This window comes from Triticum dicoccoides, chromosome 7A, assembly GCF_002162155.2.
Source record: "Triticum dicoccoides isolate Atlit2015 ecotype Zavitan chromosome 7A, WEW_v2.0, whole genome shotgun sequence".
NCBI classification, from domain to species: domain Eukaryota; kingdom Viridiplantae; phylum Streptophyta; class Magnoliopsida; order Poales; family Poaceae; genus Triticum; species Triticum dicoccoides.
This window is the reverse complement of record NC_041392.1, coordinates 497,925,167-497,997,255: the sequence shown is the minus strand read 5'-3', so window position 1 is coordinate 497,997,255 and position 72,089 is coordinate 497,925,167. Positions and strand designations below refer to the sequence as shown.

Below are 72,089 nucleotides of genomic sequence, written 5' to 3'. Positions count from 1 at the left end.
AGGGGCATGCGAGGGGGGTGGGGGTTGGTGGGTCTGGCGAGTAGGTGGAGTATTTGGTCGAGTCGGGCCATGTCGAAGTCCCTCGCCTTCATTTCCCCTCTCGCTCTCTCACTATATCTCTTCCCCCCTGTCGGTGTCAAAACCGGCAGATCTCGGGTAGGGGGTCCCGAACTGTGCGTCTAGGCCGGATGGTAACAGGAGGCAAGGGACACGAAGTTTTACCCAGGTTCGGGCCCTCTCGATGAAGGTAAAACGCTACGTCCTGCTTGATTAATATTGATGATATGGGTAGTACAAGAGTAGATCTACCACGAGATCGAAGAGGCTAAACCCTAGAAGCTAGCCTATGGTATGATTGTTGTTGTGTAAGTTGTTCTACGGACTAAAACCCTCCAGTTTATATAGACACCGGAGAGGGTTAGGATTACACAGAGTCGGTTACAATGGTAGGAGATATACATATCCGTATCGGCAAGCTTGCCTTCCACGCCAAGGAATGTCCCTTCCGGACACGGGACAGAGTCTTTAATCTTGTATCTTCATAGTCCAGGAGTCCGGCTGAAGGTATAGTCTGACTATCCGAGCACCCCCTAATCCAGGACTCCCTCAGTAGCCCCTGAACCAGGCTTCAATGACGATGAGTCCGGCGCGCAGATTGTCTTCGGCATTGCAAGGCGGGTTCCTCCTCCAAGTACTTCATAGAAGATTTTGAACACAAAGATAGTGTCCGGCTCTGCAAAATAAGTTTCCACATATTGCCATAGAGACAATAATATTTACACCAATCTAATCTGCTGACGTATTCCGTAGCGTGACACACCACGACCAAGCCTTTATCCGAGTCGTTTCATTATCCCACCTCAGCGCGTCATGCGAGGCGGTTTCCTTGGCATGTCTTGTTAAAGCAGAGATCGTGTCCCCTTATCCCGGGATTCTCATCAATACGGGCGTGGGTAACCCAACCGCGCCATTGATTACGGCGCTTGGAGATAAGCGAGTTTTACCAGGCTGGTGGGGACATGTAATTGCGTCCACCCATATAAGGGGATAAGGATCCACCTTTTCACCTACGCCTTCTTCCTCCTTCGCCTATCCATTCTTGCGCACTTGAGTTCCAGCACCCAAGTCCGCACTTGTCACACCCTCGATGCGGCTATAGCTCCTACGTGTCGAAGCACGACTTAGAGGCATAACCGCATTGAAAGAAATGTTGCAAGTAAGGCAATCTTCACAACATCCCATGTAATATAAATAATAAAAGGGGAAGGTACATAGTTGGCTTACACTCGCCACGTCAAACAAAGTACATAAATAGCATTACATCATCCAATCACTCATGGCCCGACTACGGCGCCAAAAATAAAAGATCAACCCAACATGCGACACGGTCCCGATCGCCCCAACTGGGCACCACTACTGATCATCAGGGAAAGACACATAGTAACGGCGTGAGTCCTCGTCAAACTCCCACTTGAGCTCAAGCGCGTCATCTGGGACGGAGTCGTTAGGCCCTGCATCTGGTTTGGAAGTAATCTGTGAGCCACAGGGACTCAGCAATCTCGCACCCTCGCGATCAAGACTATTTAACCTTATAGGTAAGGCAAGGTAATATGTGGAGCTGCAGCAAGCGACTAGCATATATGGTGTCTAACCTGTTCACAAAATAGAGCGAGAAGAGAAGGCAAAGCGCGAACGAATAACTAGAGAACAACCTGCGGCAAGCATTACTCCAACACCGTGTTCACTTCCCGGACTCCACCGAGAAGAGACTATCACGGTAACTCACACAGTTGATTCATTTTAATTAAGTTAAGGTTCAAGTTATCTACAACCGGACATTAACAAATTCCCATCTGCCCGTAACCGCGGGCACGACTTTCGAAAGTTCAAATCCCTGCAGGGGAGTCCCAACTTAGCCCATGACAAGCTCTCACGGTCAACAAAGGAATATACCTTCTCCCGACATTCCAATTAGACTCGGCATCCAGGTTCTACCCAAACAAGACAAACAAGCAACAAGGACACAATCAACCACGTGCAAACTCAAACAACATGATGCAAACATGGTATGCTATGCGGGATGCGATATGTGATGCATATGCAAGATTTGACAAGGGATGAATGAACCTGGCCTCAACTTGGAAATCCAAGTGTGCCACTGGAAAGGTGAGATGATTTCGCTTGAAAACAATATAAAGATCACCGGAATCGGAGACACGGTTTGGAAATGGCAACCAAATCAAATATGACAACGGTCTGTGATATACAGCAAGTAGCCATCTAAATGCAACAAGATGAACATGCTACAGCACCCAAACATGGAATAAAAATACATGGAAGGGATCCATTCATGATGCTTAAAAAAATATGAACACTGAGCTATGGCCAATTCATCTATTAACAGGTTCAAACAAGCATGACAAAAGTGCATTTGGTAAACAGATTTCAGACTTAGTGAAATTAACACTTGTCTGGAATTTCAGATCAGGTAGCACACTTTGGAGCATGAAAAACTATATGCTACAGGAACTTAACATGGCAAAGTAAAGCATGTTATGAAGCTACTCAAAGAGCTTAACAAAAGTCCCTTAATGACCTTGAGCCAAAAGGGAACAGAAAATACAATTGCAAGCATGTGAACATGGCAAAAACATAATTAGATCACAGACTTAGTGAAAAACTGGAACATGCAAAATCAGATATCAAGTAGGCATGTTTACGAGCTCGATGCAATCACTACAGAGCAAGGCATGACAATCTAAGCATACAACCATCAAGAATACACATTATACAAGCTAGACATGGCAAGAACAATAACATAGCATTCACGGATCAACTACAACATCCTCGGCAAAATCGCTAAGCAGACAATCTGCCCAGATTCACGAAATAGCAAAAGTAGAGCTCGATTGACTAAAGCTAGGGTGCTCCATAAATGCAAACAAATACATGGATGGATAGAGCACTACAAGATTAACAAAACATCCTTACCGATCATCCTCAAACGAGGCACAGATCACTAGGAAGCAACATGAACATATGGCATATTGATATAAACAGATCAAGGACTTAGTGGAATTGCTAAGTCCCTGAAATCAGCATTAACGAATGCTCCACTTTGCAAGCTTGTGCTAGTCGCCACACGCATCGCAAAAATACATGGGTTGCACCTCTGGAAAGATGGCAAAGCATATAACAAAACACATGTAGAGCTCAGGGGCATATCATGCACACATTAATCATGGCAAAAATGACAAATAGCTAATTGGAGCAGCAGATCTGACAATCATCTCGAATAGCATTCTTCCAACAATATTTCGGGCATCAAGATGAACTCAAATGAACATGATGCAATGAGATGAAATGATGTACTCTCTGAGACGAACATTTTGATATGCTAAACGCCCAAAACGGATCTACAGATGTAGAGATATAGCATGATGAAATATGCAAAATAAACTGCAGACTTGGAAAAAAAACAAAGTCAACCCTAGGGTTACTGTAGCTCCGAATCTGGATCTGGGCGCACGCAAAACGAGGATCACCAGAACGGAGCTCGGAGTCGCCGGAGATGGCCGGAGTCGTCGGGGGTCACCGGACTTGGCGCTTCCCAGGGCGAGGAGCTGCGGCGGAGGCCGAGTCGGCGATGGCGGCGGTCGGGCGCGGCGCCGGCGCGGGAACCGGTGCGGCGAGCGACGGCTCGAGCTCGCCGGAGCTGGTGGCGCGGTGGCCGGAGGTGGTCGGAGCCGAGCAAGACGGTGGCGGGGAGGATTCGGGCGGCGGGGCGCGGCTCGCGGGCCTCGGGGGCCAGATGCGGGCCGGGCGGGCCGCGCGCGGTGGTGCCGGCGGGGAGACACGTGGCGGCCCCCTAGTGGCTGCGGGGCGGCGGCGCGAAATGTCCGGCGCGGACCGGACGTGTCCGGCGCGCGGATGGAGCGGGGCTAGGGTTTCGGGGGGGAGGAAGAAAGGTGGATTTCGGAAGGGGCTATTTATAGGCATAGAGGGAGCTAGGAGTTCCAAATGAGGTGCGGTTTTCGGCCACGCGATCGTGATCGAACGCTCTAGATGATGGAGAGGGTTTTGGTGGGTTTTGGGCCAAATTTGAGGGGTGTTGGGCTGCAACACACACGAGGCCTTCTCGGTCCCTCGGTTAACCGTTGGAGCATCAAACGAAGTCCAAATGGTACGAAACTTGACAGGTGGTCTACCAGTAGTAAACCAAGGCCGCATGACAAGTCTCAGTCCAATCCGGAAATGTTTAATCCCCACACATGAAAGAAAGGAAGAAATGACCACCGGAGGAGAACGGAGCGCCGGAATGCAAAACGGACAACGGGAAAAATGCTCAGATGCATGAGACGAACACGTATGCAAATGCAATGCACATGATGACATGATATGAGATGCATGACAACGACAACAACACACAGATACAAAAACCCAAACCCGAGAAGAATAAAATAACTTAACGCCGGAAACGGCAAGAGTTGGATTACATATTAGGTAAATCATATCCGGGGTGTTACAGCACTCCCCACCTCAACCTTCTCCAGACATGTCAGGGGCGGGAGGCAAGTGGATGGTCTCCTCCGTCACGGAGGGACACATCAAAAAGCTGAGGAAGGCCGGATACCTGTCTAACGACATCGCGTACCGGCTTCCCGAAAAGGGGCAGCTCATCCCCACCACTAGGCCCCATGAGAGGGTGGTGTTCCTCCCCCATTTCCTCCACGGACTGGGCTTCCCTCTCCATCCATTTGCCCGGGGGCTCATGTTCTACTACGGCCTGGATTTCCATGATCTGGCCCCGAACTTTGTCCTCAACATCTCGGCGTTATCGTCGTGTGCGAGGCTTTCCTCCGCATCCGCCCCCATTTCGGCCTATGGCTCAAGACTTTCAATGTCAAGCCGAAGGTGGTGCGCGGCAACCAGGCGGAGTGCGGAGGCGCCATGGTGGGCAAGATGGCCAACGTCCTATGGCTCGAGGGCTCCTTTGTGGAGACCCTGAATGGGTGGCAATCGGGGTGGTTTTACATCACCGAGCCGCGCGACACCGAATGGGTCGCACCCCCCGAGTTTTGATCCGGACCCCCTACGCGGCTCACCTCCTGGAAGGAGACGGGCCTGTCGTGGGGTAAGAAAGGAGAGCTGACCGGACTCCAAACATGCATCCAAACCCTGGTGGACAAGAAGCTCAAACTTGTCAACGTAATCCAGGTTATGCTCATCTGCTTGATCCTCTCGTGTCAACAACGGGTTTTCAACCTGTGGGAGTTCGACCCGGCGCGGTACCAAACTCCGAGCAGGCTCTTCGACATGACATACGAAGATGCCTGGAAGGTGCTTTTCAAGGGCGCCGAGGCCCCCGCATCCGCTACCAAGGATCGCGGATTCAGTACGCAGCGTCACGCTCATGCGGTAAGCTGTTTTTTCCTTTTATAGGGTATCAATTTTTCATAGTTTGACTCCATGCGGGATCTAAGCTCCCTTACCTTTGACAGGATTGGCAGGTGACATCCGGACAGATCAACTGTCCGGCTCCTTTTCCCGAATGCCCAGCAGACGCTCGCTTGGCGAAGCTGCTGGTTCTGGCACCCTATGTGGTGTCGGAGAAGAAGGCCGTGAAAAAGGCCACGGGGACTCGAAAGAGTGCCGGGCGCCAGGAGGTGTCGGATCCATCATCCGACGGTTCCGAGGCGCATTCCTCCCGTGAAGACGAGGAGGAAGAAGAAGAGACCTCTCCCCTTCCAGTGGGAGGAGAGAATAAGAGGAAGGCCGCCCTCTCTGGGGAGGCCGGAGGGTCCAAGAAGGGGAAAACCCTTCCTCCGGACTACTCCACCAACACCGACGACGGCGGAGAGGAGTGGCAGCCCAGGGCCAAGCCCCTGGCAAAATCGTAAGTATCCGGATACCAGAGTAATTCATAGTATTCGTTTACTGCATAACTTTCCCTTACGTCGAATATGTTTATGCAGCCCACCCAAAGACCGGCTCGACGCGTCGTCGATCGGCGCACTGGACTCGTCGGATGTGAACTCACTTCCGATGGCTTCCTCCCCCTGCCCTACGGACGACACCGAAGTGTTGTCCCAACAGGTTCCAAGCCGGGAGGAGGTGGTCCTGGAGGCGCCGCAAGGTGACCTCCCGGACTCCAGGAGTAAAGGGGATGAAACCCCCCAGGGCTCCAAGTCCGGCTCTAGGCCGTACACTGCTTCGGAACCTTCAAAGGTTCCAGAGTCCGGCGGGGGACCTCCTTCCAAGAGGAGCAAGCCCATCGTGCCAGTGGCCCCCATCCAACCGGAGGCGCTGGACAATATGTTGGAGGCGCTCCAAGGCGCTTCCATCGACGAGGAGCACCGCACTATTATGAGTGTGGTGGTCCAGAAGGTTCAGTCCGCCAAGAGCGGACTGACTGAAGCTTGTACTAGCCTTTTAACAGGCTTTGAGGTAAGTAAAGAATGTGTAAATAATATTACCGCATAGACAGTAGCCCCTGATGCTCTGTTTGGCGTTCGGGAAGAGAAGCCGAATAGAGGATCAAATAAAATTCACAGGAGTCTAACAAAAATGAGTCAATATGCGTATGCAGGCTTCTGTGCTTGCGTCCGCCACACTGACTGCGGAAGTGGACACGCTGTCATGGAATTGTCACGGCAGATGTCCTTAGTGTCAGGACTTAGTCGCGAGGCCAACACATCTATGTGGTAGCTTGAGAGGGGTTGAGCGGGACGAGAGACGCGATGTTTTACCCAGGTTCGGCCCCTCACAGTGGAGGTAAAAGCCTACATCCTGCTTCATTGATATTGATGATGATGATCACGATTACAAGGGTGCTCTATCTCGAGAGCTATAGACTTGTCTGTCTAACCCTAACTTGTCCAACTCGTGGAACTTGTGAAACTTGTCCCTTTTGGGGAGCCCTGCCCCTCCTTATATATGTTGGAGGGGTGGGTTACATGTAGAGTCCTATTAGGATTAGGACTAGTCTATCTCTAATACAAACCGGATACAAGTCCAGGTCTTAACTCCTTGCAAGATAAATGTTCCTCATGCCTTTCCTCTTAAACCGGCCCACCATTATCATAAACCGGCATGTTGGGCCTTGTCATCCATCTGGAACACGCGTCGGGTCACCAATGAGTCTTCAGGCTCATGAATCGTCATACCAGTGAACCGCCAGACACGAAAACCGCCAGACACGTAAACCGCCAATTCTCTGGCGGTTTACCAATGAAACGCCTAGTCCGGCCGGGTTATACTTCCGGCCGGTTTACGCCGCGGGGTATATCCCCGACATTATCCCCCAAGTTTAGCTTGGATTTATCCATGGTAAACTTATGCTGCAAAATAAACACAAGAACAAATTTGACAGGTTGTGCTCCGGGTTAAGAATTCTTGTAAACCGGTACCTGATAACCCTTAAGTCCTTGTTATTTCCTCCTTCTGGGAAGTCTGGGTCAACAGACCAGCTTCATAATCAATTTGCCGACATTGGTTTGTCACAGAAATATTGTGAAGAATAACTCCTTTGATTCAGCTCCCAAAGCGCCGGTTTAAGAAATATGGGTCTTGAAATACTTATCTGATATTCATCCGGTTTGAAGATGTAGAACTTGCCGGTTTGAGAATGTTAAACTGTGCCGGTATAAGACTTGAACTTGCCGGTTTATCATTACCGGTTTACAAATATTGACGGCACTGGGTCATAATTGTTGTCGACACCGGGTCATGTAACTGATCTTCCTCCTTTATATGCATAATACCTGTAGCCCCCAAGTCTTAAGAGGAGAACATAGTGATAACTTAATACTTGCTCCAATAAGTGTTTCAACCTTTAAGAAATCCGGTTTGTTCAAAAAACTGAATACTCCATATATGTAGCCCCCAAGTGCCGGGTTGTCATGCTTGCAGCGACCTGGGACTTGTAATTGCTTATATAAACTTCAATCAGTGTAACCCCCAAGGGCCGGGTCATTATGCAATAATGAGCAGGAACTTTGTAAATATAATTATGTAGATTTTAGCAGTGATGTGTAGCCCCCAAGGGCCGGCTAGTAAGATAATACTGAACCGGGACTTGATATATACTTCAATGAAAATAACATCTTATAATGTAGCTTCCATCGTAGGGCTTGAACCCACGTCCACAAGGTTAAGAGCTTTGTACTTTACCAACTGAGCAATGGATCCTTCAATATTATGGACGAAAACTTGTGTACCTTGATTTGTTGACAGGAGCAATTGGTAGCCCCCAAGGGCCGGCTCATTATAATATGATGAGTCGGGTCTTCAATAAGACTAGTAAAAATGATTTTGCATTAGCCCCCAAGTGTTATGGTGCATGCTTGCAGCGACATGAGACTTGCATATTTGATATAATCTTAAGTTGAATAATGTAGCCCCCAAGTGTCGGGTCGTAAGCCTGCAGCGACTTGGGACTATTCCTTCAATTGTAAAATAAATCATATCCTTTGATAATATAATAGCCATTGCGCTAAAGCGACTTTGAAAACCTTAATCATAATACTGGTTATTGATAACCATAATAAAATCCAGCCATGTTGGCTATTCAAGATAATATAATCCGGTATGAAAACCTTATTCATTAAATATCATAATGAAAATTCAGCCAAGTTTGGCTATTTGAATATAACCCAATGATTTATAAGCGCATGATTCCAATGGCGCAATCCAAATATATATATTGGTGACTTATGGTCCAAAGCCAGGCCGGTTTAACAAACCTGTTTCTGCATACAACAAGTTTAAAGTGTCCTGGCGGTTTACCGCCGGACGAGTCATAATGCCCAACATATAACCCGGGTTTATAACCAAGGTTGCACTTAAGAATAATCAAATATGAAATATATCATACCTGTGACATTGAATCACATTGTTGGTTTTACCAACTTTTTGTAGTAAAGGTGATAACCCCAATTTTGAGTACTGATAACTCTTTCCATATTGTGCCGATTTATGATAAAACTGTACCGGGTTATGATAGACACCGGATTATCCATATATAATACTGGCGACTTGTAGTCGAACCGGACCGGGTAAAAATCGCCGGATTATAATTGGTCATGTACTGACAACTTGTAGTTGAAGGTCAAGCCGGGTTTAACGAACACCGGTTTACTCCATAATAGGATGGTAACAGAAAATCAAACCGGGCAGATAGCCTCCGGATTAAGATTTGACCGTGTTCCGTCAATTTGTAATTGACAGTTTGGGCCGGATTAACAATGTCCAGTTCAAAAAGGAATTAACTTCTCGCAAGTTCGAGTTTAAAGGCTGTCAGAAAATTTCCTGCTAAAAATGAAGATTCCGGTTTAAAATCTGGTTCAAGGGAAAGATATCTCCCACAAAGCTTTGAAGCTCTCAATATCCAGTTTAACATCCGGTTCAAGAAGGATTTATCTCTTGCAAAAAATTAAAAATTGCCGAAGAGGACCTGCTGCCACGATGCGCGGTTCAAACATGGGTATCCTGCCTTACTGGCCTGACATATTATTGGTCACATGGGGGCGTCTGCTTCATAAAACGGGGTCTCTATTCTTTTACATCATGCGTGGTTACACGGAGTTGTTCTGTTTTAAAGCGGCCTCCGGTTTACCCCTTGAAAATTTTATAAACATCACTTGGGGGCTTGGTCGTGTTCGAACCAATGCAATACCTCTTGATGGGCGAGAGCCACCAGATCACTTGGGGACTTGGTCACGTCTGAACCAGTCATGCCTCTTGACCGGCCTAAGGCCACAGAATCACGTGGGGGCTTGGTTGAACCCGAACCATTGCCATGCCACTTGATCGGCATAAATGCCACGGTTTCATTTGGGGACCTGGCTGACTTGAACAATAGCTACACCTATCGGGAGCTTGGTCGTGTCCGACCATGGTAACGCCATATGATCAGCTCAAATAAGCCTCTTTTTGCAAATGGTTTTATCATTGCCTTTGCTTCAATATTTTCCTTGATAACTGTTTCTTTTATTTTTGTTGCGTTTTTTAACCGACAAAATTTTAAACCGGCCCACCATTATCATAAAACGGCATGTTGGGCCTTGGGCCTTGTCATCCATCTGGAACACGCGCCGGGTCACCATTGAGTCTTTAGGCTCGTGAATCGTCATACCAGTGAACGGCCAGATACGTAAACCGCCAGACACATAAACCACCAATCCTCTGGCGGTTTACCAATGAAACGCCTAGTCCGGCCGGGTTATACTTCTGGCCGGTTTACGCCGCGGGGTATATCCCCGACACACGCTAAAGCAGAACCTCGAGCGGTCCGAGCAAGAGCTCGGGCGTGCCAAGAAGCAGCTCGAGGACAATGAATGTAAGAAATACCTTGTTTTTAAATATATATAAAAAGGTGCAATTGCAAAGAATGACATGATTATCGTGGCTATTGTAGGGGCCACGCCTGAGGTGGCGACCCTTAAGCAAGCGCTGGTCGAGGCCGAGAAGAGGGCGGCCTCGGAGCACACCGAGCGGGAGAAATATGAGGCTGAGGCTGGCAAGGTACGGCAAGAGCTCCAGGCTCTCATGGAAAAACATGAGAGTTTGGAGCTTGACTCAAAGACGCGAGCGTCCGAGCTCGCGGTGGCTATTGAAAATGCCAAGTATGCCAAGGCCAAATCCCAGAAGACCCTCCAGGAGTTGGATGAGGTGAAGAAGATAGTGGCGGGTAAGGCATTCTTTATGCAAAGCAAACACATAAACATGAGTTACTTGTTACTTACCCGAATCCGGAGCTCTCCAGGAGCGTTCGCAGATCTTCCCCGGAGTGTGTCCAATGCCGCCGCATTCTATCGAGCCGAGGAGGGCAGCTCGATAGAGAAGGTGTTCTGGTCTCAGTATGCTGAGGCCGGACACCCCGTGCCCCTGAGTGACCAGCTGAAGCAACTGGTCGAGCTCCACAAGGCGACCGAACATGCCATCAAGGGCCTCATTGTTCGGCTGTGGCCTGGAGGGGCTTTGCCTAGGAGCTATTTCGGGCTGGTGCGGCGGCTGGTGGAGGCCTGTCCAAGGCTCGAAGTCATCAAGCGCTCCATCTGCATTGAAGGTGCCCGTAGGGCCCTTGCCCGTGCTAAGGTGCACTGGGGCAAGCTGGATGCTGAGAAGCTTGTGAAGGACGGGCCACTGCCGGGGAAAGAGCATCGCAAGCCCGAGAATTACTATAAGGATGTTCTGAAGGGTGCCTGCCTTGTGGCGGATGAATGTTCTAGGGATGTAATTTTTGAGTGAAACTTGCTTGTTTTGTCCTGTGCACTGAAAACTTGTTCATATGCGCTAAGCAATGCTGTTGGAATTTAAAATATTACCTTTTGTGCAACTGTTTATCAATTTTGAGAGATGGCGAGTCGTCGGCTTCTGCCCCCGTGCCGCTAGTGCTGGGGTGTTCGGGGATAAACCTAACCGCTCTTTTTCCCATGTTTGGGTCCTTCGAGGGAGGCGCTCAGCCCAACGAACAAGGCAATCAGACTATAATGCGTGAACACTCTCACTTAGCCATAGAATTCTATAATTTTAAATTTCGGCGAAGCCCCTGGTATTTGGAAGACCGAGTTCGGGGCGCTATCCACGCCTTGGACGGATAGAGCCGGCTCCTCGCCCTAAGCGGCATAAGTCTTTAGGGACTCGAAAAACCTCTCGAATAGCGACCAGCTCTCGCTTCATCATGACAGTCAGTTTTAGCTTTCTCCACTGAGGTGCTCGACCCAGCTCAACTGGGGCACAATCGCGGTGGTTCTCCTAGTGCTACCTTAGCCGATATAGCGGAACGTAAGGCACCAAAACATCGGAGCCGGGTAAACCCAACTATTGACCCAAGACATGATTCGGAGCCGATGCATATAATGCTATAAGTTCGGGGTGCCTCACTTGTTAAAGTGTTCGGGCTTCTCACACCATATTGAGGGGTACTAAAGCCCCTGGCGTATTTTGGCCGTACCAACATGTACGGGTGCAACATGTCGTTAAGGAACATATATAAAGAAAAGAGGTAATGCAAAAATAGACGAAAGCTATGCATTGTTTATTAAAAAGGGTTGCGATCAAAGTAGAACGATACAAATAATGCCATAAGTGAAAGGTTGGACTAGTTAACATGTCCGTTCCAGGGGCAAGCTGCGGAATAGTATGCGGAACAGGTATACTGCTCGTGATAGAGACCACCTGGGAGTTCCGTAATGCGGTGTGGCTTGTCTGCTGCCCTGGTTCTTGCATCATTTATGCGGCAATTGAACTGCCGAACAGGCCTTCCGAAGGATGGAGTCCTGAAAGTAAGAGAAAATTAAAAAATCGGCAGCCCCTGGTACGGTTTAAGCGGTCTTTCGGGCGTGCCGTGATGGTGCCCCTCCCCCTGTACCCATGGTATCTCTAGAGCGTAGTTATGTACGCGAAGTACTAGCATCGCCTTTTTGCGAGGGTTGGGGTTGGGGCCGCATTGCTACGCCTGCTCGGATCGTGCCAGGCGGTCTTGTTGTAGGTTACTCCGGGCGCGCTTGACGGTGTCCGGTCGTTTAGTGGCCAGACTAGAGAACTGCCTGGAGAGGCTGCTTTGTACTTCCGCTGCAAGGGCCGCCGTGTGCTCCTCCGTTCAGAGGGAGCGTTCGGTGTTTCCATTGACCGTAATTACTCGTCGAGGGCCTGGCATCTTGAGCTTAAGGTATGCGTAGTGCAGTACCGCATTGAACTTGGCGAATACGGTTTGCCCGAGTAGTGCGTGATAACCACTGCGGAACGGGACTATGTTGAAGATTAACTCCTCGCTTCGGAAATTATCCGGAGATCCGAAGACCACTTCAAGTGTGACTGAGCCTATACAGTTGGCCTCTACACCTGGTATTACGCCTTTAAAGGTCGTTTTGGTGGGCTTATTCCTCGAGGGATCTATGCCCATTTTCCACACTGTATCCTGGTAAAGCAGGTTCAGGCTGCTGCCGCCGTCCATAAGGACTCTAGTGATGTGAAATCCGTCAATAATTGGGTCTAGAACCAATGCGGCGAATCCGCCATGACGGATGCTAGTGGGATGGTCCCTTCGATCAAAGGTGATCGGGCAGGAGGACCATGGGTTGAACTTTGGGGTGACTGGCTCTACCGCGTATACGTGCCTTAACGCGTGCTTCCGCTCCCTTTTGGGGACGTGGGTTGCATATATCATGTTCACCGTCCGCACTTGCGGGGGGAAACCCCTTCTGTCCACTGTTGTTCGGCGGTCGGGGCTCCTCGTCGTCATCGCTATGCAGCCCCTTGTCTTCATTTTCGGCATTTAGCTTGCCTGCCTGCTTGAACACCCAACAATCCCTGTTGGTGTGATTGGCCGGCTTTTCAGGGGTGCCATGTATCTAGCACAAGCGGTTGAGTATTCGGTCCAAACTGGACGGGCCCCTAGGATTCCTTTTGAATGGCTTTTTCCGCTGACCGGATTTAGAGCCTCTGAATCCGGCATTAACTGCCGTATCCTCAACATTGTCGCCGTTAATGCGGCGCTTCTGCTTGTTGTGACGCGACCTGCCACTACTGTCCCTGGTGTCCGAATTACCAGGGTTCTTGGTCATATTCTTGCTACGAGCAAGCCAACTATCTTCTCCCGCGCAAAAGCGGGTCATGAGTGTCGTGAGTGCTGCCATAGATTTCGGCTTTTCCTGTCCAAGGTGCCGGGCCAGCCACTCGTCACGGATATTGTGCTTGAAGGCTACTAGGGCCTCAGCGTCCGGACAGTCGACTATTTGTTTTTTCTTTGTTAGAAACCGTGTCCAGAATTGCCTGGCCGATTCCTCTGGCTGCTGAATTACGTGACTTACGTCATCGGTGTCTGGGGGTCGCACATAAGTGCCCTGGAAATTGTTGAGGAATGCGGCTTCCAAGTCCTCCCAACAACTGATTGATCCTGTTGGCAAGCTGTTAAGCCAATGCCGAGCTGGTCCTTTAAGCTTGAGTGGGAGGTATTTGATGGCGTGGAAATCATCGCCGTGGGCCATGTGGATATGAAGGAGATAATCCTCGATCCATACCGCAGGATTTGTTGTGCCATCATATGATTCGATGTTTACGGGTTTGAAACCCTTAGGGATTTGATGATCCATTATTTCATCTATGAAGCATAGTGGGTGTGCGGCGCCTCTGTACTGGGCTATATCATGACGTAGCTCCAATGAGCTTTGTCTACTGTGTTCGATCCTACCGAATATGTGGCCGGCGTGACGGTTACCGTCTCGAGCCGTGGGGCGCCCCCGCGATCCGTAGATCGATCTTGTTTGCCTTGCCTTGTCCTCCAACATATCTCGTAAGTCCGGCGCATATTCCCGTGCCTTGGTGCGGGGTGCGTCTTGAGTGGAGGGCCGAGAGGCCTCTCTGTCGCGGCCACGAGGTGGCCGGTCGGCCGCATCAAGTGCTTCCTCCTTTAATCGGGGTAGCAACCTGCGCTTTGGGTAGCTCTTGGAGGGTCATTCGAGTTTATGCTCTTCGGCCACAAGGACTTCAGTCCATCTGTTGACTAGCAAATCTTGATCAGCTCTAAGTTGTTGTTGTTTTTCTTGAGGCTTCTTGCCGTGGCCATAAGCCTGCGTTGAAAAAGCTCTTGCTCAACGGGATCCTCTGGTACGACGAATTCGTCGTCGTCGAGGCTTGCCTCGTCTTCGAAGGGAGGCATATAATTATCGTCCTCGACCTCTGTGTCTGCCGCTCTCTCATGAGGGTTGGTTTCTCCATCCTCCTGTGCTAAATCTTGCTAGAGGGGGTTTTCTTCGGCACTTTCCGGAGTATTATTATCTCCCGTGCTGTAATCATCGTATTTGTTTTGGCGGGATTTTGAGCGGCGCCGCTGACGCCAACGCTTAGGCTGTTTCTTGGAGGGTCGTCCTCCTCTGTTCCATCGCCATCTCCTTCTTTTGGGGTGTCCACCATGTATATGTCATATGACGAGGTGGCTTTCCAGGGCCTAGTAGGCGCTGGTTCTTCATCATCTCCTTCATCGGCGTCCATACCGTCGATGTCTTTGGAGTCGAAGTCGAGCATGTCGGTTAAGTCGTCGACAGTGGCTACAAAGTGGGTGGTGGGTGGGCTTTGAATTTCTTCGTCGTCCGTACCCCGACCTTGCTGACCTAGTCCGGCCAGGGCTCTCCTGATAAAGAGAGAGACTTCAGTGTCTCCAAGACATCGCCGAAGGGCGAGTGCTGAAAGATGTCCGCGGCAGTAAACTCCATGATCGGCGCCCAATCGGATTCGATCGGCTGGGGCGCGGAGGGTTCAGAGTCCGGAGAGGAGTCCGGCTCCTTGGAGTCATGAGTCTCGCAGAGTACGGGGCTGGTGTTCGGCTCAATCGCCGTTGGGATCGCAGTCCCCGAGGTGGCGTCCAACCGCCCATCTTCGATCGGTGCAGTTGGCTCCAAATTAAGGGTCAAAGCTGATGCGAGTGCGGCCTCCAGGGCACTGTTTGGCGGCAGAGCTAGATCATGCTCGTCGGGACAGTCCGGCGTGCTCGGCAGTGGCTCGAATCCGTCGAAGATCAAGTCCCCGCGGATGTCAGTCGTGTAGTTTAAACTTCCAAATCTGACCTGACGGCCAGGGGCGTAGCTTTCGATCTGCTCCAGACGGCCAAGTGAATTGGCCCGCAGTGCAAAGCCGCCGAAGATGAAGATCTGTCCGGGGAGGAAGGTCTCACCCTGGACTGCATCGCTATTGATGATCGTAGGAGCCATCGAGCCTGACGGCGACGACACAGAGGAACTCTCAATGAAAGCACGAATGTCGGTGTCAAAACTGGCAGATCTCGGGTAGGGGGTCCCGAACTGTGCATCTAGGCCGGATGGTAACAGGAGGCAAGGGACACGAAGTTTTACCCAGGTTCGGGCCCTCTCGATGGAGGGAAAACCCTACGTCCTGCTTTATTAATATTGATGATATGGGTAGTACAAGAGTAGATCTACCACGAGATCGAAGAGGCTAAACCCTAGAAGCTAGCCTATGGTATGATTGTTGCTGTGTATGTTGTCCTACGGACTAAAACCCTCCGGTTTATATAGACACCAGAGAGGGTTAGGGTTACACAAAGTCGGTTACAATGGTAGGAGATCTACATATCCGTATCGCCAAGCTTGCCTTCCACACCAAGGAAAGTCCCTTCCGGACACGGGACGGAGTCTTTAATCTTGTATCTTCATAGTCCAGGAGTCCGGCTGAAGGTATAGTCCGGCTATCCGAACACCCCCTAATCCAGGACTCCCTCATCCCCCCCCTCTCTCTCTCCTCTCAAGTTCGACGCCGCCTACGGCATCGGAACTGCTCACATCCTTTGGGCCATGTCGACACAAAACTTCGGACAAGAGGGGAGGAAAGAAGGCTTGAACTTCCTTGAACTGGATTTTGATTTCTATGTAGGTGATTTCCTACTACATGCGGAGCGTTGAACTGGGGTTTGTTTTCCAAACAAAAGATCTAAGCTCTAAACATTCATGTGTCCTTGTAGGAGAACCCTGACACCATCGAAGACCATGATTTCTATGGCAAAGAGCTCGACCATCCTCTCTACTGTGTTCTTCACGATACCAAGCCTCTCAGGTGTGTGGCTTTTGAAGGAAGTGACACGGGGAGGAGGTTCTTCGGCTGTGCTGTGAAAGTTAGTCACTTACGAAAATCCGAGTTACTTTCTTGTTGAATCAAACTATTTGGATATATGACTTGTAGTCTACCAAAGAAGACTGATTTCTTCTTGTGTTTCCCGGTTGATTGTAGGAAACATTGTGTAGTCCTTTTACTTTACATAAAAGGGTAAATGTCGCTACTTATTTTACATCATTGAACACAAAAGAAGTGATCTAGACACCCTCATGTTTGTTTACAAATGGGACTTCTGTTTAATAGTCAGTATATTACTCAAAAAAAGCTCTCTAAATAAGTTGTCTGCAGAGGTAGCTCCAGATTAATTCAAGCTGGCTTAAAAGAAACTAAGTACAATTATGAAATAACTCCGCGGACAGCGTGGGCGAAGCACCATAATTAGTGTTGTGGGTACCTAACCATTGAAGTGCCACATTGCACAAACACGGTTCATAGTTAGTTGAATGAGGTTATAAACCAAGTATATGTGAACTTTATTATATTCCAGAGCTTCTGCAGTAGTGTATTAATAGTCTTTGTTTATTTTGTTCCTTTTTTGTTCGCAGAGAGGCGTGAATTGTGGAGTCGTCGAATTGGTTGACCGCCCATGGCCTATCATTATGCAGAGGTGCCTACTCAAGCTCTGGGGGATGTTAGATGAGAGCAATGATGATAGGCAAGCAAAGGATGAAGAGATAAGCAGACTTAAAATGGATAATGAACAAGTGAACCTTAAGCTCGAGAATCTTGTTGTAGCTGTGGAAAGAACTAATGTAACTACCATGAAGATTGACAGGCAGAAGAAGCGGATGGGTATCGTTGATAAAGACGTCAAGCTCATTCAAAGGTCTCTCACAAGTGCCATTCATAATCTTAAGGACGACAAGGGTGAGATTAAGCTGGACAGGGATTTTCTGAAGGAGGAGGTGCATAAGCTGAAGGAGAATAGAAAGAAGATGCAAAGCGTCATCTGTGATCTTTTGGGGCAAGGGGTTGCGAACACTGATGACCTCCTGATGATCAAGGCTATCCTCGAAGAATGGTCATTAACAATTGCCTTCTTTTGAAATGTTGCAAGGGATACTCGTCTAGTATAAGTTTATGCTTGGACATGGTTACTTGACTAAAGGCATGTATCTCATTTTTTCAATCTTTCAAAGGGTGTGTGACGGTCTACACACATCAAATATTGATCTCCTGAATATTTTTTATATTTAAAAGAGGGCGCATCCGGCAATCTTTCGTCTTGGATCGTTCAACGAGACATGGGTTACTGTAATCTAGCAAGGCACAGATGTCGCTTTGGCAGGCATGGGGAACCATGCCTCTGGTGACGTAGCACTAACTTGTCAAAGGCACGGTCCTATGTCAGACAGGAGCGCCGCAGTAGCACTAACACACATAAAATCTACAATCTACAGAGTCGCGCTTACTCCTGAAGCCGACGCACGCCAGTGCCGACTCGATTGTTTGTACTCAGACATAAACTCGTTCATGGACATGCGTTTACAAAAAAGGCACATACAGTCTAAGGTCGCTGGGAGCACGCTTTGAGATTAAGCAGAGCGACGGCCATGTGCACGTATAGTCTGCCACAAAATGAGGCAACGCCGTCTGGTCACTGCAGACGCACTGGTTTACATGCACTAGATGCATGTTCCTTGCAGAACAGGCAAGGCCGTGCCTCTTCTGTTCCAAATGTTTTTGTTCCATGGTCGACGACCGCACACGAATGTTTTTGTAGCATCACGATAGTGACATAAAACTACCAAATTTTCAGAACAGCGGGTGCATAGCACAAAAGTATTGTTATAACAAGCTTACAAAATGGTGCAAAAGGCTTCAACCATGTTTAGACATAACACAAAATCAAATTGGCGCAACAACATCTAACCGTACTAGCTTGAGGAACTAACTACATCCCTGTGTCCAGTAGGCACAAGTGAATGGATCTGACAAATCTAGGGATTTGGGCACGTTTGGAAACTTTATTCTCCCACAGGAACAACTTCTGTTGCTGTTCGTAAAATTCTTGCGTGAAGTCTGAGGGAAAGCGAAACTTAATCCTCATGGTCTCTAGCTCCGTTGCATTCAGAATAAAGAACCTCACAAACTCAATATTCGTCCCGCTTTTTTCATAATCTTCCAGCGTTACTTTCTTTAAATGAATGATGTGGTCTTTGAGAAACGCACGGTGCTTGCGACGCCAAAAATTTCTTGCACCATCAGGAACGTTTCCTCCCTGAAAACACATAAAGGTTGAAAGATACTCAAGATCTATGGAAGGACAAAATGAACGATAAATTCCATGACCCCCGTCCCAATCTGTTCGTCGAACATTTCCCTAGATACGGATGTATGTATAATAATAATAATAAAACATGCCTAGACATAGGTGTGTCCATTGCAAAGATAAGCTTTTTGAGATGCAAGGAGTGCTGCACTATGCACGGTATGACCTTTTCATTGGGCGTGAGAATCATCACCTGAACAAACAAGTTCTCCAGATTTGGAAGGCACTTAAGCAAGTGAATGACCAGATCCACTTGATAAGTCATGGACAAAAACAAGGTTTTGACAGATTGCCGCATTGTAGATAGGCTGGCCGTCGCCAAATCCTTCACATAACATGGAAAATAAAACATAAAATTATTAGAACAAAAGTTTGGATAACATGAAACTACTTTCTCAAGGAAATGCAGCTGGAATTATTGTGAAATGTCAGTACCATAAGACCTATGGAGTCAAGCGAGATCCTGAATTTGCCTAATGTCTCCAGTTTGGGTGCAGAGACGATGAATACCTCCATGTTATTGCTCTGGACATCGTGGATCAACCTTTGAAGTGAGGGGGCATCCTCGATGATGAATTTTCCTATCTCACCATGGATGCCGATGCTTACAAGGTTAGGGGAATTTATTGTGATCCAACGCCTTTCTCTATTGCAAACAAGCAGCAGGCACTCGAGTGCAGGGCAACTAGAGTTGATCATGCTTTGCAACGAGAAGTTTGATATATCAACCTCAACAAGCAAAAGTCTCTTGACCAGTGGTAGTTCAAGTACCTCTACATAATGGTCTGGTATGTGGCAACACGCAAAGCTCACAGTGCGTAGAGAATAGGAAAACCGAAAGACGGACTTCGGTAGTGAGGGCGTAGATGAAGAGCATGTGTGCGATAGTTTGACAGTTTCTTTCACAAATCGTGAAAACAGGTAGTAAAACTCAAGCACCTGGAGATTGTTCAATCTGGGGGACTCAAGCCAGGCGTGGACAGTAGAGGGTCTACATTTTAGGTAGCATGCCGGTATACAAAGGCGGAGAACTGCGCCCACATGGCTGGAGAGGATGGACTCTGGAAGGCAAGAACCATCACCAGGAACTGCTTTTCCCTGATGCCAAGTTCCGATGTATCGTATACGAGCAAGCTCCTCGCTGTAGGCAGAGACCCTACTGATGAGCTCGACATGACTGTTTCTAGGGCGTTAAAAAGACGAGCGACAAGGATCTCACGGCAGTCAAGATTTAGAGGAGCGGTCGGCCAAACAAGACACCAATGACGTGCGAGCATCCGAGTGCGGATGCCCTCCCTAGTGGAGAGATGGGAGATGACCTCACCGAGGATGGCGTCCGGGAGGTCGCTGATGCGGTCCGGACTAGACTGCTCTTTCTGATCCTCGGATCCGATAGGCGCACCCTCACCGCTTCTAGCCGCTACCGCCAAACCACCAGAGGACGGTGTCGCCGGTGGCGCGAGCTTCGCCCTCTTGGTGCATGGCGCACCGGAGTGGATCTCCATCTCCGTCTCTGTTGCTGTGATCGCGCTGCCTGCGAGCGCCGCTATATGTGGCGTGGATCTGAAAAGCCCAAGGAAAAGGGTGTGTCTAGGGTTTCAGATGCCATCCGTTCGCCTTAAATAGTCGGAGCCTAGCCTCGGGCGACGAGCCAGAGCGGCGTCGCCGGAGGAGACGCCCGTCGAACCCTTGGGTTTCCGGAGCGGCGCCACATGGCGTTCACACCCGAATACGAGGAGACACCTGTCGAAACATAACTGGGGATGGGAGCGAAGGGGAGAAGAGTGCAGGGATCCATTCAAAATGATTCCGTTGACTCTATCACCAGGAGATGCACGGTATGGCGGCCCAGACAGGCATTCTTGCGTTTTACATGGGGTCACATTCATGCGTTTATAGCGGAAACCCGCGGCAGCCGCCTCATCCTTGATTCAGTGTTTCCGGTCACAGGCACGGGCATGAAGCGTTCAAAGGCATGGTCGATGGTATTACATAGAGTCACGCTAGCCTGTGACTCTATCAGACGAAGATGCACGTGCGTTTAGCCCATGGAGATGAACCTTTGTCTTACACACAGCCACTGACGTTTACTCTGCGAGGCACGGATTGGCCTATAAGAGAGACGCTGTTTTTAAAAGCTCATTTCCTTGTATTTAAGAGCACGGATGTGCAGTCCATACAGACACCATTCCGTACTGAATTGGGTCACGCTTCTTTCTTGTTAAAGGCGTCAATGTTCATGGCTGTCTGTGTTTCAGTGTCAAGGGTCACAAGCACGGGCATACAACCCTCAAAGGCATGACGTGCTATTATATAGAGTCACGCACAAGGGTTTTCTGATTGTATTCCGAATGAGTCAGTGGGCTCGGTCAAAAGGAGAGGCATGGACATCAAGCCCTCAGAGGCATAGTTTGTTCTTACTCGGAGAACGTTTGTGCGTTTATTACGGAAACCTAATAGGTTCGGGCGACTGTCCTTGTTAGAATTGTTTTTGTTGCATGATTTTAACTCAAATGCACGAAGGCGACTAGATATGTTTAGTAGCGTCACGGTCCTTTACGCATGAAGACGACTTCCTGTGTGTCAGTGTTTCAGGTCACAGGCATGACTATCATGCCCACAAATGCACGAAGGCAACTTTATATGTTTAGTAGCGTCACTGTCCTTTACGCGTGTCAGTGTTTCAGGTCACATGCACGGTTGTCAAGCTCACAAACGCATGTCATGTCATTATCCAGAGTCACCTTCGTGTCTCTTTGTGTTCCAAATGCATCCGTTGACTATATTACCAGGACATGCACGGTCGGGATGTCGAGGGAGGCATGCTTGTGTTTTACGCGGAGCCACGTTCGTGCGTTGATTGCAGAAACACAATGTTTCGATGGGCGTCTCCACCTACTCGGGTGTGAACTCCATGTGGCGCCTCCACGGAAACCCAAGGGTCCGACGGACGTCTCCTCCGGTGACGCCGCTCTGGCTCGTCGCCCGAGGCCAGGCTCCGGCTATTTATGGTGGACGGACGGAGTTTCAAAACCCTAGCCACACACTCTTCCATCCTCTGCCCGCCGCCAGGCCATTCAATCATCTTGGTGCTCTCTATCCTAACCCTCTCCGCCATGGTTGGTCAGGAGGAGACTACTATGGAAGCCAGTGTCCAGACACTGCAGGAGATCCAGGCTGACGAGGGTTCCTCATCTGTAAGTTCACTCTACTTCGGCTTCATTCATTTTTTCTTTCCTTCGGCTACTTGGTTTAGTTGTGACACTGCAGGAGATCCAGGCAACAACCTTGTTCAGATTTAATGACATGTGGATAAGCAGGGTTTTCACAGATTGAACCGCCATTGATAAGCTGACTACAGACAAAGCCTACGACAAGCACATATCATAAAATTAGCTGGATAAAAGGTCGCGTGACATGAAACTTCGGCGCTGCAAGGAATGCAAGTAAAGAGTATAGCGCAAAAGGTGAGCACCTCGATAACTGTAGAGCCAAAAACAATCTTGGATTCAGGAAATCCTTCATAGAAAATACCCAAACACTCAAGCTTAGGTGCAGAAAAGATAGTTATCTGCAAGTGCCGGCTCTGAATATTGCGAATCAATCGTTTAAGTGAGGGTGCATCCTCAACAACGAGTTCACCATTCTCACAAAGGATACAGATGACTTCAACTTTGCCTGAGTTTGTTATGATGCAGTGGTCCAAGTTATTGCAAACAAGCAGGAGCCACTCGAGGGCAGGGCAACCATGGCTGATTATGCTTTGCAGTGAGACGTCTGATATATCAACTTCCAAAAACGAATGCCTCTTGAGGAGTGGAAGTTTAAATGATCGTGCATACTTGTCAGGTATCTAGCAAAGAGCAAATGTGATGGTGTGCAGTGAGGAGGAAAACATCAGCGTGGAAGTCGGCGGTGAGGGCGCGGACGAAGAGATTTTGTGTGGTAGTGTGATGGTTTTTCCCACAAAACCTGGGAACATGTAATAGAACTTGAGAACCTGGAGATTCTTCAGTCTTGGGGATCGAAGCCAGGCATCAAGTGTAGAGGGTCTGCAGTGGAGGTAGCACGCCGAAATGCAGAGACGATGAACTGTGCCCCCATGACCGGAGAGGATGGCTTCCGCAAGGCACTAACCATCAACGTCAGGTTGAAAACTACACCGAGTTCCAAAATATCTAATGCGAATGACATCCTTACTGGGGAGCATGGACAGTACGTCAATATGAACTGTTTCTAGGGGCTTAAAAAGACGACCGACATGGATCTCACTGCAATCGAGATTCACAGGAGCGGTGCACCATAAAGGACGCCATCAACGTGCGAGGATTTCAGTGCGAACGCCTTCCTTAGTGGACAGACGGGAGATCACCTCACCGATGATGGCGTCCGGGAGGTCGCTAATGCGGTCCGAACCAGACTGCTCTTCTTGATCCTCGGATCCGGTAGGCGCACCCTCACCGCTTCCAACCGCTACCACCAAATCACCAGAGGAAGGCGTCGCCGGTGGAGCGAGCCTCGCCCTCTTGGTGCTCGGCGCACCGGAGTAGACCTCCATCTCCGTCTCCATTGCTGGGATCGCGCCGCCTGTGAGCGCCGCTATATGTGGCATGGATCTGGATAGACGGTGGATTTGGAGAAATGGACTGGCCTTTCCATCCACGAAATGACTTAAATACCCAGGACGAGGAGCGGAGGGGTCCAGATTAATTACTTCTTCTATTTTTCTTTCTGACAGGAGGGCCCGGGTTAAGTACTACTTGTAGCAAGTCAATGGTAGATGGGTGCTTGAAACATTAAATAAAACCACGACTTTCAAGGTATGGAATGCACTGTTGCACACGCAGACCAGGCACGGACGTGCCCCTTAGTGCTTTAATTATTCACAACACACATTCACTAGAAGAACCTGTTCGATGCCGGAAGCACGGTGGACTCGGTAGGAAAGAGAGGCACGCACGTGATGCCCATGAAGGCATGGGCTAGCACTCTCTGCAGCCACGGTTATGTACGTTTGTGACTCTCTGTGTTTCAGTCATTAGGGTCACATGCACAGGCGTCAAATCCACAAAGGCATCGTGTGATATTATATAGAGTCATGTTCGCTTGTGTTTGTGTTCCGAATGATTCAGACGACTCGTTCAGACGGAGAGGCACGGACGAGAAGCCTATGGTGGCATACTTTAGTATTAGGCAGGGTCACAATCATGCGTTTATTGCGCATGGTCAATGATATTACATAGAGTCATGCTCACGTGTGAGATTCGACCAGACGGAGATGCACGACCGTCTAGCCCATGGAACTGAACCTTTGTCTTACGCACAACCACGGGCGTTTACTCTATGAGGCACGGAATTGCCTATATGAGAGACGCTAATTTTAAAAGCTCATTTCCTTGTATTTAAAAGCATAGACGTTAAGTCCATACAGACACGGTTCAGTACTGAGTTGCGTCACGCTTCTTTCTTGATAAAGACGTCGACGTTCGTGGCTATCTATGTTTCAGTGTCAAGGGTCACAAGCACGGGCATACATCCCTCGAAGGCATGGCGTGCTATTATATAGAGTCACGCACAAAGGTTTTCTGATCGTGTTCCGAATGAGTCGGTGGACTCGGTCAAAAGGAGAGGCACGGACGTCCAGCCCACTGAGGCATGGTTCGTTCCTACCCGAAGTCACGTTTGTGCGTTTATTATGGAAACCTAGTAGAATTGGGCGACTGTCCTTATTACAATTGTTTTCGTTGTAAGATTTTTAACTCAAATGCACGAAAGGCGACTTTATATGTTTACTAGCGTCACGATCCTTTACGCACGAAGACGACTTTTTGTGTGTCAGTGTTTCAGGTCACTGGCACTGTTGTCAAACTAACAAACGCATGACGTGTAATTATCCAGAGTCACCTTGGTGTCTCTTTGTGTTCCAAATGCATCCGTTGACTATGTTACCAGGACAGGCACGGTCGGGATGGCGATGGAGGCATGCTTGTGTTTTGTGCGGAGCCACGTTCATGCGTTGATTGTGGAAACACAACGTTTCAACGGGCGTCTCCACGTATTCGGGTGTGAACACCACGTGGCGCCGCCACAGAAACCCAAGGGTCCGACGGACATCTCCTCCGGTGACGCCGCTCTGGCTCGTCGCCCGAGGCCAGGCTCCGGCTATTTAAGGCGGACGGACAGCATCTCGAAACCCTAGCCACACCCTCTTTCTTGGATTGTCCAGATCCACGCCACATAAAGCGGCGCTCGCAGGCGGCGCGATCCCAGCAATGAAAACGGAGATGGAGGTCAATGCCGGTGCCCCGAGCACCAAGAGGGCGAGGCTCGCGCCACCGGCGACGCCTTCCTTTGGTGGTTCGGCGGTAGCGGCTGGAAGCAGCGAGGGTGCGCCTACCGGATCCGAGGATCAAGAAGAGCAGTCTGGTCCCGACCGCATCAGCGACCTACCGGACGGTGTCCTCGGTGAGATCATATCCCGTCTGTCCACTAAGGAAGGCATTCGCACTCAAATCCTCGCACGTCGGTGGCGCCCTATTTGGCGCGCCGCTCCTCTGAATATGGACTGCCATGAGATCGTTGTCCCACATCTTTTTAACCCTCTAGATCAAGCACATTTCGAGTTGTTCACCGCGAACTCCGCCACACCGGAGGAACTCGTCCGCGTAACATACACTAGTACATTTTTTAGAGGAGAACATGTCGGTGAAGATAATTCCTATGATGATTCGTACCTTCCAGAGGCCATCCTCTCCGGGCGTCACAGTGCAGTTCGCCGCCTCTGCTTTCCGGTGTCCTACCTCGACTGCATGCACTCCACAGTCGACGACTGGCTTCGATCCCCAAGACTGAACAATCTCCAGGTGCTCAAGTTTTACTACCTGTTCCCACCATGCTTGAGACAACATGACATAGGGCCATTCTCATGCCCTTCGCTCATGCCATCACCGCCAGCATTAAACCCTCAGATTTCCTCCTCTCTCCAAACCATCGCCTTTGCTCTTTGCAAGTTACGAGACAATTATGTACGGGTGCTTAAACTACCACTGCTCAGGAGACTGTCTCTAGTAGATGTTGATGTATTAGACGTCTCATTACAGAGCATCATCAGCTCTACTTCTCCTACACTTGAGTCTCTGCTGCTTGTTTGGACAGTCAGGCACCATTCCATCAGAATAAACTCACCTAACCTTATAAGCATCGGAATTTCTGGTTACTATGGGAAAATTGTTATAGAAGATGCCTCGTCACTTCAATGGTTGCTTTGTGATGGTGATTGCAAAAATTTGTGGATAGTTATCACCTCTGCACCTAAACTGCAGGTCATGGGCGGATTTTCTAATATTTTCTGTGAATCCGGCATCACAAATGACCATATAATTATTCAGGTACTGACTTTCAACAATACTTTCACCCCCATTGATTGGTACGAACAAGTTCCATGCAATCCAACCTTTACTCTACTAATATTATGTTTTATTCTACATGAAGTGTTTGCCGACAGTCAGCACATCCACAGCGGTTCATTCTATCAAGACGTTGTCTATCAGCATGGATTATGACCTGCACGCAGTCTTTTCCTTGGTGGAACACTTCCGAAGCTTGGAAAACTTGTATATCGAGGTGATGCTTCTCACACAAATTGTAAAACACATACCATGCATGGTGCAGAACTCCATTCAACAAAAGGAAAATGTCACATACATTTGTATGTAATGGACAAAGGTGTATATAGTCATGGACCAGTATTAGGACAAAACTAAAAAGAAAGCTTTTATTACAACAGAGGTTATAGACTTATTCCTTCACTTGCTCTCCCAGCAGAATCACTCTTTATCGAGCTTAACCATTTCAAATATTCATGTTTATTTAGGAAATAGCCTCTAATGAAGAAAGTCTTGCGAACGACTGTTCTTGCAAGCATCATCATGATGTTCGTTTGAAGTCACTAACGCTGGAAAGCTATGTTCAATGCGACAAAAGCATTCAATTTGCAACATTCTTTATTCTCAATGCAGCACAGCTGGTGAGGATCAAGTTTCTTCTTCAGGAACACTTGACGGAAGAATTCTACAAACAGCAACAAGACGTGCTTAAGTGGGACAAAAAGGCTTCTAAACATGCTTGCCTTAGGTTGTCACCAAGTTGTAACCACGGGAACTTGGATCTAAGGCACGCATGTGTTGAGCACCTGGATTTAAAGGATCCATTCACTTGTAAGTGCTGAAAACAGTGCTGGAGTGAGATGTTCCCGCCACTTTCCGGTTTGGAATTTACATAGGTGTGCTGAAACAATGCCCCTACCTTTTTTGCTCAATCTGTAACCTTGCCAACAACGAACTTGGTATTTCGATCGATGGCTAAATGGTCTTTTGCTCATGCCATACATTTCATTAAATAAAAGGGCTTCAAGTTTCTGCAGCCACGGCTATGTACATTTGTGACTTCCTGTGTTTCAGTGATAAGGGTCACAGGAAAGGGCGTCAAATCTTCAAAGGCATCGTGTGGTATTATATAGAGTCATGCTCGCTTGTGCTAGCGTTTGTGTTCCGAATGATTCAGTGAACCACGGTTTGTCAGCAAACACACAGATGATCATGACTTCATAGAAAAGTGATTCGAGACACACTGTTCTACCTGTCACACAAGCACGACCATGGCAAACGCACGGTTTGCCACGAACCACACAACGGCCGTGAAGTGATACGACGCGCATTGTTCTACATGCCACACAGGCACGCCCGTGATTCCACGTGCTTCAGTAGCACGTAAAGATGTAATTCTATCACAGGAAACACCGGAAATCTACTGCCAGGCACTATATGAATTTGTAAAACAGAAACGCAAACACAACCATGACCCGTTGTGTTTGAAATCTTTGCATCGCAGAAGCACCGCGTGAAGGCACATGAAGTATGGTTGGACACGCATCGCAAGCACGGTTATGCACATGAGGTACGGTTAGGCACAGTGCAGGGACATAATTGCAGATGTCACCTCTATTGCATGTTTTTTAAAAGCATGGCCTTGCACTCTTTGTGTTTCAATGTTTCAGTCATTAGGGTCACAGCCACGGGCGTCAAATCCACAAAGGCATCATGTGTTATTAAATAGAGTCATGTTCACTTGTGTTTGTGTTCCGAATGATTCAGTCGACTCGTTCAGACGGAGAAGCACGGACAAGCAGCCCATGAAGGCATACTTTAGTAATAGGCAAGATCACAATCATTCGTTTATTGCGCATGGTCGATGGTATTACACAGAGTCATGCTCGCCTGTGAGACTCGATCAGACGAAGATGCACGGGCGTCTAGCCCACGGAACTGAACCTTTGTCTTACGCACAGCCACGAGCGTTTACTCTATGAAGCACATAATTTCCTATATGAGAGACACTGATTTTAAAAGCTTATTTCCTTGTATTTAAAAGCACAGACGTGAAGTCCATATAGACACAGTTCCGTACTGAGTTGCATCACGCTTCTTTCTTGATAAAGTCTATGTAGCCACGGTTATGTGCGTTTGTGACTTTCTGTATTTTAGTGATAAGGGTCGTAGACACGGGCATCAAATCCACAAAGGCATCATGTGGTATTATATAGAGTCATTTTCTCTTGTGTCTGTTTTCCGAATGATTCCGTCGACTCGTTTAGACGGAGAGGCACGGACGAGAAGCCCATGGAAGCATACTTGAATATTAGGCAGAGTCACGTTCGTGCACTTACTACATAAACATAACAGAATTGGATTCAGATGTGAACCCTCACTGTTTACTTTGTGAGGCAATCAATGACCGATCCAAGAGACACTGTCCTTAAAAGCACGGGCAAGAACTCTCTGCAACCATGGTTCTGTACCAAAGAGCCACTGTCAAACGCATGGAAGTCATGCAACGAGGGCCACACATCTAGTAGTAGAAAAAGCACTTTATCAGCTGGTGTTGCTCCTTTTCTACGCGCACAGTAGGGTGGCTGTGAAAGGCACGTTATTCAAGCAGAGAACAAAAATCATGATGCCAGGACAAGGTCAAAAGCATGGTTGTGAGTCTGCAGTGTCACGGCTAGAATCCTCGAGAGGCATTTCAGTGTGGCCTGTTGAGTAGAAACTCGGTTGTGCGGTAACCAGAAGCACTACATAACGGCCCGCAAAAAAGGTTTGGTTCACCGTTGTGGTGGCTCTCTATGCTTTCAGCTCTTTCCATCTCTCCTGTGTCGCAGCAGAGACGCATGGTTGTATTGTTACACCATCCAACTTCATAAAGAGAGGGCTGCAAACATTTACAAACAAACCTATCGCCCTTATAATATTTTCCCAGCTGAGTAATAAAAATACCTAAACAAGAAAAATCTGTTATGCTTACATTTGCTTTGTTTCTACAACTGCACCAAATAAACTTACAAGCCATTTTTTATAACCATAGTACGAGGACCAGAAACAGTGCAGCGGCTCAAATGCAGCTCCATCAGTGCAAGGCACCCATCACCATATATAAGACAGGCACCATGCAAGTCAACCATCATGCAGCTCTACCTGCAACACGGGCACGGTTGTACATGCATTGTGTGCATGACAGGTACATATATAAGACAGGCAGCATCGTACATACAACACAACACGCTTACAAATGCAGCGCACATCTCTCCACTGAAACATTAAATCTACTTTATGTCTCTTAACCTTGGTGCCACAGCATTTTATGGTCCTTCAGCCCATACAAAGCCGCAAAACCACACATTTCCTTCATGACTGCACGCAACACAAAAACAGACAAGCCTACACACGGTGCAAAGACTACAACAGTTGTCTGATAAAGTTTACATAAAACCCAAGCTCAAAAGAACGCAACAACAAATAACTCCATACACCTAGACAACTAATAGAAGGCCTGATTTCAGCATCCACACCTAAACGGAACCGTCAAATCCAGGTATTCAACACTCCTCTTTCTTAAATGCGGACGCGCGTGGCTGCAACTTGATGATAATCTAAGACGTGCACGTTTAGAAGCCCTTCTATGCCACTCCAGAACCCTTTGTTGCTTTTCGTAAAATACTCCCATGAACTCTGCAGGAGGGGAGGTAAACTTAATGGTCATGGTCTCTAGATCCTTTGCACTAAGAACAAAGAACATCGCAAATTCAACGTAACTCCCAGATCGAACATAATCTTCCAGCGATACTGTCTTCAGACAAACGTTGTGATGTTCGAGAAACTGCCAGTACTTACGACGCCATTTGTTTTTTTCACCACGAGAAATCAATGATCCCTAAAATATAAATGATAGGTTGAAAATACTTAGCGTCTATAAAAAGAGATACAAACCATCAAAAAACCAAATGCAACAATTAGTTCTACCACCTCCGTAACAAGAAGTTAGACATAGACTTGTCTATATATGGATGTACACAACAGTAAATCATGTGTAGATACGGGTGCATCAACTTCATTTAAAATTAAGACAAGCATTTCAAAAAGGAATGAGTACTACAAAATGCAAATTTCTGAAGATCATCACCTCGACAAACAAGTTCTCCAGTTTTGGAAAGCATTGCAACAATTCAATGGCAGTGTCCACCTTATAATACATGTAGATAAGCAAGGTCTTGACAGATTGACGCATTGTTGTTAGACTGACTACCTTCAAACCCTTGATGAAAATTAGCAGAAGATGGATCACAAAACTAATAGCATAAAGGTTGGATGAAATAAAACTTGTTTCCTCACAAATAAAGTTAAGTTGGAAGTATCATAAAAACTCAATACCTCAAGACACGTCAGACGACATGGATACGGTTCAGACGAAGAGACAACTGTTACCTCCAAGTCCTGACTCTGCATGAAGAATACGACATAGACCACCAAATTAATAGAACAAACATTGGAACAAGTACATCTCTGTTCCAGTATTAAGGAAAGTCATTACCTCAAGACACTTCGAGGGATACACAAACACAAATTCACCCAACGTCTCCAGTTTAGGTGCAGAGACAACAGTTATCGAACAGTCGTCAACCAGACAATCAACAATCAATCATCGAAGCGAAGGGGCATCCTCAACAATGAGTTCCCCGTGTGGACAACAAATGCCAATGCTTACAAGGTTAGACGAGTTTATTGTGACACGACGACCTCCTCTATTGCAAACAAGCAGGAGAGACTCAAGTGCAGGGCAACTAGAGTGGATTATGCTTTGCAGCGACGCGTCTGATATATCAACAACCACAAGCGAGAGTCTTTTCACCAGTGGTAGCTTAAGTGTCCCTACGTAATTGTCTGGTATTTGGCAAAGAGCAAAGCCGAGGGTGTGGAGAGAGGAGGAAAACCGAAACACGGACTCTAGTGTCGAGGGCGTAGTTGAAGTGCATAGATCCAATAGAGTTACCTCTTGCATCAGAAATTCTGGGAAGAGGTAGTAGAACTCAAGAACCTGGATATTGTTCAACTTCCAGGATCGGAGCCAGGCATCAACGGTGGAGGGCCTGCACTGTAGGTAGCACGCCGGAATAGAGATGTGGCTAACCGAGCCAGCATGGCCGGACAGAATGGATTCCGGAAGACTGACAACGGGATTTCGACAGAGCCGCGTTCCGGAATAGCATTTGCAAACGGACTCCTTGGTGAAGGCACACATATGAGATATGGTCTCGATATGAACTTTTTCACCATCGTTAAAAAGACGAGAGTCAAAGATCTCACGGCAGTCGAGATTCAGAGGAGCGATGGGCCACAAAGGACGCCAGCGACGTGCGAGGATTCGAGTACGGATGCCATCCTTGATGGGAAGACGAGATATGATCTCACCTAGGACACCGTCGGCGAGATCGCTAATGCGGTCCGCACGACATCCCTCTTCCTCCTCATCGGATCGGGAGGGAGCACGGTCGCCGCTTCCACCCCCTCCGACGACCAGCACACCACCAGAAAGCGGCATCACCGGTGGCGCCACTCTCAACCTCTTGATGCTACGAGCAGTGCTTTCCATATCCACCTCTGTTGCTGTGGTGGCGCCGCCCATGAACAGTGCTCACTAAGGTGGATCTGGAGAAATGGATTACAGCCTGTCAATCCACGAGACGGCTTAAATACCCATGACGTGGAGCGGAGGGGTCCAGATTAATTACTTCTTCTATTTTTCTTTCTGACAGGGGGCCCAGGTTAAGTACTACTCATAGCAAGTCAATGGTAGGTGACTACTTGAAACATTAAATAGAACCACGGCTTTCAAGGTACAAGATGCACTGTTGCACACGCAGACCAGGCACGGGCGTGCCCGTCCGTGTATTAATTATTTACAACACACATTCAATAGAAGAATCTGTTTGACGCCGGAAGCACGGTTCTACAGTCATCTTGCCTCTACGAGCAGCAAAATTTTCCACGGACACGTTCACATTTAAGTCAATAGAAGATTCAAGGTCATGCCTGTGCTTTGGAAATGATTCTGCTGAAACGCTCCTGTCACGGCTTGTCACGTACCAGACACACGGTACGGCTTGGCATTGTCACGTACCAGACACACGGTCCTGCCTTTGGCATTGTGACACACTGTTCTACATGCCACACAGGCATGTAGAACAGTTCGTGTCTACCTTTGTGTCTCTTTGTGTTCCACATGATTCCGTTGACTGTAACACCAGGAGAGGCACAGTATGGAGGCCTAGAGAGGCATCCTTGCATTTTATGTGGGATCAAAATTATCACAGGCACGGGCATGAAGCACATAAAGGCATGTTCGGTGGTATTACATAGAGTCACGCTAACCTTTGTCTTACGCATAGCCACGGGCGTTTACTCTGTGAGGCACGGAATGGCCTATACGAGAGACCCTATTTTTAAAAGCGTATTTCCTTGTACGGGCATAAGCATGTGCATACAGCATAGAGGCACGGGCGTTTACTCTGTGTTTTAGTGTCAAGGGTCACAAGCACGGGCCTACATCCCTCAAAGGTTTTCTAATTACATAGAGTCATGCATAGAGGTTTTCTAATTGTATTCATAATGAGTCGGTGGAGAGGCATGATTTATTCTTACCCGGAGTCACGATAGTGCGATTATTACGGAAACCTAATAGAATCAGACGACTGTACATGTTACAATTGTTTTCGTTGTAAGATTTTAACTCAAATGCACGAATCGTCAAGTGTGTCAGTGTTTCAAGTCAGAGGTCACCTTCGTGTCTCTTTGTGCTCCAAATGCATCCGTTGATCTATAACCAGGAGTGGCATGGTAAAGATGCTCAGGGAGGCATGCTTGTGTTTTACGTGGAGCCACATTCGTGCATAAATTGCGGAAACCCAAGGTGTGTGTTACAATTAAGTCACTAGAAGATTCAAGGCCGTGCCTCTGCTAAAACGCGGACAAAACCAAGTGAATGAAGTGATGGCAGAACCACAGCTTTTCAAGAACGAGACACACGGTCCTGCCTTCAGCATTGTAAAGCACTGTTCTACATGCCACAGACAGGCACGACGGTGATTCCACGTGCCTTAGTAGCATGTAAATACGTGATTCTCTCACAGAAAACACCGTGAACCTACTGCCAGGCACTATATCCATTTGTAAAACAAAAACGCAAACACAACCGTGACCTGTTGTGTTTGAAATCTTTGCATCACAGAAGCATCGCGTGAAGGCACATGAGGCATGGTTGGACACACATCGCAAGCACGGTTATTTGAATTACTTACAGTCATGCATTCATAACAGAAGAACATGCGTTAGAACATGCGAGGCACAGTTACCACGAAAGCCACGGTTATGCAGCCCCAGAAGCACGACCCAGATTCTGTGCTTAAAAACGTTTTCGTTCCATAACGGCGGGCGTGACCATGCAACTGTGAGAGTCACGGTTTGAACACTCACCGGTGGTATGGCTGTGGCTGCCTGTGCCCTTAGGTTATTTTTATCTCTCTGTCACGCAGGAGAGAAGCATGCTTGTATGCTTACAACATCCACGTTCAGAAATCGACGCGGCTGCGGAAAATAACAAGGAAACCTGTGCCTCTGATATTTCGTCCGCCGAGTAAAAAATACATAAAGAAGCAAAATGCGTTCTTATTTAAATTTGTTTTGTTTCTATAGCTGCAGCAAATTAACTTACAAGCCGTTCTTATAACCACAGCACAAGAAAATAAACAATCCCCACCAATTGCTTGCTATTTCATCGCTCCACGTGCGGCCTTGTTTTTGAATGTTCAGCGATCCATTCTTCCTTCTCGACCCTTGTGCAACCCCACCCTTCTGCGTAGCTATTCAACCTATTTACCTGTAAAATTAATATTCATACATAAAAACAGAGCGAAAGATTGCGGTCATCACTAACTTTTGCTTACGTCCTGTTTAAGCTGCATTATTACCTTTTAATTTTTCTATTTGTACTGTTCTCCGGTACCAAAAAGTCTCCACTCAGACCTTTCCTTTCTGAAAATGGACTGCGCAGATTCCGTGCCTTGTCCCAGGCTTCCCTGCACGCATTCTGTGTGCCTGTCTTGTGTGATGTTTGATTCTGGCGTAGATGCAAGACTTTGGTAAATGCTCCCTGCTGTCAGTGGGGTCGTTGGAATTGCTGGCGTCTGACGTCTTCCTCCTGGTCTTGGAGTGCATTGTCCTGAGCCGTTTGATGTCCTCGATGGTGTTGGTGGTGTTGTCGGCCATTTCATTGACCTTGCCCTCTTCTCCTGCTGCGATTTCCTCTTTTCCTCTTCAATCCTCATCCTCTCCTGCACTTCTGGGTTATCCAGGCAGTTTGTTTTCCTGTGACCCTTTTCTCCACAACGACTGCACTTGGTTGTAGCTTTCTAGCCTTTTCCTTTCTTCTCAGAACCAGCTTTGACTATATCTCCTTTTTCGTACCCTTTGAGCCACTCATGGGAGGGTTCTTGAGAGTTTCGACAAGAATGCTTGTGTCTGGTTCCTCGGCAAGTGCCGCCATGACTTTTATTTTCATATCTACCATACACTCACGCAGCACACGGCATGCCTTCTCTTTTCTGCATGCATTTGAACAGATATCCGACAACTCAGCGTAAGCGAGGCCGAATCTCATAGTTTCATCGTCTTGTATGGTCATGCTATCACCTTGACTTGTAGACAGAACTTTCAGACTCTCTGATAGATTCCTGGTCCATCTGGGGATGACAAAGGATGTTGGAAGTTGATCGATCATGCCTGTTTGGTCCATCACCTTAAGCACATGGCAGCACTGAATGCCATCCCTACTCATTTTCTTGTAGCTGCAACTGTATATGTCTTTTTGCTCATCCACATCTACCTTGAACTCAGACCTGTCAAATTCCTCGCCGGGATATGGTCTCCACACTTTATCTCCAGGATCAATAATCTTTTTAAAAAATATTGCCTCCCCTTTGCCAGATCAGAGCACTTGAAGTAAGTCCAGTTCCGTAGCTCCAGCTGGAATTTCCTGAAAATTTCAGTCATGTATACTTGACTTGCTTGTCTTTCAATCGGAAAACCCGTCTCTAGTGATGGCGCCTTCTCTTCTGTTCGGTATCTTTTCTTGTCAAGCGTGGTGAGGCAATTTTGCTAAATCGTGTGATACACATTAACAAACCATTTTATAGTGTCCTTGTGGTCGATGTAATTCTTCCACATCAAATTTGTGCTCTCACTACGAGTGGTTGTTGACAAGAAAGGATAGAAACAGTCCTTGAAGTAGGCCGGCACCCAAAAATTTCGGAGTTCCCATAGCGTGTTCAGATGTTTGTTGCCTTCCGCCTTGTGCAGAGAAATTGCTGCTTTCCAGGCATGCTCAAACTCGTCTTGATCTAGTGAGTTTTTGACGATTCGAAATATATCATCAGACATCCATGGGTGTTGCGCAAACACTGCTGCGTTATTTTCCTTCAGGTTCTTCCTAATATGCCACCAGTAGAACATGTGCCTTGTCCTCGGAAGAGCTTCCTTTATTGCAGTCTTCATCGCCTGGTCCTGGTCTGTTATTATGTATTTCGGCTCTTTACCTCCCATTGCATCGACAAACGTGATTAGGAGCCACTTGAATGAACCTATTTTCTCATCCTTCAAAAGGCCTACTCCAAATAGGACGGTCGACCCGTGGTTGTCGACACCTATAATTGGTGCAAATGGCAAGCCATATATATTCGTAGAGAATGTGGTGTCAAAAGACACGAAATCTCCATATAGATCATAATTCATATTACACAAGGAGTTTGTCCAGAACAGGCAGCGCACTACATTGTTCTCTGTCTCTTCCACATGGTGGAATCCTAGCCTCTGCCTCTGCATATCGGCAAACAGTTTCATGATGTCTGAGATATCAGTGCCGCGCTCTCCAGCCCTATCCCAGCATGCAATGTTGCTTATGTCAATCGTGTCAAACATAATTTCTCGCCTCGATTTCCCCATGGTAGCAAAAATCTGCATAACCTTCCTTGGTTCTAACCTCACCTTCTGCAACACTTGTATAAAGAATTTCTCCTGAGGTGTCATCTTCTTATAGCACCTGATGAACTTCAACATCCAATCAGATGGGTGAAGCTCGTAGTTGTGCTCTAACCGCACGTTCTTTAGATACCATTTCCTCCTATCTGTATCCCTCTTGGCTGTTACTTGGACTGGGCATCTTGTCCAGATCAAGCAGTTGCTCCTTCTCTCCTTAACATGTCTCTCAGTTGTTTTATTCTTCCCTTCCTTGGTGCACTAAAAAACCTGCTTGTCAAGCTGCTGATCATATGTCGATCTTCTGCTCATTGATCGCTTAGCAGCAAAGCCAACCTTTCTAGCATATCTGCAGAAAAAGAAAAAGCACTCATCCAATGATCCGAATACCATACCACCTTCTGGTTCGACCGCTTCGGTGACCTCCTGAATCGTTGGGTATATGCCTTCTTTAAACATGTCATCCATTTCTTTCTCTACAATGGTCGGCGGTGCCATGATGATTCTGTCTACCGTGTCTTCGTTCGTCTGATCGTATTCACTTCTAACGACATCGGTCTCATCACCAGCCACAGGTCCACTTACAGTGGAGCTGCTGCTGCTCTGTTGTTTGTCACACGCAGCAGCATCGTTTCTGCATGGCACGGCCAAATCCATAAATGAGTCTGCCTCTCCAATGTTGCATTGTCCAATGCTGCTCCCTGTTTCTCCGGCACTCGTGCAACCAAGGGACTGTGCTGCTTCTACCATGCAATCCGTGCTGGCGTTGTACGCTACTTGCTACTGTGAACGTTGCGTTTCCTTCGAAATGGATGGAGAACTATGATATTTCTTTCCCTCATCTGTTATCCCCTCTGCCAAATCCTAAACACATGGCAAGAAACAGAATTAGATGTCCAGAGCAGCATATGCATTTTTTAATTTCTAAACAAAAGATTTATATGACTCATCAGGGCTCATCTGGTATACCAAAACCAGACCCGTGCCTCTTCACCGAGTATAAGCGGTACACCAGAGGCACTGTTCACATCACGAATGTGACCATGCTACACACACATCTGCACAAAGAGGCACAAATGTGCTTCTGTTTACACCATACAACCGGAGACGCACAACAACATCCTATATAAAAGAACAACTGCACATACAGCCGTACAAGACGGACAACTGTCCTCCTGTTTTCCACTTTACCCTGTTCTCCCATAAAACTGTTTGTGTGTTGAATTGAAAAAGCATAGTTCCGACGTCACCTTTGTTTTCCCATGCCTCTCTTGTCTAGCAAATATTGGCGACAACCTCCGTGCATTGGTGATTTCGCTGACGATTTTGAATGCCATCGGAGATCCTTTGAAAGGACCCCTCATGTTGAACGCCACAGGTGATCCTTTCAAAGGACCTTGCCTTATGTTTTCATCGATTCATGGACTACCGCGATACTTGCTTCCTTCCTCGTACACCTGCGTGTGGAAGATACTGCAATTTAAATATACCAGACGAAAACAAAGAAAAAATTGCTCACAAAAAATATACATTTGCTTTAAATGTTGTTGCACGTTCATATATGCTGTCACCTGTATTGCTTTCTGATGCTGCTGTATGGTAGAGCTTATTGCTCCTATGTTTGATTTTGTCGTTGGGCTCTTCTTGCTTGTGCAAACCGTACCGAATCCTTGAACACCAATGCTTTTGTTGCCAATGATCCTTCTGCTCGCATCAAAGGAAATTCTGTTACCCTGCACCTCTTCATTATGACTGCCTACAAACGCTGGGCCGTCACAACGCCCGCTCTGCGCCTTTGTGGGCATATGTGTCTTCAAACCAAAAAATAATTAGAGGCACGTGCGACTAAAACTTCCACATACGTTAAAACCAGCGTTTGAAATTTTCGTCGTTACCTGCACAATCTGCTTAGTGGAGTCTCTGCTGCTTAGAATGCTCCTCTTGGCAGGTGTCTGTTGCACACCATGCTCCTGGTTGGGGCGTTTGCCAAGAACTTGTATCTCACTCTTGACTCCAATTATTCCAGCCTGCATAGCATGTGCATGTTTGACAACATCTGCATCCTTGATCTTCTTCTCGTTTTGTAGTAATTTTTTTCTTCCACCTCTCGATACTCAACTGCAAAGTAGATGCACATGATAAACAGATATTACAACATTCATCTAGGATATATAAATCATTTTTTGTTGTTGTTAATGATCTACTATTTTGTGTTCTCAGTGGTGACACCTTGACAGCAAACGTCCCAGAAATAAAAGACCAAAAACTAATGTTCAACTGCCTTACTATTATCTGCCTCACATAATCCTTGCCGATGTCGTTCAAAGACCGACCGTCCCTGTTGTCCTGACCAGATGACGCACTCCTGAACATCTGCCCCGAAAAAGAGACGTAATAAATATAAAGGTTATAAACCTGCAGTATCAGTGTTGAAACTTTTCGAAGTCGATATCAACAGAGATATATTTTTAGTTCTATATAATTAACATATATAAACATATACATATATTAATTTTTCATTAAACTACAACCTCAACCAAAGTGAGATCCTCTCATGCTAATTTGCTTGTGCAACACTTAACACAAAGATAACCATGAAACCTAACAAAAGTAGCAACCTCGTATTACAAGGACGAGAGGATACAAAAAAAAACAAATTCAAAACAAAGCTACAGTGTAAAACTAAACAGTTTTATTCTATGAATCCCGACCACAACAAATTCATCAACAAATTGAATCTCGTGTATCAGGAATCGCCACACAAAAGGTGTGTTGATAATTTTTTACTAACCTTTGATTGCCGAATCTTATGCGCTGATTGTTCGGAAGTCACACCTTTCTAAATTGTGGGGCGATCTGCTTCCCTGCAGTTTGTCAGCGATCCCCTTCAATGATTTTGAATCTCGGAGAGAGAGAAAAGAGAAAGAGATAGGGAGAGAGAGAAAGAAAGAGAGATGCTACTTTGTTTTTTGCGTGCAGGAGAAGAATAACCTGATAGGTGGGGTGAGTTTTGCGACGCATGAGAGATGGGCATGTTTCTTGGGCATGACAAGATGTGGTAGGTCGACTTCACTTGACCGTCTACGACATTGACAAGTGGGCTCTCAGTTACTAATTCCTCTAAGTCTCTCACTAACTTGTGGGCTCGGCCTTATATGAGTCCTACGAGGAGTACCTCCATCTGAGGTGAGAAAATGTGGTAGGTGGACTTCAAACTCATACTGACATGTGGGCTCTCAAATAGTTCCTCCAAGTATTTGACTAACTTGTGGGGTCGTCCGCAGATGAGTTCCAGATCTCCCTCCATCTAGCATCAGTGGCGACAGGCGAGCTCTCCAAAGGAAAGCCAATCATGATCCCTCCGCAGAGTTCGCTCGTCACTAAAAAATTATCGGTCTCCTTCATCTCACTCGCCATGGATCTCCTATTCAGGTAATCCATTGCATCCTCATCATGATTATGCCACCGATTCAACATTTGAACAAAAAAATTACCAGTGCTAGCAATTCCGCAGGCTGCATACACACCGCATGTGCGCAACACAGCAGGTGGGGCGCAATTTGAATATCGGTTCCGCATCCAATTATCTTCAGCTGGTCCGTGCGCAAACTGTTGCGCCGTCTTAACAGTAGAGGGGTTACAGATTTAAAATTAGGATTTAGCTAACCTCACTTTAACCATGCCAACTGCATGCTTGCGCCGTGGTTTTGCTAACTTGAGTTATATCTCCAGCCATGCAAAACTTAAGCACTTGTCTTAGCTAACCAACTAGAGACAGGTCAAATTATCTGTATAGATCCGCAATCTATAGCAGAGATCCAAAGGATTTACGTCCATTTTTGCAAAGCAGTTACTAACTCAGAGTTAGAACCCATCTTAGCTAACTAACCTGTTGATGATGGTCTGACATGGACTGCTAACAACTATCTTACATAGCTGACCTTGTAACGATGACGTCTCATGACCTCTTATGTAGAGTTCGATGAGATGGATTCCACCCCATAGTTGTCGGAGACTCGGTCTCAGTCTGTCGATGGCACGAAGTTTGTCACCCAAGATTTCATGGTTCATGACCAACTAGAGACACAGAGACTAAGGATCGAGTTAAAACATGCAGCGCACAAAAAGCTTGTTGAGGAGTACAGGACAAAGAAGCAGCTTGCTGCCTCGAAGTAGGTGTTTTTTATCATACATCTCGCGTGTGTCGTTGAAATTTCTTTGGAAATCAGTACCTCTCATTCTAGCTGCATTTTTAATCACGGCTTAAATATTTATCTCTGTTTTGCTGACTCGGCGTTTATATGTAAGCATCTGCCAGAAAAGCATGTGGTTCAACAATACATTTGCTAAAGGTCATTTCTTATCTTTGTCCACAGAGCTGCTGCAATGGGTGAATACTAAGAAGAGTTCAGCACAAAACTTAGCTTCCAGAAATTCATTTCTATCTGTGAAAAGCTAACAGAACCACAAAAACAGCTAGTCAGAGATATTGGTTTTGGGTACCTTCTAGATCTGTGCTGTCGCGAGCTTACAAGGTGTTTCGTTCGCTGGCTTGTCCGCTATTTTGATTGCCCTTCCAGGTGTTTCATATTGCGTAGTGGATACAGATTCCTTATCAACTCGTACACCGTGCACTGGATCTTAGGAATTCCACTGGGCGGGCACATTATCCCTAGAAAATGCTCAGAAGCTTTCAGATGTCAGGTTAAGTATGAAACTCGGTGTGCTGGGCATGCTCCAAACATCAAAGAGTTAAATGATCTCATAATCCCAGAGCTGACAGGAGAAGTGTTTCAACGGGTTTTCGTGATGTTTGCAACAGCGGTATTTCTATGCCCAACGACATATGATTGCGTTAGCCCCGACTATTTAGCCGCTCTAGAAGGACCAGCAAGTAACACATCATCGTACGATTGGTCCAATGCTGTCACAGAGAAATTGGTGACATCACTCCAGACCTTCAAGGATAAAGGATTCACAGGCGCCCTTTGTGGCTGCCTCCCGATTCCAGTGGTTCATTCACTAACTTGTACACTTCTTTATACCCACAAGCAGCTACAAGAACATGATTAATTTTTACCTCTTCCTCACTTGCATATAACGTATTTTGAGTACCTAGATACGAAGATTATGGACCTGGAACCTGACACTCCTGCAAGACTTGTCATGTGGGACACAGAGGCCATTAAGAATTATGCTAACATAGACAGCCTGTCAACAGAGGACGGAATTTTTGGGAAACACACGGTGAGTCAACTTTTCATCATTTTCCTTTGGCGAACTTTTTGACTCAACATAATGACTTAGCTGCCATATATTAATTGGACTTGACTGTAATTCTTTCCTTCCACATGACAGCTGAAAGACATTAGGCGCACGCCTTTCCAACCACCGCCTGGCTTTCAGGCGCCATTTTTCCAAATGAGTCCCGGACTAGAAGCCTACATAGAAGAATTTGTGCCTCAAGAAAAACTTTGTTCCGTAAGTGATTTCCAGCTTCTGCACCTGATATTATGTTTGAAATGATGTTCCCTAAGTTTTTATGAAACGGATACATGTCCTATTGTGTTCATCCAGACATTTTCCTATAGTACGTTAGCTGTGCTTTTGTGCTAAAACCAGAAGTGCTTCCTGTAGGACGTTAGCTCTGCTTTTGTGTTAAAACCAGAAGTGCTTCCTATAGGACATTAGCCGTACTTTTGTGTTAAATATAGAAGTGCTTCCTATAGTACGTTAGCTGTGCTTTTTGTGTTAAATATAAAAGTGCTTCCTATAGTACCTTAGCCATGCCTTTATGTTAAAACCAGAAGTGCTTCCTATAGGACGTTAGACGTACTCTTGTGTTAAATATAGAAGTGCTTCCTATACTACGTTAGCTGTGCTTTTGTGTTAAATATAAAAGTGCTTCCTATAGGACGTTATCTGTGCCTTTGTGTTAAAACCAGAAGTGCTTCCTATAGGACGTTATCTGTGCTTTTGTGTTAAAACCAGAACTCCTTCCTATAATACGTTAGCCGTGCTTTTGTGTTAAATATAAAAGTGCTTCCTATAGTACGTTAACTGTACATTTGTGTTAGATATACAAGTGCCTCCTATAGTACGTTAGTTGTGCTTTGGTGTTAAAACTAGAAGTGCTTCCTATAATACGTTAGCCGTGCCTTTGCGTTAAAACTAACAGTGCTTCCTATAGTACGTTAGCTGTGCTTTTGTGTTTAAACTAGAAGTGCTTTCATATAATATGTTACCCGTGCCTTTGCGTTGAAACTAACAGTGCTTCCTATAGTACGTTAGCTGTAATTTTGTGTTAAAACTAGAAGTGCTTCCTATAGTATGTTAGTTGTGCCTTTGCGTTAAATATAGAAGTGCTCCCTATAGTACGTTACTTGTGCTTTTGTGTTAAAACTACAGGTACTTCCTATAGAACGTTAACTGTGCCTTTGTGTTAAATATAGAAGTGCTCCCTATAGTACGTCATCTGTGCTTTTTGTGTTAAAAACTACAAGTGCTTCCTATAGTACGTTAATGGTGCCTTTGTGTTAAACATAGAAGTGCTTCCTATAGTATGTTAGTTGTGCCTTTGTGTTAATTATAGCACTGCTTCCCTACGACGGTAGATCAACCATGCTTCGTAAGGTAGGTCGACTGTGATCTTTTCAAGGAATGTGTTCACCATGATTCATGGACTTTGTTAGACGCGCTTCCCGCAGCACACCATGTGTCCTTCTGCGCACATTATTCCATGCCCTTTCTGTAATTATTGACACAACGTATAGTAGTTCACAAGATATTTTTCATTCTCGGTATTAATAACTTCTTTTCATTCTTGGTGTTAATAATATCTGATGATTTTTCTTTCAATTCCAGGCCAAGATGAAAATTGCCAAAGTTACAAATGAAATGTACACAGAACTTTTCTCGCGGTTTCAACCAATTCTCGAGCAGAAATTGGAGAAGCTCCTTTCACTTGGTAGGGATCTTAGTGCAAAAGAAACCAAGACCAGAGACCAGGGCGTTTATTGTAACTTGCAACAGGACAACTCAAATGAAAAAGAAACTTTTTCATCACTCCCTTCAACATATTCTACGCTTCCAAGTTCTAGCACGACAAGCAGTCAAAGTTCTTCAAGCAGTGGCTCAGCCAGTGTCCTTCATGCCACATCATAATCCCTAGAAAATTTAAAGGGTTGCTGCGATGCCCCTGACCCAGAATCCCAGAATCCGTACAAAAAAGAGCAGTACCAAATTCGTCTATCTTCACACCTAAAATCATCAACCCAGATTAAGTTGCTACTGGAAGTGAACAGGATCGACCACAACAAAGAGGACATTGATGAACAAGCCAATATTCATTTGGACAAAGTTCATAACCATCTGCACAACTTCCTTGATGGCTTGCCAGTCCATGAGCCCTTCGTGTCAACAACCGAGATGCTGGAGAGCGGGGCAATTATAATGACAGGTGAAAATTCATCTGAATGTTCTGTACTGATTGAAACCCAAAAATCTGTTGGAGGATCTGCAGACCACAACTCTCTAACAAGCCCACTGGAAAAACTCTTGGAGGAAACAGCAAAACCTACTGCAACAGAAACATCAGCCTCGCACTCTACGGTTGACAAACAATTACTAACTGATACAATCTCAACAGATACACTTGGAGCACCTATTTATCACGTTGGGAAAACGTCACCAACTACTGCACGGTCCAGCGGTTCTGACAGCGCTCACAACAACTCTTCAACCAACACAAAAAGCCTCATTGTATCCCAGCCTACACAAAAATCAAACAATGTCACTGGACAACGATCTTCTTCGCTACAGGAGGATAAGGTCCATCTTGTTTCAACTTTGAGTGAAGAGAAGAACATTGCTGAAACAGAACGCACAAGAGCTACTTCCTCCCTTCCTCCTACAGTAGAAGTCCCCAGTCATTCTGCCAGCGGTTCTGGCTCAGTACTGGACACGAGAAAAGCAATTCCATCCACTAGTGATGCTCCACTGGTTGCTGCACCATCTGTCAATGCAGAAGACAATAACATTGCAGAAGAACATGAACAGTGTACGAAGAAACCACCTATTGATCCCACAGACAGCGTCCCTATTATCACAAGCGCACATCTGCCAGAACCGGAACCACAAATGGCAGCTCACAAGAGGTCCTTAAAGCAGTCAGAAGATCCAGGTAACAAGAGTACAACGCCTCCTATGAAAAGAGTTAGGATACTGGAGCCTCCACATAATTCAACAGAAACTACAAACAACCAGTCTCTACAAGTTGACAACCACAGAAGCCTCCTTAATTGTGGATTCATTGATGATGATGAAATATGGTCTGACCCATCTATCTATGAACAACTTGACAGAGTCATTGAACAAAAAAAGAAACAACCCTTTCATAACCAAGTAGCATCACAACAATGCCAACCTGATACTGTCTCACACTTGGCCAAGAATTCAAGCTTGTCAGCTAGATCTTCCCTTTCTAACTATCCAGAGCCACCTATACCCAGTAGATCAAGATCAATGTCAGGCAGTAGCCACCTCACACAGGCCTTTGATACATCATACTCTACAGGTTTAACTCAAACTGTCTTGTCCCAAATTTTACCAGCAACTCCCTTGTCCCAACACTACAACCAACCATCTCCTAGTATCAAAAACCACTTCTACCGACATCCTGGTGCTCAGAATAACGACGATTCAAACAAAAGCCAGCGCTCACCATATGCGATGAACAACCAAAGTCACAAGCAGTACCAGCAACAAACCACTGTCCATTATGCCCACTACCCCCAACACAATGATGCTCAGAATAACAACACTACACGGTGCCAACAATGCCAACCTCAAGAGCAGAACAATCAGCAACCACACAGAGGCGGGTCTAATGGGCAAAGTTACAGTGCCTTGCAACAACAGTTCAACAGCATGCAGTATTCTGGCCATCCTCTCCAGCATTTTCCAACAGATATTCCTTCAAGCTCAACCGGTGATCCAACTGTCAAAACATTAGAACTGCGCATGCAGCACCAACCACAACGCCTAATGTTCCAAAGAAACAATAATTATAATGAGGGTCGTCTGCAAATTAGTAATGGTCAATTGAACTCCGGTGGTCATGTCTTCCAGCCTCATCAACATCATTCTGAGCTAGAACAGACTCAATTCACTGACCAAGGGAATGACCATCAAGATCACTGCCAACTTTTGGAAATAAGAGATTCCACAAACGAGGAGAAAGAAGTGTATGAAACAATCGTCGACAATACACCAGGTATCAAGCAAAATGATAAGTAATGAATTCGTTGTTCCTGTTACAGTAAAGTTTTGGTCCCTTCGTATAATAATCTAATATATTCTGCCTGAAGCTATCATATTCAAGTGTTTCGGCTCGATTCTTCTACTATTGAAATTGAATACTAATCATTTCCTCTTGTATTTAAAAATAAAATCTTACAATTTAAAATTCATTTGTTTTTTGATAGCAAGAAGATATTCTACGTGGATCGACGTTGGGCCGATCATTGAAATTTAGGTTTGTCAATGAAGGTATACGGATATATCAACTCATTCGTGGTCAATGCTTACTCAACTTTGCTGATGAAAGAACAATTCTATGCAATGCCAGCATTTGTGCACAAGCATATAATGTACATGGACGCTTCTGTAAGTTCTTGCTTCTCATAAATAATAAAAACAAACCACATTTACTACTACTACCACACTGAGTGACACAGCTTCAATTTTCTGCAGGATAAATTTAAAGTTCTAGAAGCAAGCACAAAACTACTCAAGGAACACACTGTGGAAAAAACTATTGGGTACAGGCTGCCCAACAAATGTAACATCGTGAGTTCGCCCTACTCACTCTATCTGCCCAGTGTTCGTCTTTGATTCTGCAAGTTTTTCTTGTTACAATGATATTATTCCCTGTTAATTGTTTTAGGTCTTAATACTTGTGAGAAAGGATCCACATTTTATCTACCTCATCATCGTGAATCTTGCAATGCGTCGCTTCGAAATTCTGTGTCCTTATATCAATTGCGATGGTATAAAGGAACACTCAGACATTGTCATTGAAAACATCAAGAGAGCTTACCATTCTGCTTACAACAACTATCCTCACACCATGGCCTCTTTCATGTCAAACCTGTGCAGAGTGTATGTAACTCAGACAGAGAGTAAGTTTCTTTTAACTATAGCTCTACCTCATTTAAACCATGCATATTTTTGTTCCACTACACATCCCATACCTACTATTCACTTTCTAATCACAGACATTAATGCTCTCAATTTTCAGGGATGACAGTGCTATTTACACCATGCATTTGATGCCGCTCATTAATATGAATAATAATTCATTTTTTATCAATAAGGTAAGTTCACTCTCATTGACAACACATCAACATACGTTCATCCAAGCCAGCTGAACATTAAGTTTTACAATAAATTTTATTAATTTGCACGGTTATGTGTTTGCAGATCCATGTGAAACCGATGAGAGAACAACTAACTTACAAAATGATAACATCCAACCACAACACAGACCATGTATTTGAGGCACTGAGCATCGTCCTTGACAAGCACAATATCCGGCGCGAAAGAAGAAGAGTTGGAAGAAGATAACTACTGCTTAAATGTGCCTTAATTTAGCTGGAGCCATCCGAACATTGTTTCAGCCAGCCATACCGACTCATATGTAATCACAACAATGTTTCACCTTTTTTTGTGTCCGTCCAAGATATCTGCTATGGATCCCGTTAAACATAGCTGTGCGTTCAAACGGTCAAGTCTTAAATTCCTGAACATCAAACATTTACAAATAAGAATCATATTTCTTCCAAAAGTTCTAAACATGATATTCAACACATCACTTCCTTGCACTAGAACACCACTCACTTCAATAAGACATAATAAAAGACACAATTGAAACACAGAGGAAAAACACTATCAATTCCTAAGCATCTGACGAAGGAGCTAAATGACTCACCTCCAGTAATCCGGGTCATAGAGGCATTGTCGTGCCTCTTATCCACGTAGAACGTGCCTCTCTAACCACGGACAACTAAGATGACACACACAAGTGCGCCACCAGTTAACACAGGACCGTCCCCTCTCAACAGCTTAACACCGGTCCCTCTCCAAGCCAAATGAGTCATGGAAGCACAACCGTGGCTCAAGCTAACGAAAGAAGAACCATCCTCTATGATAGACGACTAAACTGAAAAAATACCAAAACAGAAGAACGACCATGACTTCAACTCTAAAAGGTCCGTGACCTCACAAGTTTCAACGATGAGTCTCTCTCAGCAAATAAGTGAAAGCAAACGTTTCGAAAGAAAGGCACGACCATGCCTTTGAGTAACATCGTAGACGTGCCCCTCCGAGCGAACGTGTAAGAGAAAGCATTTGCGAACAACAGACATAACTCTGACTCAACATAACATAGCACATGCCTCCACTAACTAGACAGACGTGACTTCACTAGCAGACTAACTAGAAATATTACAGAACATACAACCATGATAGTGACTCATACTAACATAACGCAGTGCCTCTCCGAATTTAATATCGAAAGGAAGGATAACGCCTCTACCAAACATACGACAATGCATCCAATGCCTTCACGGCCATGCATTTCAAAATCAAAGTACCACCACAATAATAGGAAGACAGAAATGCAACCGTCGATAACACAATACTCCCACAGCAAGTATCACACTGGATTACCGAGCCTAAAACAGACAACATATACTGAAACAGACAACATATATTGAAACAGACAGCAAAGTGAGAAAATCTAAAGAATCTTGAACACACTCAAGCTCTGCATAAAACCATTTCAAACGCACAACCACAACCATATATTCAATATAAAAACAACTGTGCCAAACACAGTACAAACACAAAGCAAAAGTAAAGCCCCTACCTGTCAGTGAAGAAGCTAGCAAACTAATAAGACCAGAGCGTGCCTTGCCTAAAACAAAAACAATGCCTCCCTGAACAGACGACTGTGCGCTGCCTAGAATCACGAAAGTCCACATCTGAGTGCTCCTCTTAATACATCTCATCTTATACCAACTCGTAGCAACAAATCATAGAGGAAAATATTCTTGAAGGCACCCAATCAAGAAAAACATAATGGAATGAAAATAAACTTAAATTCCCAAACTAGTCAACTCCATCCGGTTCAAAATAAAACAACCACAATTACAAATTCATCAGTCTATGTAATACTACCCCATACAATAACTATCAAATAACCAATTCATCACACAATCCATCTTGCCAGCACTTCCACCTGGACTACTCCTCAGAAACGTCCTCGCCATCTGAGATCAGGAAGACAACGACGATGCAGGATGTCCCTCAACGACAGAAACCGGCGGTATAGCTCATAGCTCACATACCCTTCCTAAAGGAAAATCAAATTAAAACATGAATATACAAAAAAACAAGTAGTGTTCTAGCAACAAAGGCAGAAACTAACGAAAATGAAATCTTCACTTACAGTAGCTCCATATTTCAGGTGATCAAAACTAAGTGGCTTCCAATCCCAGTAGTGACGAAGAAGTTCTGGAAAAGATGACTCCAGCTTCGAATAAGATTCGTCAATGATGGCTCCTGCTAAGTCCTCCATGGAGTCCCTTTCTTCGCCGCCTTTGATCATAAACTTCTCTTAGATGTCAATATGGTACCCTTCTGGAATTCTGATGAAATCTTGAAAAAGAGCATCTTTAGTATTCCTGACGCCCACACTACAGAAAGTTATACCTCTATTCTCAAGGAAATCCTTCAGGGCAGGGCACTCCGTCCTGGCCCTGCAGAAGTGATAGAGCAAAACATGATTCCGCATAGCCAGTTGCATGACAACGACTTTTCTACGCCCGTAACAATCCTTTTGCGTGAAATCCATGCCGAGACCAACAAACTTGTGCTTCTCCTCACGCAACTAGTCCTCGTACAATCGAATGATCTCCTCCACCTTACCAGGCTCGTTGGTGTACCACACACCGAGCTTCGTGTTACCATCGGCAACTATAGAATGGTACTCGGTGGTGTTCAAAAAGTCGTCCATGGAAACGAGCAGCAAGGTGCCAATGGAGATTCCAAAGACCCTGCGACAAGGTTGGGGAGTGGCGAGGAGGCTGGGAACTGACTGATGTTCTGTGGCTACAATACGACGTGAAAACCTCACAAACACGACCAGTATTTAACCTTGGCGAGGGACCTTTGAGTTACAATGCGCATTAACGTGTGAACTAGGAACAGTGAATAGACGGTTGTGCTTCCGAAGCTCATAAAACCACGCACTTCGTAAAGTCATGGTTGTGCACAAATATTTGATGCCGTGGAGAAATTGAGGAGCCTATAACTTTATTTTACGGTAACTGACACACTGAATAGTCACACCGCGGCACATCGGTCATCAATTCCTCCTTTGAAAAAAGAGCACCAACGAAAGAATCCAATGAAGCAAACAAACAGCCAGTCGTACGCCTTAGATCCGAAGGCCAAAACTCATCCATGCCTCATCTAGCTAGATTCACAACATCTGTCCCTCGATAGTCAAGGCTGGTTTCAGGTGAGGCCCGAGTATGCAGGCACAACACGCACATACGTGTCTACCAGGCACGGGTATGCAGGCACACGACGCACATACGTGTCTATTCCACAGGCACGTAGAGATACAGGCAGCAACTCGCCGAAAACACGTGAATGCAGGCAACAAAGGCACGGAAACGTAGCCTCTACATGCACGTGCTTCGGCTTGGCAAGGCACGAATACGGCCTTGCAATTAATGTTCTCCAGCCACGGCTACACACCCTCCGTGTACAGACATGGAATTGCAGCTTCTCCGACGCACAAGCACGGTTTTCAAATTGGCATTATCGAGGCACAGATACAAATCCTCTGCATACAAATCCTCTGGATGCAAAAAAGAGAGGTGGCAGAGGCATCAGTAAGAACACTCTGTTCGAGAGGCACAGTTGCAAACTCTCAAGAGGGACAGCCATGTGACACCGCAGACACATAGACACGTGAAGTGTATCCCATGAGGATACATCAAATACAAGCAGCGAATCAACGGTAGAAGTGAAAGAGCCACAATTTTAAAGTGTCTAGAGGCATGGGCATGTAGAAGCATGGGTACGACGAGTCACAGCCACTGCATCCCCTCGCGGACAGGCATCTGGCACCACAGGCACGTAGAGTCACAGCCAGCGTGTCTCCTAAGACAAGCGAATGCAGGTACAGGACGCACAGAACTGCAGCGTATACAGGCATGGAATTGCAACTTTTGTCGCACAGGTACGGCTTTCGAATTGGCGTTCTCGAGGCACGGGTACAAACCACCTGAACGCACAAAAGAGTGGTGGCAGAGGCACGGTTGTGTAGTCTAAAGAGAAACTGCCATGTGACACCACCACATAGAGACATCACGTGTGTCATGTGAGGTACATGAATAGCGGAAAAGAAGCCACGGAAGTGCAGCCTCCATAGACAGGGATGCGGGCTTCTAGAGGCACAGTCCTGAAGAAGACAAAGACAGGAAACTGAAAATGTTGCCTCGTACGTTACCAGACGTGCGTCTCTTGTGAGAATGTGTAAAACACAAGAATACAAACACAAACAAACAACAGTGAATATAAGCCAAACAAAAAACACGCTTCTCCCAAACAATACATATGCGTCCCCTCACGGACGGGCGTCTGGCACCAGAGGCACATAGAGTCAAAGCCAGCATGACGCCTGAGACACGCAAATGCACGTACAGGAGACACCGAATTAAAGCGTATACAGGCATGGAATTGCGGCTTCTCATAGTTATCGAAGCACGGGTACAAACAACCTGGACGCACAAAAGAGTGGTGGCAAAGGCACCATTGTGTAGTGTCAAGAGGAACTGCCGTGTGAAACCAGCACCTTACAGACATGGCGTGTGTCACGGATGTACATGCATAGACGGAAAGAAGCCACGGAAGTGAAGCCTGAACATACACGGATGCCGGGATTCTTGAGGCACGGTCCTAAAGCACACAAAGACACGAAACTAAAATGTTGCCTCATACGTTAGCAGACGTGCCTCTCTTGTGCGAACATGTAAAAGACAACAATACAAACACAAACAAACGGCACTGAATAAAAGCCAAACACAAAATGCGCTTCTCCCAAACAATACATATGCGACACTTCAACAGATTCTCTAAATATACATGAACTCGCGCAAATGTCAACAATGAACTTGTAACATGAAAAAACATAAGAAATTATATTCACATAACATGAGACGGTACTCCATAGGATTGAACTAAAAGTACTCATTAATTATACAAAAAAAGAAATGAAATCTAACAGGAGTCCATTCTGCTCAGACCACCGGGACGATTCTACTCAATTGGAGTTCTGCTCAAAAGCATCAACGACGTTCGCGGTCGGGAAGACAACGAGGATGCATCATGTCCTTCATAGACAGAACTCGGCGGTAGAGCTCGTAGCTGACATACCCATCCTAAAATAAAAAGCGGATGAGAATGAAGATATACGTAAAGGGGAAAAAGTACTATTGTTCCAATAAAACAAATATATAAAGACGAAATTTTCACTTACAATTGCCACATATTTCAGGTGTCCAAGGGAAAGCGGCTTCCATTCCCAGTAGTCATGCAGACCTTGTGGAAAAGACGACTTCATACTCAAGTAAGATTTGTTTATGACGGCTCCTACCAAATCTGCCATTGAATCCCTTAGATTGCCTCCTTTGATCATGAGCTCCTCTTGAAGGTCGATGTGACACTCTCTTGGGATTTTGAGGTAACTGTTTGCGAGAACATCCCTATTGTTCCTGACGTCGAACTAGCGAAAATTATACCTTTGTTCCAAAGGAAATCCTTCAGAGCAGCGCACACCGTCCTGGCCTTGCACAAGTGATAAACAAGAACATGCTTGCGCATCGCCAGATGCATAACGACAACTTTTCTACTACGATCAAAATAATCCTCTCGTGTGTACTCCAGATCAAGACCAGCAAACTTGTACCTGTCCTCACGCAGCCATTCCTCATAGAGAGTAAGAATCTCCTCCACCTTATGGGGCTCATTGGTGTACAACACATCGAGCTTGGTATTACCATCAACATCTATAGAGAGACGCTCAGTAGTGTTCCTGAAGTCGTCCATGGAACCGAGGCTGAGACGACAATAGATTTTGATTATGCTTCTCGTACAAGGCGAGGATGACGGGAGCTACCTGCACTTCTCTGGAGGGAATAAGATGCGATAACCTCCAGGAATAGACCACTACTTAACCTTTGGGGAGAGATGACTCAGTTACCATGCCCATTTAATTGCTAAGGAAACGGTGAATGGACGATTGTGCTTCTGCAGCTCGTGAAACCATGCACTTCAAAAGTCACGACATAGTGCGCTGTAATCGAGGAGCCTCTAGGTTAACTCTAGCACGGTATCTGACACAATAAATACTAACAATAAATAGCCATCCCATCGGTCACCAGCACATCTTTTGACCGAGAGAACAATGCGAAGAGGCAAACGAGATGACCCTGTCGTACAAATACTACACTGGGAGTGAACAAAAATGGAAGCACGGTTCGCCAGAACAAAAGCCACACGCGTGCATCCACTTTGGTTAAAGACAAACCTCACTAACATCAACGCACCATGTCTGCGTACCACCAGAAACATTGACAAAACAAAAGCATGTCCATGCTCTGACATACATATAACCGTGGGCTATCATACATAATCCCGCCTGAAGCCAGCGTACATAAAAACAGTGACTCCCCTGGGTCAACGACTGCCTGGAAAAAATGCAATACCAAAGTCACGAACCGTGACTCGATTTCAGATGCAAACGTGCCTCTCATTAGCAACCATCATGCCTCCCGTCAATTTGCATCCCCCAACATATCAACCATGCCTCTCCTGTTACAACGACCGTGCGTCTAATAACATCATCACCGGTCCTCTCCTAAAGAAACACCCAACCATATCTGATTAAACATGTGATTAAAAAAACATAGAAGCACGAGCATGCTTTTCAACATGTATAACCGTGCCTCACAGAAAGTATGTGAGGCAGGATAGACACGTAAAAGACTTCGCTCGGAGGCAGAACAGCTGGACAACTATAATGGGAGGCAGCTGAACGAGTCAAACATGTTGTTTCCCCATAACACCTCGGAATGCATGCACACCATCTACAACCAACATTCATTCCATTTCGCAGAATAAAAATTAAAACAAGAAGCACTCATTACTACTCTTGCTCTCTCCCGTCTCCTTTATATTTCAATAAGCTCCGACTCCCTCAGCCACAACACAACTCATTTGCCTTCTCCGTCGCCTGCTTCTAGGGTTCGTGCTTATTCTTCGTCTCCTGCTTCTAGGGTTCGTGCTTCTAACCCGCACACAATCAATTAATTTCTAAGCCATACTTCTCTCGTAGATTGCTGGCCGTGGGTGCTTGCCCTAACCTTCCCATCACAAGCCATCTGCCTTATCCGTCCGCCTACTTCTAGGGTTCGTGCTTCTTCCCCGCACACAGTCTCATTTCAAACAAGTTATTGTAGAGTTTTTATTGGGTCACTTGATTAACTTCCAAGTCGTGCTTCTCTCATAGATTTTGCTAGCCGTGTGCGCTTACCCTAAGCTCCCCCTATCCAAATCTCCGTTCGTCAAACCTCGTTCTTCTTCTGTCCCAGGTAAAAAACAAATGCGTAAGTAGCATGCTCTGATCTGTATTCACGTTTTACGTTTAGGTTTTTCATTTGATAGTTATTGAAGCATTAGATCCGGTACAACGACTTCATTCTCTAAAGGAATATAAAAACCATTTGAAAATCTAAACAAGTGTCATAAACTCTGTCATACTGCTTTTCTCGAAGGAGTAGATGAGAAGATTTATGGTAAATTTGTAGTTGTTGCCTGCCTTCCACGTTGAAGCTCGTTTTTAAATTGTTATGATATTCTTGTTTTCTTAACATAGTTTTTCTGAAATATTTAGGTATGATTTGCCCTACCTGCCGCCAACCAGGCGGCCCTTGCGAACCACACCCTGAAGTTATCCAGGAGTTTGAGGTTATTCTTGATGAAAATTGCTGGAGCTGCATGGTTAGTAAGCATCACTAACAAATTAGTTGCTTACAACACAGTAAAAATCGTCACTGTCACTCATACCCCCTTGCACCTACACTAGGTCCCCCTGCTGCCACTTCTTCGCACCTGCCTCGTGTTTTCATTTTCCATTAGTTTGCTTGCCTATGCCCTGATTAATATAGTCCATTATAATTTATAATACAATTATGTTGTTATCTGTAATTCTTATCAAAAATTCATATCCAATTTAAGAAAACTTTTAACATTAATAGTACGGGAGTTGAAATTTATACTTACAGGTTGTTATTTGCACTATTTTTTCCAGTATATACCTTGTAATGTCAGAGCTTTTCTCGCTGAATACATTGAAGAGGAGAAGAAAGAAGCAAGAAAATTGCGTAAACAGCAGGTAGAGCCAGCCCTTCTAACACATGAAGGAAGGTCTTACAATGCTTTGTTTAAGCATAGGGCGAACTACACAAAGTTCTGCGGTGGTGAGTGGAACATCTTTGCGGCTGATTATGAACTTCGTGCTGGAGACCGCATAGAATTTGAACTACCAGACGAGGGTCTCAATCTCGAAATACAAACATATCGAGATAACAAAAGGCTGCTTCCATTCCCCCATGTTGGTAGGTATTTAATATTACAAACATTACAAACTTATCTTCTTTCGCTGTAATTTTATATGCATGAATCGAACTGAATAATATTAACCCCGTGTTGGATATAACTTTATCTAACTTTAAAAGCTTTTTCTTTTTCTAGCTCTCGACGATCTTTCTTCTAACGATTTCGACCATGTTCACTGCTGTGTCTACTCTAAGGATATTGAGCTTACCTACGACCAGACACGATTCTTTCTACAACGCCTTTTCGGAGATATTTTCATCCATTGTCGTCCATTTGTCCATGTCCTGACTCACAATAACACCAAAGACTACGTCATGGTTCGTTACAACTATCCTTGTTAAAATACCAAACGTATTTTTCTCATATGTAATATAAACAATACTGATGTAATATTGCTTATATGTAAAATTATAAAGAACCTATTTATTCAAACCTAAAACAAAAAAACTTCCGTTGTTCTCTTAATATGTTGTATTATCCATTTACACACAAACCTGAACATGCCAGGAACTATATTACTTCCAATATGGAATTTCTTAATGTTTGTGCACTCACCATATTCAGACATTCTTTTATTTATTATCCAAGTGATAAATCAACGGTTTTAATTTCTATTTAATTTCGGTTTTCTTCTAGAAAATTCTGAGGAGCGTTGTCTCAACACTGAAGAGATGGGTGGACATGTCAACCAATGGCAGGGTAACCCTTGAAGCTCCTGATGAACCTACACATGTCATCACTCCTTCATCGTACTACATCTCCAAAAACGACGGCAGGATGGTAATACAAAAGTCTTCTTTCAGAGACTTCATATTAGCTGCATCCTTTGTTGAAAAGAACGTTGTTCTAATCACTTTCAAAGAGCGAAATGACCGTTCTGTGTCCATCATCATTCAATGCATTATGTAGATTCCGTCGGAACCAGCAACTAAAATGGAAGCAAACAGTGTATCTCCTAGAATGTTCAACGCTCGTTTCATCATGATGCCTCCAGGAGCAAAACACTGATTACTATAAGTTTGCTAGTTAGGATGGTAGAGTAATTTAACTATTATGGATCATGTGCTTGCTTGAACTATCGGAATAATCTTTTGCAACTTTTATGTAGCTCTTACAGACACTCAACTTGCTGTTTCAACCATTGGAATGATCCTTTAAAACAAATGTTGTTTGAACCATCGAAATGATTCATTCGAAAAAATGTAGTTCTTATCCTTTGAAAAGTTCACAATTCAAAAAACCAAAAAACAAAAAGATTCATTTTCAAAAATGAAATGAAACAAGAATCAGTTTGTGATTCAAAACCTCTAGCAATGCGATGTTATCAAACTTATTCAAACCATCTAGTGAAACATATCTCAATTAAAAACCAAACATGACTCCGTTTTCAAGTCCAAACTATATTTACTTCAACTTTTCCTAAACACACACTTGTGCACCGAATAACATAAAAACCGTGCCTCCCTAACCAAGGAAGATTATTAATTGAAAAAAATGTTTCACAACAAAGGCACGACCATGCATCTGCTGAGTGTTCTACCATTTACACGACTACTTTCACAGCCAAAGATGCATCACGCAGGCAGCACGCAACGAATAAAAAAAATTCAATGAACAAGACAAGTGAAAATCTAAAAAAATAGATAAAACAAACCCCTATTTCTGAAATTCTACGCCTGGAACCGCCGCGTGACTAGCAACTGCTCTTTGGCGGTTTCCTTTTCTGCACAACAAAAGAACCCTTTCACTTTTCCGACTCCATTTCATCCTCTTCCTCGAAAGTTTCTCGCCGGCCGCAGTTCATCACCGCACACCTCCAGCCATGGACGAGGGAAACTAACAACACTCACCGAACACATCACTACCCATGGTACAACCATACTCGAGGTAGTGTACACCAACGACCCAAGGACCATGGAGCGGATCATCAACAAGTACGAAGAATGCCTAAAGGAGGAGAAGAACAAGTTCATCAGCCTCGACCTCGAGTACACACGTAAGAGCAGTTACATACGACAAGGGATCGCCGTCATCCAACTTGCCATGCGTGAGCATGTCCTTGTATACCACTACTGCAGATCCGAGCGCTCCCAGGCGTTAGTTGACTTCCTGCAACAGAAAGAGGTAACTTTCACTAGCGTCGACACCAGGAACGACAAGACCATGCTGGCCCGTGCATGCATCAGAATTCCAAACAAGCACCACATCGACATCCAGAGGCTATTCTGCATCAAGGGTGGTGGAGAAAGGGACTCCATGGGTGACCTTGCAGCGGCCATCATCGACCCCTCATACAAGAACATGAAGAAATCATTCCCAAAGGAGAAGCACCAGTTCTGGGAGTGGAAGCCACTTTCCCTGATACACCTTGAGTACGCAGCAAAGGACGGGTATGTTAGCTACGAGTTGTACCGTAGAATCCTAATCATCAAGAACAGGCCACGTCACCTCCACCAACAACCAATGAAAGAAAGACTCCACCCATGTAAGAGCAACGACGAGGGATCTTCCAGTGGCTGGAAGCGCCGGAAGGGAAACACTGGTTGGTAAATTGCGAGAAAATGGATGTCTACATTAAACTAGTAGGAACTACTATTATCATAATTTGGATTGTATGAACCTATGTTGTAAATATGTTTGTTGTTGCTCAAAGATGCTGTGTGTATTGAATTACTATTTTACGTTTGAACTTTGAACACAGTGGTGTGCTCATGTACTAATTTGGATTGTATGTACCTATGTTGTAAATATGTTTGTTGTTGCTCAAAAATGATGTGTGTATTGTATTACTATTTTACGTTTGAACTTTGAACACAGTGGTGTGCTCATGTACAAATGCATACTATGTTTTGCATGTCTAAATGCAATTAGTAAGTTATGTCCCAGTACTGAGCAAGCATATATTGTATCCATGATTATAGAATGAGAGATATCTCGCACGACATTGTATTATAATTTTCATACTCAACCTTTACAAGATGCATCGTGCATTTACAAGAATATGTGATGATATCGTTGTAAACTTTCAGTACAATGCTTATTAAACATTGGTGTGAACAATTCATAAATATTGCAGAAGATCATTCGGTATACAGTCACAAGCGACGAGAACTTTGTTACCTGAACCACACTGGAAAAACATCCTTGCCTCCACTTCACATCAAACACCGCTCCGTCCATTCAAAACATCCTTGCTATTGTACACAGGTTCCTCTCCGTACACCAGTTCTGCATGATGCCACAAAACTACACTACTGTGTGCAACTGACCTATGTACAAGCGTGACTCACTAAGTGTCTACTCACTCCATGCATGTGGTGCCACGCACCCGTGACCCTAGAGACTACACACATGTGCATCATTAACCGAGCCCCTCTAACCAGATATTCGGACCGATGCCTCTACTGCCGTACATCTGTGCCTCTAGAATCTTGACAGCAGCAAGAGGGTTCAAAACCGTGCCTCCACACAACCGTGCTTGTACTGACTGCACTTCTATGCCTCTGTTTGCTTGATCAACGTGCCTCACTTGAAACCCACAGTAACTCTATGTGCTCCGCACGCGTGATCGCCAATGCAACTTTGGTGATGCACAGATGCGTCTCTCAGTATACCCATACCTCCATAATCGTGCTTGTACTGACTATAATTACATGCCTCCGTTTTGGTCAATCCACGTGCCTCACATAAAACCCATAGTATCTCGCCCGTACAACTTTGGCGCTGCACACACGTAGCTCTCAGTATACCCGTGCCTCCTCACGACCGTGCCTACACTGACTTCAATTCCATGCCTTCATTTGCTTAATCCATGTGCCTCACATAAAAGAGATGCACATCCATGCCTTAGAGTAAACAACACACGTGCCTCTACTGTATTGATAACTATGACCCAAATTAAATAACATCCGTCCAAAAGAACATCTTTAAAAGAGATGCACAACCATACCTCTTCTACAAACATACAACAACAATGAACACTTAGGTTCATATCATTTCATATATCTAGACAACATTAACCCGTAGCATAGATTTTTAAACAAAATCCATTTATGTTCAAACACTATAACTAACATCATTGCGGCAGAAGATTGAAGATAACAACAAGCCTCCCATCATGCTCTTTGAAAGTTATCAACACCAAGCTGTTTACTTCAATAGACGATGCCTGGAGAAAATCACTGAAACCTTCATGTTTGAACACCATTCTACTACCCAAGCCAATGAAGTAGTAGCAAGGAGTGCTCACATATATATCATCATCACCAGATTCCAAAGTAACTTCAAGGGTTAAAACGCCAGTCCTAGGAAAAGTCACAAACTCCTTCAAACTCCTCACAACAATACCAGGAATAACCTGACAAAAAACATCAAGCTATCGGAAATAGAACAAAAATTCAAAACTATAAATAGAAGAGATACTAAAAATAAATAAATAAACAGAAACAAAGAAAAACAGTGGAAAAAATCTGACCATATGATGACCATTAACATTCATGGAATCAATCCTGTGAACAAAAGGACAACACAGTATGTAGACATCATCAAAGAGTTGACACCTCGTGAAATACATCTGCTGATAATTAAGAAAAACACCACGGGTGTAATAACAACTTCCAACAAGTTCCATCTCAGAGTCGCTCAAACCATCAAGAGCTACAAAATATAATTACACAGGCTCAAGGGAACAGAAAAATCATCATGTGCAATAAAACAAGCTAAAAACTTCCTTAAAAATAAACCTTACCAACAGACGGTAAAGGAGACAACGCATCTCCACGACCAACACGATAAAAATCAATACCAATCCATGTTCCATAATGTTCATATCACGAGGATGAACACCATAATCACTGACCAATCGTTCCCAGGAAGGACCATGGAATTTGCTCCTCAACCGACCATGACTAAACAGAACACCATACAAATAACCCTCATTGCACTGAAAAGCAAGATCAGTATCTTCGTCACCCCTCCTTATGGCTAAAGCCCTACACTCCTCGATGTAACGAGCAAGATGAGCTCTAACACTGCACGGAACATACTGCACAACAAATCAAAACAAGGATCATAATAAAAATCTAAACAACATGAGCAGCACCAAAGAAATAAACGTGTGTGCCCAAAATTGAACAATTATAAAATGATATTCTTACAACATGCCTCCAACAATGCTGATCCAGGACCACAATGAACCCATCTACAGAAGAATCAACAGAAGAACACAGGCCACCAGGCATACGGCAAAAAGGACAAGCCATAACTGCAAGGAACACAATGATTATCAAGAACTAATCCCACAAAACCCAGTTGAAACTTGACATCTGATAGTGTTGGTAGTCCCCACCCGTAACTACCCCATAAATCTCCATATCCCGGAAATATAATGGGAACAAAAAGAGAAACGAGAAAGGGAAACAGGGAACCCACGAAGGCAGCCGGTAGGGAACGGCGATCATGCGAACGAGGAAGCATGGTCGACGCTAAAGAAGGACCGCCGTAAGAGCAGGCAACAAGCGCGGCGGCCGGGACAGGGGCCGCCATAACCACGCGACAAGAGTGGCGGCCGCAACGGACAGAGACGACGACAAAGAAAGAACAGTGCTCCATGACGGTTCGCCCACACCAGAGAGAAAACAGATCTCAAAATAGATCAAAAGGTTTTACAAAAACATTAAAAGTATAAGGACTAATGTGAAAAAAGGCAAAACCAGAAAGGGAAACCGGAAAACACGGGAGATGCCGTGCGCGCGACAAGTGTCGCGCGCGGAGCGCCTCGGAAAAGTCTCCCGACCGCTCCGCGCGTGACACTTGGCGCGCGGGGAGCGCTCCTCGACTAATCGTTGCGAGGAGCGCTCCTCAATTAGTGATTTCGGCCCTCCTCTCTCTGTCATCCATCAGCCAATCCCCACCCAAATCCCCTCGTCATCACTCGAGTAAAATGCAAGCACGGTCCTAATTCTTTCTCGAAAGTGTCGATTGGGTCCTAATTCTTTTAAAATGCACATCTGGGTCCTAAATCTTTCGAAGATGTTCACATGAGGTCCTTTTTTCATCTGACCGTCGCTGACCAGCTTGCGTGGCGCTTTGACTGCCGCCATGTCGACTCGAGGGCCCACACGGTATAACGACCAGCCGTGCATTTTTTGCAAAAGATCCCCCCAACCCTAATCTCTCCGCAGCTGCAGTCCTTTCCTTTTTCCCACTTCTCTCTGCTCTGGCGAAACAGGGGCGATCGACGACGGTGGCGCTGGTCCGGTGAGAAGAGGCAGCCATCACATGCGCTTGTCCGGCGGCGACACCGCTAGGATGGCGCCCGTGCTGCAGCAACCCGGAGATCCGCCTCCGCGATACGGTCAATGTTGTGCTCATGACTGAAAGGATCGAGAAGAGGTGTCTAGAGGGGGGGGATTAGACCATCAACAAAGAAAAGTAGCAGTTTTTAAGTTCTTTAAGTTAAGGTGGAGTTTTAGCACAAATTTAAACATTCACAATACATTTCAAGCAAGCATGGAAAGAGTATATGAGCAGCGGAAAGTAAAGCATGCAGGTTGTAAGAAAGTAAAGGGATGGGATTGGAGTGTGCAAACGCAATTGGAGACAGAGAGTTTTTTGGCGTGGTTCTGATAGGTGGTGCTATCGTACATCCACGTTGATGGAGACTTCAACCCATGAAGGGTAACAGTTGTGCGAGTCCACGAAGGGCTGCACCCATGAAGGGTCCACGAAGAAGCAACCTTGTCTATCCCATCGTGGCCATCCCGCACAGAGGACTTGCCTCACTTGGGTAGATCTTCACGAAGTAGGCGATCTCCTTGCCCTTACAAACTCCTTGGTTCAACACGACAATCTTGACGGAGGCTCCCAAGTGACACCTAACCAATCTAGGAGACACCACTCTCCAAAAGATAATATATGGTGTGTTGATTATGAACTCCTTGCTCTTGTGCTTCAAATGATAGTCTCCCCAGCACTCAACTCTCCCGCAGATTTAGATATGATGGAAAGATGATTTGAGTGGAAAGCAACTTGGGGAAGGCTAGAGATCAAGATTCTTGTAGTTGGTTTGGAATGTCTTGGTCTCAACACATGAGTAGGTGGATCTCTCTTATAAAATGAGTAGTGGAAGTGTAGACACATTCTGATGGTCCTCACTTTTATGGAGAGGAGGGTCGAGGGGTATATATAGCCTCCACACAAAATCTAACTATTACACATAATTTACCAAACTTGGTGGGACTGAATAGTGAAACTCGATCAGACCGATATGGTTCAAAATGTGAACGTTAGGCTTTTCGGTGGGACCGATATGGTCAACTTGGTGGGACCGATGTGCTAGGGTTAGGGTAAAACCTCAACTCGGTTTGACCAATTACACAAACTCGGTGAGACCGATTTGGGTAATAAGCAAACAGAGAGTCGGCCAAGCAAACTCGGTGGGCCCGACTACATATCTCGGCAGGACCGAAATAATTGCAACAGGCAACAGAGAGTTTGCAAGCCCATCTCGGTGAGACCGAGATCCCATCAGTGAGACCGAACTGATTAGGGTTTCTAGCAGTGGCTATGTCAAGTGAGCTCGGTGGCGCTGGATAGATCAAATCGGTGGGGCCGAGTTTGACTTTAGGTTTAGGACGTATGTGGAAAATGAGAAAGTGGTTGAGGGCTTTGGAGCATATCACTAAGCACTTTGAGTAAGCAAGCCATTAAACAACACCTCATCCCCTTTTAATAGTATTGGTTTTCCTATGGACTCAGTGTGATCTTGTATCACACAAAAATAGAAATAAAGAGCCTCGAGCTTTTGCCAATCTTCTGTCCTTAGCTTCCTGAAGGGGTTCCACATCTTCTTGTCCATGCCATGCCTTTGTTGAATTTTCTGAAATATACTAGATAAAAATATTAGTCCAAGAAGAGATATGTAGATATTAATTACCAAAATCACCCAGGGAGCACTTGTGCTTTCAATCTCCCCCTTTTTGGTAATTGATGACAACATACGTCAAAGCTTCAGATAAAGATATGAAGGATAACAAGTAAAGCTTTGGAAAGACATGTAACATGCATATGCTCCCCCTACATGTATGCAATCATGTCAATATAGAATAAGAGCATGTGAATGCATAAGCATGTTAGAGCAAGCAATGAGTTACATGTGTCTTGGCTGTTGGGGAACGCGGTATTTTAAAAAAATCCTATGATCACGCAAGGTCTATCTAGGATATGCATAGCAATGAGAGGGGAGAGTGTGTCTACGTACCCTTATAGACCGAAAGCGGAAGTGTTAAGTAACGCGGTTGATGTAGTCGAACGTCTTCGCGATCCAACCGATCAAGTACCAAACGCACGACACCTCCACGATCTGCACACGTTCAGCTCGGTGACATCCCTCGAACTCTAGATCCAGCTGAGGCAGAGGGAGAGTTTTGTCAGCACGACGGCGTGGTGACGGTGATGATGAAGTTACCGACGCAAGGCTTCGCCTAAGCACTACGACAATATGACCGAGGTGGAAATCTGTGGAGGGGGGCAACGCACACGACTAAGATCAACTTGTGTGTCTATGGGGTGCCCCCCTCCCCGTATATAAAGGAGTGGAGGAGGTGGAGGGACGGCCTCCTAGGGCGCGCCCCAAGGGGGGAATCCTACTCCTACTAGGAATAGGTTCCCCCCTTTCCTAGTCCTACTAGGAGGGGGAAGGAAGGGAAGAGGGAGAGAAGGAAAGGGGGGCCGGCCCCCTTCCCAATTCGGATTGGGCTTGGGGGCACGCCCCACCTCTTGGCCGCCTCCTCCTCTCTTCCACTAAAGCCCATGTAGGCCCATTAAGCCCTCGGGGGGTTCTGGTAACCCCCCGGTACTCCAAAAAATGCCCGAACTAATCCGAAACCTTTCCGGTGTCCAAACATAACCTTCCAATATATCAATATTCATGTCTCGACCACTTCGAGACTCCTCGTCATGTCCGTGATCACATCCGTGACTCGGAACTACCTTCGGTACATCAAAACACAAAAACTCATAATACCGATCATCATCGAACATTAAGCGTGCGGACCCTACGGGTTCAAGAACTATGTAGACATGACTGAGACTCATCTCCGGTCAATAACCAATAGCAGAACCTGGATGCTCATATTGGTTCCTACATATTCTACGAAGATCTTTATCGGTCAAACTGCATAACAACATACATTGTTCCCTTTGTCATCGGTATGTTACTTGCCCGAGATTCGATCGTCGGTATCAACATACCTAGTTCAATCTCATTACCGGCAAGTCTATTTACTCGTTCCCGTAATGCATCATCCCGCAACTAACTCATTAGTCACATTGCTTTCAAGGCTTATAGTGATGTGCATTACCGAGAGGGCCCAGAGATACCTCTCCGACAACCGGAGTGACAAATCCTAATCTCGATCTATGCTAACTCAACAAACACCATCGGAGACACCTGTAGAGCATCTTTATAATCACCCAGTTACGTTGTGGTGTTTGATAGCACACTAAGTGTTCCTCTGGTATTCGGGAGTTGCATAATCTCATAGTCATAGGAACATGTATAAGTTATGAAGAAAGCAATAGCAATAAACTAAACGACCATAGTGCCAAGCTAACGGATGGGTCAAGTCAATCACATCATTCTCTAATGATGTGATCCTATTCATGAAATGACAACTCATGTCTATCGCTAGGGAACTTAATCATTTTGATTAACGAGCTTGTCAAGTAGAGGGATACTAGTGACACTCAATTTTTCTATGTACTCACACATGTACTAAGTTTTCGGTTAATACAATTCTAGCATGAATAATAAACATTTATCATGATATAAGGAAATATAAATAACAACTTTATTATTGCCTCTAGGGCATATTTCCTTCATTGGCTATATGCATCAGAGCAAATGATGTAAATACAGGAAAGATACCTTCATGCTCATGAGTCCTTCTTACAAACAGTATGTACATCAGCAAGAGACACTACTGCAGGATGCTGCTAACGCGACACTACGATCAGAGGCCCTTCGACGAAACTGTGTGCGATGCAATAATCGCAAACGATGGTGTAAAAAACCCGTCAAAAAAGGTGCAAAACATTTGCGATGACGGATGCATCAAACACGTGTCACATCTGTAGCTTCTGGTTTTGCACTAGACTAGCTCCATGTGTGCATCATGTTTAAATTTGAAAGAAACTTGAAATGGGGATTGATCAAACCCTAGCACTAGAAAGAATTCAATAGGATGAAATAAAATCTTTTTCAAGAACCCAAAATTCCCTTTAAAAATGTTCATGATTTTTGATAAAGGTGAAAACCTCTGCGAAAAATCATGAGCATAATTGTTGGCCATTTATGGATTTTTGAATTAACCCATATTATATTTGAATTGGGGCATTGAATTTTATAAATATTCTAAATGCTCCAAATATTCTAAAATCACTTGAGGGCCTCTGGATTAATTTAGTTAGTGCCCATATTTATGTTCAGAATTTAATAAAATGATTTATTTCTAAAACTAAATCAAAACAGAGAGGAGATAAATAGAAAACTGAAACAAAAGAAAAAGGACAGAAAACCTACCCACACTTACCTGCGGTCACCTGGTAGCCCATCTGGCCGGCCCAGCCCACCAGGGGCAGGGAGGTCTTCTTCCTCCTACCAGTCGGATGGACAGCGCGTGCCCGATGCGCGCATGGCCACCCCATGCCACCTCCAGCCTGCCTGCTCGCTCTGCACGGCTCTAGACGACACCACATGCCCCTGACCTCTCTCTCTTCCTCGCGCCACCAAGCACATCGGAGAGCGCCGTTGCTCGCCGCCATAGCCACCGCACACCCTAGGCCTCGCCCCATGTCCAGCCGCTGAGAGAAGCCCGTCCTCGTCTACACGTTGAAGATCAGAAGCCCGGGCGCACTGCATCGCCATCAGCATCATCGTCTTCCTCGCCGGCAACCATGGATCGCCGTCGCCGATTCGCGCCAAAGAGGGCCTCCCCAAGCCGTCTAAGCCACTCAACGACTTCGTTGTGAGGAATCCTTCGTTTTCCCCCTCCTCTCCTGCTCGTTCCCGTGCCGTAGCTATCGTCCCCGCAAGCACCAAGCTCCGGCCAATGCCATGGCTGGCGAACCTCGTGCCCCGGAGCTCTTCCGCTCACTGCAGTAGCCCCCCGCTTGCTCACCGGTTCCCCAGGATCCCGATGCGCCCCTCTGCTCTCTGGATAACGTGCTGCAGCCCTCGCACCCGTGCAGCCATGCTCCGGCCGCCGCCGCGAGCTCCATTATCGTGAGCTCTAGTGCCTCCGCGGCCTCCCACCTACCTCCCTGGATGCGGGCGAGCCCGGGCTACACCCCGGTGCCCTTAGCCGCCGCCCCCTTCACCTTTAGCGCAAGTCCGGTGCGTTGCCGCCGCGAGTTTGGTCGCCGCCGGCCAACTCCGGCAACAACCGACGTGGCGGGGTCATTAGCGCTAATCCCCGCCAGTTGGACCTCATCTAGTCACTGACAGCAGGCCCCGCAACGGGTCAAAGTCCAAGTTAACACAAGGTTAACCCCTGTCTCGCTGACCAGTGGGCCCCTCTTGTAAGGTTTGACCCTGGCTGGTCATTGACTCGCTGACGTCACTCAGACCTCATGCTAATGCAGTAATACATTTTCTGGATTTTTATTAATTCAGGAAATTTCAGAAATTTTTTAAAACTTCTAAAATTCATAGAAATTAATCTGTAACTCCAAATGCAAAGTTTTATATATGAAAAATGATCAGAAAAATCCAATCTATCCATCTGTACCTTTTTAATGCATGTTAGAACAACTTATGGCTGCTGTTTAGGCCAAATCATATAAATGACATTTAAACCTTCACATATGGAGTTTGAATTTGAACCTAGGGTTCAAACCAACTCCATTTAACCTGTTGCTAGTTGCATTAGCTCAAATCACATCATATTGACATGTCATGATCATGCATCATATTGCGCATTGCATTGATTATGTTCCTTCTCTGTTGCTGGTGGTTGTTCCCTCTCGATAGACGCGGTTCCGACGATGAGTTCAATGAAACCGATGAAGAACTATACTATCTTCAGAGGTGCCAGGCAAGCAAAACCCCCTTGTTCATTCCGATACAATCCCACTCTCTCGCTCCTGCTCTCTTTTACTGCATTAGGACAACAACGATTCAACTGTTACATGCTGCGGTAGTTGAACCCCTTTCCTCTACATGACATGTCATTGCCACAGTAAATAGATGAAACCCACTAGCATGAGTAGGAGTTGTTTGAGCCCTGATGTGCCTACTCATTCATGCTTGTTGTCATGCCTGCTACTTCTTAGAGTTGAGTCAGGTCTGATTCATCGGGGATGAATTGGAATGTGGTGAACATGTCTTACTATTGAGAGCTAAGTGTGTGAACACGATTTGGTAAAGGTAGCGATGAGAGGCCATGTAGGAGTACATGGTGGGTTGTCTCATTGAAACTATCCTCAGGAACTAAGTTCTGTGTTTGTGATCCATGAACATCTACTACCACACATTGGGCTCCGGGCACTCCAAGCTCTCTCGACTTATTAATCAACCTGATCTCTGTCCAGGAGTTGCAATTAGTTTCTGGTGTTTGTAGGATATGTGTTGGGGGCCGTGCATAGCACTAACCCTAGGGGTGGGCTATGACGCAGTAGAGACACGAGGCACGGTGTACCGAGACGCCTATTTGGTGCCTCGGGAACCCTGCTCTCTTCGTTTGGGGCCGTGAGCGAAACCCCAGCCGGATCTCCTTGTGTATGGAACCCGAATAGGTGATAAACCTAGACTAGAGACTTGTGTGGTTAGTCAGGTCGTGGCCGACTCCCTCGCCAGGCTTCCGCTTGAAGGTTGCCGAGATACACGACGTGTACATGGTGGTAAGCGGCGAGAACGTGTGCGAAGAAGTACACCCTTGCAGGGTTATAAATGATCTATTCTAATAGCCGCGTCCACGGTAAAGGACTTCTGGTTGCCTGTACAGTTCATAGACAAGTGAAAGTGGATACTCTAAAATGCACAAGATAAGCGTGAGTGCTATGGATGGCGTTTTCGTAGGGAGACGGGAGTGGATCCATAGTGGTGTATTGATTGGTGAATATGTGGACTCGTGTGCACCACCTCAAAAGAGTTACTTGCAGTAGTAGTTCAGGTTAGCCACTAAGTCAAAGCTGGCTTGCTGCAGTTAAACCCCACCATCCCTTTGTTGATAATGATGCATATGTAGTTAGTTCTAATGTAAGTCTTGTGGGTACATTTGTACTCACGTTTGCTTAATTTATGTTTTTGTAGAGAGACTTCAGTCTCGCTAGTAGTTTCGCGTGGACTTTGACGTTTAGCTTGTTACTTCAGCTACGATCTTGTACCCTTTGGAGGGTCTTGTAGATAGTCATGCTTCTCAACCTTTTTCATTTCTAGTTGTCTGTACTCAGACAAGTTAAGCTTCCGCATGTGCTTGTTGTTTGTATTACTTGAATGCTGGGTCATCAGACCCATGTTGTAATATCTGGCTCCTCGGAGCCTAATGAATAAATACTTTGAGTCATAGAGCTTTGTTGTGATGCCATGTTGTATTTGCACATATCGAGCACATTGTGTGTATGTTATTGAAATGCTTGGTATGTGTGGGATCCGACAACCTAGCTATTTATTCTTGGTAGCCTCTCTTACCGGGAAATGTCTCCTAGTGCTTCCACTGAGCCATGGTAGCTTGCTACTGCTCTGGAACACTTAGGCTGTCCGGCATGTGTCCTTCTTCGTTCTTGTGTCTGTCCCTTCGGGAAAATGTCACGCGTTGTTCCTTTAAGTCCTTGTAGCTTGCTACGACTTGGGTTCATACGTTGATGACCGACACGTTCGTTGTTGGGTCATGTATGCCTGTCCTTGTAAGTTAGTGCCACTTTGGATTCATGACTAGTCATGTCGGCCCGGGTTCTCTGTCATATGGATGCTAGCAACACTATCATATACATGAGCCAAAAGGCGCAAATGGTCCTAGGCCAGGTAAGGTGGCACCCGTGGGAATACCGTGCCTGAGGCCGCAAAGTGATATGATGTGTTACATGCTAGGTCGGTGTGACTTAGGATCGGGGTCCTGACAAAACGGTTCGGATTTTAGTTGGGTGTGTGATGCAGTGCATATGGTTTAGTTCAATTAACTGTTTGTGATGAGGAGGAACAAAAGAAACGGGCAGCCAGATGAAGGTGTGTGCAATACACAGCATACAGTTCACTCGGATGAATTGTTTGTGATTAGGCAACACAAAAGAAACGGGCAGCCAGATGAAGGTGTGCGTGATGTACAGTATACGATTCACTCGGATGAATTGTTTATGATTAGGAAACACAAAAGAGATGGGCAGCCAGATGAAGGTGTGTGCGATGTACATCATACGGTTCACTCGGATGAACTGTTTGTGATTAGGCAACACAAAAGAAATGGGCAGCCAGATGAAGGTGTGTGCGATGTACAGCATACGGTTCACTCGGATGAACTATTTTTGATTAGGCAACACAAAAGAAACAGTTAGCCAGATCAAGGTGTGTGCGATGTACGGCATGCGGTTCACTCGGCCTTGTCGTCAGTGTGTGACCTCTGTGTCAACCATTCGCTCCCCACTAGCCTCTTCTTGTACCATGGCAACCGTCCACCGCCTCTTCGCCTTTCCCTCTCGATTTGGAACTGTTGTCGCACGCTCTTCCTCCCTCCATTTGCCTTCACCTTCCTTCTGCCATTGTTCGATCATCTTCTCCATGGAGGGAACGAGCCGGAAACGACCCCGTTATTCTTGCCCCGATCTAAAAGATGACGTGGTGGAGGAACTCATTGATCGGTGCGACGTCATCACCTCGGCTAGCATGGAAGGTTCGTTCAAGACCATTCTCGACTCAACTAATAACATCATTACAAGGAACCCAAGGGTCCAGGAGCGGTTTGATCTCCCCTATCTTCTTCGCCATGACCCTGCTGACTGGCGCGGGGACGAGGGAAGCCTCGCCTTGTGCAAGTTTATGTCGCTTGATAATGATATGTATGATGTTAAGATGCCATTGCTTGAGGGAAAGGCTTGGGTAGGCTCAAATGGAGATTGGGTTGTTTATATTGGGTACAACTACGAGTGGGAACTTGTGAATGTGTACGCTCATCACCGGGTTCCACTTCCAAAAATATCAGACTGCCCAGAGGTTGAGTACACCGGTATTCTACGTGAGTTCAAATATGATCATGGTGACTGTCATCTACGGAAGATAGCAATTTGTCGAGTTCCCAACCGCTCTTGGGATTACACGAACTATGAAGTTGTTGCTATCTTCGACAAGCTTGTTGCCGTCCTTACTTCCACGCCTCGATGGATATTGCTCAAAAATCAATTTATGTACACGGATGAGTACTGTGATGCAATTCAATACGAGGGTCTTGTGTTTGCTGCCACCACTCGTGGCACTATTTTTGCATGGAATCCTGATGCTTTCAGTATGTTTGTCTTCCACCATAATTATAATTGTTTCATCCACATGCATGTGGGTTAGCTAGTTTCCCTTTACTAATTAACCTTCTTGTGTTTCCAAGGTCCTGTGAAAATTCCACCACCTATACTTGAAAAAATTTATAACCAAGGGGGAGATGACGATGCTAATGATCACGAGCAGGACCCACATACTCAGTGGTGTTTGTCAACTTATTCTGATGGATCACCTCTTCTTGTCTGTATACAGGGCACTGCTGATGTTACTAAGGAAGCAGGTGTTGTCTTGCATGGTCGCACTCTCCGAACCTATTCCAACATCCGTTGCAGGGTATTCGGGGTGGATACTAGTGTACTAGCGTCAACACCTTCTCCCTGGTTCAGTATTGAAAGTCTTGGAGGAAACTCACTCTTCCTTGGACAAAACTATCCAATGATGGTGGAAGGCGACCCAGCTCCTGTTGACACAACGTTACTACCATCTATGTGAAGCAACTATATCTATACCTCGGACATTGCTATGCTTCCCTACCGTCCCAATATGGGTCCAGACATAGGTCGCTTCAGCCTGAATGATCAGTCTTGCGTTGGTCTCGAGATTGACAGTAGCTGGCCCTTCCTAGAGAATCACTTTTGGTTCAAAGCAAGCATTTCCAACACCGACGAGTGGTTGAGATGAAGTTCATTTCATCGCTTTGTTATTTGTTGTGTGAGTAAAACTTTACTTTACTAGAATGTTTTGTTGGAAATGATCTATAATCCAACGTATCCTCGTTGTCGTTGTGGGTTGATGACTCGTTGTATGTAATCAATGGTACATTTGCATATGCGTCCATCAACTCACGCCTACTAGTGGTGTCCATATGAACAGTGCTAGTGATTTTAGTTGCAAAAATTAGATAGTGCTAGTGATTTTAGCTGCATATTTTGAGAAATCGCAGTGTTACAAGGTTGACAAATGGCAATGTTACTAGATAAACAAATGTAAATCTTTCCAGTTTGACAAATGGCAACATACCTGAAATGACAGATGCAAATCTTACCCAATTGTTTCTACGTGGTTGCACATAGGTCATGCAAAACAACCGTTTGCGTTGAAGGGATGCACAAATCCTGCATTGCGAGGGAAGACCATAGCTCTCACTTTGCATATGGGTGTTCTATCTAAAACGTTTGCAATCAAAAGCTGCAGAAATCCTGCTCGGCACATTTTCCCTTGGCTTCCTGGGGAAGCTGTCGGTTTGCATACGGGTGTTCTAACTAAAACGTTTGTGATGAGTGTTTTATATTTAAATACCATTGACATTTTTTTCAAAAGAAAATCGTTTGATAAGTCTGTACATTAAGAGAGAAAAATGCAACTTCGTTCAAACCATATCTATCATTCAGTCACACTGCAAATTTATATTCATATGATCGAGAATTCGAGATACAATATTAAAACCCAGAAAAAACTATTTCCGGCGGCGGCGGAGGCGGCGTGCCGCGCCGTCATTGTCGTTGTCGTCCTCCGGGACGCCGTTGTTGAAGTC

At 45.7% G+C, this 72,089-nt stretch overlaps 1 pseudogene; it reads right to left on the bottom strand.

The window, feature by feature from the left end:
- Positions 1 to 19,899: 19,899 nt before the first annotated feature.
- Positions 19,900 to 39,735, bottom strand: LOC119333562 (annotated as a pseudogene).
- Between the last annotated feature and the right edge of the window lie 32,354 nt (positions 39,736 to 72,089).